The sequence below is a fragment of the Durio zibethinus genome, chromosome 14 (genome assembly GCF_047325235.1).
Source record: "Durio zibethinus cultivar Kanyao isolate XHJ-2024 chromosome 14, ASM4732523v1, whole genome shotgun sequence".
Lineage (NCBI taxonomy): Eukaryota > Viridiplantae > Streptophyta > Magnoliopsida > Malvales > Malvaceae > Durio > Durio zibethinus.
Window position 1 is genome coordinate 20,686,329 of NC_143175.1, and position 72,089 is coordinate 20,758,417.

The following is a 72,089-nucleotide window of genomic DNA, read 5'->3' on the forward strand; positions in this document are numbered from 1 at the left end:
TATAAATTAATTTTGATAAAATTATTTTTTAAAAAATTTATTATTTTTTTCTAATTAATATAAATTATAACATAAAACTGTTTTAGAATAAGCAATAAAAAAATATTTTTTAAAATTTTTTAGTGGTCAGTATTTTGAGGAAATGTTAATTGTATTTTATATGAGGTAAATTAGTTAAAAAACTAATATTAAAAATTACTTTTTTATAGTGAAAAAATTTTCTCATCTTTTAGGTTGAAAATTAAATCAATTTTTGAGATAATGATTTTATCATTCCAATGATTTAAGATCATTATCACATAAAAATTTTAAATTGATACCAAACAAGTTGAAATAATTACTAAATATAAATAATCATAAATTTTAAACAGATCAGTTCATACCAAATAATCTCTTAGTGCTATTTATAAGGACAGTTGTGCTATTTATGAGGACAGTCATATGAAATAAATATTAAATATAAATCAATCCATACCAAACAATCTCCGAATGTTATCTTTGAGGACAATCATATGAAAACATTAACAAGCGTCATTTGAATTTGGGAGTGTACTTTACATGTACATATGAAAATTCTTGTATCTTTGTTTTATTTATTCTGTATCTAATATATGTAAAATATAAAATTTCATGTATCAATTTATATTGATATTATAAGCATAAAACCTTTTTTTTTTTGTCACATATATGTATAATTTTATTAAAATTTTAAATTGTATTATTTTTATATTTTTTATATCACGTCACAAGTCCTATTTAAAATTACTAAATTAATTGATAAAACCAACGGAATTGGAAATGACTTAAGCTAACAAATATTCTATTTTAAACTATTTTTTATAATGAAAAGAAAAAATAATTATTAAATGCATTGATTAAAAATTATATGTAATAAAAATGTTAAATTATTTAATATTTATAAAATTAATAAATAATTAAAACTTATTAAATTGTTTTTAAATCAAATAATAGTTTTGTTGCTAAATAATTAAAAATTATTTATTAGTTTATTATATAATAAATTTTATTTATTAATTAATTTATTATATAATAAAATTTACTTTTAATTAATTAATAAATAAAATTTACTTTTATTTTAAATTAACAAAAATTATTTTATAGTTCTTAAATAAAAAACTAAAATGAAAAAATAAAAAAAAAAAAGTTGTTAAGTTGAAGGAGAAAATTGAAAAAAAAAATTTTAAAAGGTGGAATGGTGGTGGATTGGAGTCAGATGAGAGAAAAAATTTGAAAAAATGAAAAATTAATTCAAAATCGTAATGTTTGGTTTGATTGGATTTGTTTTTTTTTTTATTATTATTATTCAATTTAGATTAAATTTAAATATTAAATATATATATATATATTAAATTTGTATTAATTTCATATCAGGAATTAAAAAACTAAAAAAAAATAGAACTAAATCAAATTATATATTTTTTATTAGTTTTTATATTTTTTAAAATTTTTATAAATTAAAAATAACTATTTTATACATAAATTTATTTAAATATATTAAAAATTATATTAAAATAATATATATAAAAAACAAAAAAATTTAAATTTAAAAAATTATTGAATCTAACTGATAGAATTTAATTTAAATTGTTTCAGATTTAGATTCGGATCGAACTTTAAAATTTCATAATTTTATGTATTATTTAAAAAAATTAAATCAAATTCAATTTGAATTATTATTACCTCTAATTAAAGCTACAAACTCTAGTGGGTAATCAACGAAAAATAAAATGCAGCGAAATATCATTTGAATTTTAAAGTCATTATTGAGATTTCTTTTTATAACAAATGCATCACACTAAGGACGCAATGCAATCCAAATGAAACGTTAGATTATGTAATGTTTAATGATGATCTTTGAATTAGATGAATTGGAAGATTAGATGGAGTTCGTATTGAATTTTTAAATTCAAATCTAGTGTTAATTTGATTATTTTGATTGAATGTTATGTTAAATTTATTTAATTATATATTGATTTATCAATTAATTTTATTTGCTTTGATGTAATTCATTTATTTTTATTTATAATAATTAGTTTTTTATTCGTGCAAATGCTTGAACTTTTTATATTTATAATAATATTTAATTTAATTCATTAAAAAATTGGATAGAATTTTTGTTGGTTCAAAATTTTGTTTTTATCACTAATTATTTGTATCTTTTTTTTCTTTTTACTTTTTATAAAATTTATATATTTAATTTTAAATATTTAATTTGCTTTTTAATTTCATAAATTTAAAGTTTAAATTTTTTAAAATAAAAAAATATAATTTACCAACAAAACTTTCAAAAAGTCTTTCTGATCTCTATCTTAATTTAAAAAGAATAATAATAGGTATTTAAGACTCGAAGCTTTTAATTAATTTCATTCATAAACTTTGCTTAATTGATAAAAATAAGAAGTTTGTTATATAAAAGAAAGATTTACATAAAATCTAAATGTAATAACTATTTATAAATCACAATGAAATTATAAAAAAATTGATAATTAAAATAAAAATGTAACTAAAATTTAATAATAAAGTTAATCAAAATAATATAGGATTTCAAATTTGAAGACGAAAATATAATTTAAAAAGTCGAACCAAAAAAAGTTCATCATATTTTAAATCATTTCTCAATCCCCTCAACATTTATCTTCTCCATACATATATGCATTCTTGATTTAAAATTTTCATTTATCACAAAACAAAAAAATGATAAAAAAATTAATTCAAAAATTTTATCACCATAATAAAATATAATTTAAAGTGAAAGTAATAGACCTGATATATAAATTAACAAAAAATTACATGAAAATAAAAAAAAATGAAAAGCTTTTTAAAAATAAATCACATTCTTCAAGGAAACAAAAAAGTAGTTCTCTTTTTTGGAAAGATTCATTTTTTATTCTTATTGATAGTATAAAGTATTAAAAAAAGAAAAGAAAATAAGAGTAAGGAAAAATTTAAAAGAGGAAATAGAGTTTTGAAAAAAAAGAATAAAAAAATACTTTTGAATGAATAATTTAAAAAAATAGAAAAAATAGAAAAAAATAATAAAAAAAAGTTTTAGATGAAAAAATAAAAAAAATAAAGAAAGTCGTATTCCTTCTACTTAGAATAGCAAAAATCTATTTGTTTTATTCTATATAAAATATTTTAAAATAAAAATAATTAAACATATTTACATCAATTTTTTAAAATAAATATTTTTATCGGACTTATTTAATTGAAGATTTTAAAAATGAATTAAGATAGATATTTTTAAATTTTTAAAGTAAAATTTTTAAATAATAATTTATATATGCTCTCATCAATTTAAATAATATTAAATAAAGTAAATAATCATATACCCTTTTATCTATTTTCAAAATCAAATTTGAATATTTTAAATATTTATTATGATTTAATGATTTAATTTAAAAGTTTTAAATATTTAATTATTTTGATAATATATAATATGATTAATTGAGATTCGACCGAACCTTTGAACACCTCCATTTGAAAATTTTTTTTTATTATATCAAAAGAATAAAATTTTAATACAAATAAAAAAAATTTTAACTTAAAATTAAATTTTTAATGCCTTTTCAAATACCTTAATCATTAGATCAAAGTTCGGGGACATTTGAAAATTATCTAACTACAAATTCCTTGAGCCCAAAATCCGAACCTACAAAAAAAATCCGTCCGAACCCATCCAATTACCGCTTCTACAAAAAAAAAAAATCCATATGAAATGACGGAAGAGGACCCAAATACCAGCGACATTATAAAAATGGCCGGTCTAGTTCTTTGCGGAACCTTTTTATTTTAGTAACATTACAAAGGATTTTCTTGATTATTCTGGCGGCTCTCCTGGTCAGGGGTGAGGGAAGTGTTGAGCTCCCATTTCATCTATAATCGATTCGAAATTGGTAATTGAAAGTATTTGATTAGACCATGAAATTCCGGTACGCCATGGTTTGCTCATCCAACCAGAACCGGAGCATGGAGGCCCACTCTCTCCTCAAGAAGCATGGTTTCGACGTCTCCTCCTATGGGACGGGGGCTCACGTCAAGCTTCCTGGGCCTTCCCTCAGAGAACCTAACGTCTACGAGTTTGGGACCCCTTACAAGCACATGTTCGACGACCTCCGCCGCAAGGACCCCGAACTGTGATCTTCTCTTCTCCTTTCTGCTCTGCTCTGCTTTTTTACTTTCGATTCTTAATAAAACTGAAAAAATAAGAATGGGTCTTTCAGGTACAAGCGTAATGGCATATTGCCGATGCTTAAAAGAAACTCAAGCGTGAAATTGGCACCGCAACGTTGGCAAGACAATGCTGCTGATGGTTCCTTTGACATTGTTTTTACCTTTGAAGAGAAGGTTTTCGATATGGTCATTGAAGGTTCAATTCCTTAATTTCGGACACTTTTTTCTTTCTTTTTTGGTTTGTTTGTTGTTGTTTTTATAATATTTTTCTACTTCATATTAGTTTTTTCTTCTTGAGATTATCAATTATGTGAGACTATTCAGTACATATGAAAATTTTAATGCTTTTCTGTTTTGAGTAAATGTTACCAGATTTTTTATTTATGAAATTAATCAATTAATTTCTTGAACTCAAACCCTAGTCTTGCTTCAAGAAAAGAAGTAAAGTCCAAGTCTTTGGCACGTTGACAACAGAGTATTCGAGCACCCATTAGTGTGACAAATAAATAATAGGCAGGGAGTCTTAATTGTTAATTCAATTGAACACTTGTTTGAGACTCTAACGAGTGTAGGAGAAAGAGGAATTATGGAAATTCTACTATCCCGGATTCCAAATACTAATATTTTTGCTTTGTAATGTAGTTTTGGTTAGTATCTTGCTCTCTCTCTCTTTTAAGATTTACTTCTGGAATGGGAAAAAAGGGGGTAACAGAAAGATAAGGGATTCTAATCTTAGAAAACCCTAACTTATGTAAGATGAATGGCTCTTGTACTATGCTAATTGACTTTGCCTATAATTTCTTCTCTCAATCTCTTATTGTTCTTTGTTCTGTCTTGCTTTTTTTTTTTTTGTTTTTGTTTCTAACTGCTTATGCATATAATTCTTATTGTAATCACCAATGCACTATGATGACAGTTCCTTTTCATGGAATCCCAACCATATTTACCAATTATAATGGCAGAGTTTAAAATTTTGTTGGCTATCATAGCTATGTATTAGAAGTTGTTCAACCTATATTTCCCAAGAATTTATCTCTTTTTATGCCTGAGGTGTGTGGCTATTTTGCAATTCTATCAGTGGCTTTGAGAATGATATAATGAATAGGAAATCATGATGTCATTGCCATCTTAATTTTGTAATGTAATTTCCAATTTTGTTGTGTTATAGAAACCAATGATTTATTCCACTAAATTTATCAAACCTATCCAAGTGTCATTCAAGAAACAGGCTGCATGGTATGGTCCATGGTTATAAGGATTATAGGGAAATTATATGGTAGACACAGATTAGGACTTAGAAGTTCTCATTTCTTTAGAAAGTGAACCAGTGTCACATAGATCATGATTTCAATGCTGTTATTGGGGAGATGATTTGCCTAGTGGTCAAGGTGTAGATCAGGACGAAGTTCTCTTGGCTAAGGGAGCTAATATTGCTGGAGACTTTGTTTCATTATTTGTCTGAGAATAGAATACATTTTGGAGAGTTGAACTTTTAATTGTTTAGGATAGTTTGTTGGCTGGATAAGTGAATCGATTTCCAATGAACCATTCCTCAACATAATTCTCCTCCTTTTGATTTTATTCCTTACCTTTATTTTCATAAAGCTTATGGAGCCTTTTTTCTTTGGAGCTTTGTGGCATATGAATTTTCCTGTCTGACATTTTACAGCTGTAAATTTAATTTTCACCTGTTGGTAGAAATCATTGAAGGTAACATTGAAGCCCTCTATTGTAGATGATTCTGCTTTCATCTTACTCTAAGTTGTTGTCCATTGGCTTCTTGTCAAACATAATTGTCTAATCTTCTTTTAAGTAATGCTTTTCTATTTACATCCAAAATTCTAGTTCAAGTTCCATAAAAAAATCTATTTCAAATAGAAACTTGAGGTACCATGATAACCTCTAGGATTTTTTGATCCGGTGAGAATTTTTTTTTTTTTCCTTTTGTTCCTTATATTTTTTATTTCTCATCATCTTAATTGTGTTAATAATGGCAGATCTGCACAACCGGGATCAAGTTCTCCTGAAAAGTGTGCTTGTGATAAACTTAGAGGTTAAAGATAATCATGAGGAAGCAGCTGTAGGAGCCCGTCTTGCTTTAGATCTTTGTGAACAGGTCCATATCATGTTATGCTTTGGATGTTCTTTTATGCTTGATATTTCATTAGTAGCCTGTTGTGCTTGATACTTTTTACTTTATATATATATATATATATATATATGATTTTATGCTTAGATTGAAGCTGCTGAGTCATGGGAGGATTCAATTGATGATATTGTGGCTTCTTTTGAGAACAAGCACCGGCGGAAGCTGCTCTATAGCATCTCTTTCTACTGAAGGTATCCCTTATACATGAACAAAGTAGTACATCCTTTCCTGACTGCCAATTTGACGCTTGATGAGAATTGTTGTCATTAACCGGTTCTTCCTTGTGCGTCCCACCTTTTTAGTTTCTCTTTTCATGTAAGATTTGTGTTTCCCAGCATGACCATGAAAGAAGACTGACTACCTCTGTTTTAGATGAACGTTCTGGGTCATAATTCTGTTTTGATCCTTGTTTTTATTACATTTAGTCATGAAAGAGTAATGTCTCCTTCTTAGATGAAACTTTGGGATTGTAATTTGCTACTTGTTTTTATTACATGCAGTTTTTTATGTAACACTTATGATTTTCTGGTGGCGTGATGTATTGGAAGTAGAGACATGGATTGTAATTCACACAGTTTTTTATGTAACACTTATGATTTTCTGGTGGCATGATGTATTAGAAGCAGAGACACGGATTGTAATTCACGTATGCGGGACTATGTGCATGGTGTGAGGAGCATGAGGCTGTTGTAATCAAATGACACCTTATCAACAAGCCACGCTTGAACGAGCAGGAAGAAATAAGTTTGTATTTGCCCGTAGTTGTTTTCAGGTTTTAACGTTTCACCTCATGAATAGTATTTCATCATTTTGTTCAAATCATTATACAGTTACAGTTATTGACGGTCTTTCCCGTCTCTGCGACAACCCTATATGTTCAGTCAAAATCTGGGATTGGCTTTATGTTTATTCCTAAAGCAAGCTTCCATGCAAGAGTTTCTATCTTCTTTTTATGGTAAGCATCAATGATCAAAATATTATGTAGAGGTCCATCATTTATAAGTGTGAGTGCCATGTAAAATATTGATGGATCCCACATAATTTTGAATTATAATTGGCTAATTGTAATGCAAGAATTATAAGTGATATGCTTCTTATCTATAACCCCTAAGTTTTCAATCCAGCAATGCAGGTTGTTGACGAGGACTAAATAGCAATGAGGAGGAAAACCAAATTAAGCACTGCTAACCTTAACGAACTAGCAGAGAACTAACAAAATTGGACCTACAATTTCCAGTATGCTTTTCCATAAGAGTTGGAAATGCACATTAGATACCGACATCTGCAGCCGCATAGCGACCCAAACAGTCCTGGATGGCTTTCAACAGCACAAAGAAAAAACCAAGAACACACGGTTTAACCGGTTGCGTTGGGTTTTTCTCCATTACTTGATGAGTAGTATTTAATATTACATGTTAGCAAACAAGTTATATCTCTTGGCATCAAGAATAATCTGTCTAACCGAAGCCACAGCTCCCATTGCTACTAATCCTGATGATGCTACTGCTATCAGTGTGTTTCCCCAGAATACTATGCCCTTTTTTGATGGCTTGAAAGTGATATTGTAGAAAACCATAGGTAAAATAAAATCCAGAGGAATAACTCCAAATGCTCCAAACAATGCCATAATGTCGCCAAAGAAAGGTAGCATTGCAGCAATTGTAGTTGCAATAATCACTGATAGTGACCGGAAAACCAATCTTGGCATGACGTTACGCGCAGAGAACTGATCCATCTTTGGGTTGGCAAACCAGTTTTCAAATAGTTCATTTGTCGGTTGCAGGTAAATCTGCACTAACCAATGAAAAACGTAGTCAAGAAAATGCGGGATTAGAAAACTAATATTAGTTTTGATTGGGGACGAGCTAATTGGAGTTCCATTAATGAAGAGTTCTTACCACTGTTATTGTAACCAGTTGCATAAGAGTGAAGATGTTGGTTACCAGGAGAAACCAAACTGGCAGCAACGTCCTCTTTTCTGCCATAAAATTGGAAATAACTGTTGGTTGAGACTGATTACCAAATGCCCAGTATCCAGAGATTGCCACACTGAAAAATGTGCTGACTATTACAGCGAAACAGATGCATAAACCTCTGAACATCTTGCCCTTGACTGGAGGAGCTATAGTTGCCTACAAGAGAGTTTCTGTTTAAACCCCCAACCTTATTTTAAGAATCAACAGAGCGAAAGAAGCAAATGTTTACTCAAAGAGATCAAATCAGTACCTGTATTTCAGGAATAATTCCGCAACCATACATGGTGGCAATGATTGAAATACCATTTATAGCACCAAGAAAACGGTTTTCTGTTGATCCCTTTATAGAGTAGTCCTTGATAGGTGCATGCTTAGAATTTCCTGTCAACATAACCGCATATAAACACAATATGTTTCCTTTAAGTCGATGGAAAAACTCATTGCATCAGATATTCAGATTTCTGACCTATGTGTATGGAACCAGCTGTGACGCATGCGCTGTAAGCAAGGCAAAGGAGTAGGGAGGCAAGGTTGATATGTCTTAGTGAATGGAAGGATGGTATTTGTGCCAAGAATAGTGGCACAGCTCCAAAGATAATTATAAACTGGTAAAGCGGCATTTTCCCACTTTGATTGTAAAGCAAGTAAATGAACTGCAGAAATCATATCAGAATACATAAATGATAGATATAGATCAAACTAATGGTTATGGTATTTCTAACAATTGTAGAACAAGAGTATTTGCTGATTGGGGGAGAGGAGAAACTCACCTTAAGACTTTGTCCTCCAAGAAGAGTACACCCAATAACAGCACCATAGCATATTGCAATTTGAAGTGGACCAACAAAATATTTGCCCCATCTAGGTCCTGCCAAATTACTCAATTTGTTAGGGAAAATGACCTATAAAAAATAGTAAAGCAGAAAGTTGAAATTCAATGTTTGAAGAAATATTGGGGAAGAAGAGATTTACTGAATCCATCAAAGATTGTTCTCACCAAGAATGTCTCTGGCCATGTCTCTAAACCGAAGTTGTCGCTTCCCAAGCTGAGCATGGTGCTCCAAAACCATAGAAAGGAGATTGTAGGAGTAAAAGGTCACCAGAGCTTGAAGAGTTGTGATCAGAACTCCTGGCACCCAGCCTAGTAAGGACAGAGCAAAGGGAAAACTAAAGATTACGGGGCCAACAATCGATGTGGTCAAATGATATCCACAGTGCAACCAAGAGCCTACAACCAAAAGATGATTGCAGATTTTTACATTAACTTCCCTTCACGGAAATCAAACTTAATTCTTTGAAACTAAGCATGCAGGTTTCATTGAAGGTGACTAACCCCGTGACTTGAGTACGAATAGAGCTCCTGCATCAAGCTCTCCTGGAGACTGAACACCATTTTCCTTGTCAGTTGAGGGTAAGTCAATGGAGTTTGGAACAACAATTGCCATTCTTCTTTTTGTCTAGTTACTCTTTCTAATGGACTTGTAGCTGCAAATAAGCAATTTGAAAGATGATGATAAAATGTTTATTGGTGTACTTAAAAAGCATCAAGATTGTTACCGTGATGTAAGATTGCACAAACAGTCAAACCTGAAGACAAAAAAGACTGGGGAGCCTTTTAGGGATTAGAATTCAAGTCAATTTTGGAGCACTCAAAAACATGTGCCCCGTCCAAGGAAAATCCAATACATGTTGGGCAATCATATTTTATTTATCACTATACACTCTTCATGTCTTTTTGTCAATTGCTTTTAGTTGCTTTGTCCTATGTATTAACTTTGAATTTTGAAAATGAAAGTGTGTATGTATATCTAATGATGTATGAATGTCATTATTAGATTAATCCACTGCATTTTTGGGGTCACTTCAATTGGTTTTGGGTTGTATTATTTCAAACATAAAAAAAAAAAAAAAAAGTGAATGTTTCTACATCTTGCCTGCTTGAAATAGTTTATACTTTGTTGATGCAATAATCTCAGTTTACCGGCTAAGCACCCTTTTGTTTGGATCTTCTTTGCAGAAATTTTCACCAAAAAAATTAATGATAAACAAGTCATCACCTTAAAATACTTACTCATTAAATGATACATACAAACATACGTATATATACAGCTCCAGGGTGACACTTTTCTCTGTAGATACCTAGAATGCAGCTTTCCTTATCTGTTTTAGATGCAGCTTTTTCTTGTTTGACCAGGTTTATGGATTTTAATGCAGCCACATATTCCAATATCCACTAATAATTGGCAACGAGATCGATAAGTTTGCTGTTACAGTCAGCAGTCAACTTCTCCCCTCTGAATGAGAAAAAAGTTGTCTCAAGTACCATAATATATATATATATATATATATATATATATATATATATATGTATATGCCGGTTTAAACCCGCCCTGTCTAGAGCGTTGAACTTGAACGTCCAGCATTAAACAGGTATGCAGATTTTCACTTGATTTTTTAAAATGAATGAAGGCAAATATATGATAAGTAACCGGATTCCATTAGTATTTGATTCAGCCTTTTAAAATAAAATTCCAATCTGTCATGTTTTATTTTTAACAAACTAAATCTTTTTCCTTCGCATTGAACATATTGCTGAATTTTCTGCATTTGGTTTGCGCTATTTGTAGTTCCTTAAATTTATTTTAGATGGTGATAGAATCTCCAATGAAACAATAACAAATATTAGCACAGTGCGCATTGCTGCCGGTCAAAATTTTTTTTATTCATTTTGTCGTATCAGCTTAATCGGTTTTTTTATTATAAAATCCAACAAATTTAAAAATAAAAAGAGTGAAAAGTAAAAAAAAAAAAAAAACAAATGAGCATGAAATGTGTTTATTTGATTGGATTTATTTATTTTCATTGAAGTTATCTAATTTTAAAAAATAAAATTAATGAAAAGATAACAAATAAAAAAAGGGAAAAAGCAAAGAAATTAAAAAAAAAAACCTCATAAAACGATACCATACAAACACTTCTATTAAATCAAAAATATTAATTTCTTAAATTAAAATTTTAAATAATTAGTTTATTAGTATCATATATATATAAATATATAACAAAATTAATAATAACAAAAATATATTTTTATATACATTTCGAACTTAGTCGAAATAAAATACTCTAAACATATTTTCATCTCGATCTCCTATCTCTTTCAAAAAAGAGACTTATGTCAACTTAACCTCGATGTAAAAAGAAAATTGTTCTCATATCTAAAGATAATAACGATTCAGATCGGACTGAATTTAATTTAATTTTTTTAAATAATCAATAATATTATGAATTTTTAAAATTTAAATCGATTATCCTTTAAAATCAATTCGATCTGAATTGAATTTTATTAGTTCAATTCAATTTGACTCATCGGCTTTTAAATTTAAATTTTTTGTTTTTTATATATTGTTTTAATATATTTAAATAAATTTATATTTAAAATAATTATTTTTATTCTATAAAAATTTAAAATGTGTATAAAATTAATCAAAATATATAATTCAGTTCGTTCAATTTTTTGTTGATTTTTAGATTTTAATCTAAAATCTGATATAAATTTAATATATACATTTAATATCTGAATTTAATCCGAACTAAATAAGAAAAAGAGTCGATCTAATCCGAATCGAATAATATAATTTCGAATCAATTTTTAGTTTTCTTAATTTTTTTTCACTTATAACCTTATTTGATTAAAATAAATCAAACTTGTCGAATACAAATTATTTTAACATTTTTATCAACCTACACCATTTGTTATAAAATTTATCTCATTAAAAAAATAAAACGAGTAAAAGAAAAAAAAAAAAACTAAATGATGTTGCGATGTAAACACCTCAAACAATGTTTTTTTTAATTAAATTAATTTTTTAAAAATAAAAAATAAATTTATTAAATTAAGATATCAAATAATAATCTTATTAATACAATACATATATCTAAAAATAAAATAAAATAAAATAATAAAAATAAAGTTATATTAAGGATTTAAAAATAAGAAATTGACAAAATATCAAACCCCCGATATGACAAAAAACTTCTGTAATATCTTTTTTAGAATTTATCAAATAAAAATATACATTAAATCAATAGTACTAAAAGGACTTCACTTTTTTAGAAATTTAAAATATTTTACAGAATTTATTAAATATAAAATTTTTTAAAACAATTAAAATGAAAAAAAAAAAAAAAGCAAATAATTGGATACATAATACACTCTTTAGCATCAAAGGGATCACAAAAAATTAAATTAATTAAAATTTTATTAAATATGAAAATAAAAATAAGAGATAAGAGAAAAAATAAAAAAATAAAAAAAAGCATGGCATATATTTGGGAAAAAGTGAGTCACAAAACAAAAAAAAATCTAAAAAAAATAAAAAAAATTAAATCTGGATGTGACATCAATATATTTGTCAATAATTTTTTTTGCAAAAAATAAAATAACAAAAAATAAATAAAAAATATCTTTTAATAATAATATAAAATAAGTTTTAAATTTTTAAAAAATATTTTATTTTTATCAAATAAATAAAAAAAGTAAATACAAAATAATTAAAAAAACAAAGAAAAAAATCAAATAATTTGACATGTGCTATAGTACTGAGATCATGTGAGTCAGAAAAAAATCTTAAATCAAAATTTTTGTTTATTAAATATATAAAAAATAGAAAAAGTTAAAAATAAAAGAGAAACTAAAAACATACTTTTGAAATAAAAAAAGTAAAAAAGTATCGAAAAAATTTATTGAATCTCCTTGAAAAAAAATAGATCAAATTTGATATCAAGTTGATTCTTCAAAAAAATAAAAAATATTTATGAAACATTTTAAAAAATAAAAAATTACACGTGATATCAAAAGAAAGAACCTAAGGAAAAAAATATTTAAATGGAAAAAATTGAAAAAAATTGAAAAAATTAAGTCTCATTAAAAAAGGAATTATGATGAAATACGTAAACATTAAATAAAAAATAAAAAAATCTTTAAAATGGTTCTCACGAAAAAAGGCAAGTTTTATATTTAAAAACAAAAAGGTGAACCTCAAAGAAAAAAATTTTGAAAGTAAGTTTTACGTTTTAAAAAGATTTATTTAAAAAATTAAATAAATTACATTTGTCATCCTCAAAAAATAATATGGATGACATGCCACATAAAATGCATATCAATGCAATATATGATTTATGTATAAGATAATTGTATGCACGAATAAATTAAATGTTAATTATGTATAAATATTATATTTGTATTAAATAAAAAAGGAAAATATGGATCTCACCGTAAAAAAGAAAAAAAAGTTTAGAAAAAAAAGAATCGGTTGTAAAAAAAAAATAAATGAAGACGTATATCAAACACCCAAAAATTAAAAAAAAAAAATTGACTCTACACACCCTTAAAAATTAAAAAAAAAAAAAAAAGCAAATGGACCTTAAGAATTAAAAAAATAAATTAACAATTAAAAAAAGGGGATAAAAACACTTAAAAAATTAATAAAAAAAAGACTCCACGTTTTAAAAACAAAAAATCAAATGAGCCCCACCAATAAAAACCCAAAAAAATAGAGAAAAAAAATTAAAAATAAAGGTTGGCCCCATATCAAAAAATAAAATATAACAAAAAAAATATGAGTCCCACAACTTAAAAAAAATTTTAAAAAAACTTTTTAAAAAATCAAGTGAGCCCCTTAATTAAAACAAAAAAAAATCAGATGAAAAAAATTTAAAGTAAAAGTGTAGGTCCTATAAAAAAAAATAAAATTTGACACAAAAAAAAAAAGGCCTCACACGTTCAAAAACTTAAAAAAATAAAAAATAAAAAAATTGCCACGTTGCAAGCTATATGTGACACCTGATAGCCATCGTTGCAAATGTACACCATAAATATAGAGGATGGTAAAACTCAAAATTCAATGGTAAATATATATTGATTTGATCTGTATTAGTTCAGGCATAAACTAGAGTTCTCATTTTGTAATTTTCTTCCATGATACTAAATTTTCATTGAATTAGATTACAGATTAGCAAATAAGCTGTAGGTATTGGCATCAAGAATCATCTGCCGAATTGAGGAAATGGCTCCCAACAAGCCTAGTGCTGAAAAAATTGTGGCAATCAATGAGTTTCCCCAGAAGATTAGTCCATGCTTGGAGGGCTTGAAAGTAACATTGTAAAAAACCATTGGCAAGACAAAATCAAGGGGTATGCACCCAAATGCTCCAATCACTGCATTGATGTCTCCAAAGAAAGGAAACATTGCTGCAAGAGTTGTGGCTATGATGACAGATAATGAACGAAGAATCAGCCTCGGAACAACATTGCGAATTGAGAACTGATTGATTTTCGGGTCAGCAAACTTGCGCTCAAGTACTTCGTTTGTTAGTTGTAGGTTAACCTGCAAAGATTTACAGTCCAGTCAGGACAAGTTACATGACATGATTCAGAACTTTGCTTATATAAACTTTCTCGTTTGTTTGAAGTAAATAGGCAAACTTATCCAAGTCATTTATTTATCAATACATGATAAAAGAGTGAGACTACACCAAGTTTTTTGTCACTGCTAGGTGATAAATAAAATACTGAGCAAGTCGTACCGCACAAACAGCTGACAGTTGCAAGAGTGAGAACACATTGGTCATCAAGAGAACCCAAGTTGGCAACAAAGGCTTCTCATCAATCAAGAAATTAGCCAGAACTGTCCCCTGTGCCGAGTTACCAAATGCCCAGTATCCAGAGATTGCAACACTAAAAAAGGTTGTGACTACAACAACATAACACAGACATAGTCCTTTAAACATTTTACCCTGGACCGGCGGTTCTACTGTTGCCTGCAAACAATGTTATTGGAGCTATTCAATCCTGTTCAGAGCAGTTATGCAAATAGACTTAAGTTTGAAACCAAGTTTCTTATGGCATGCAAACTGTTGTATTTTAAGTCTAGAATCACACAACTACATAACCTGAGAAAAGTTTAAACTTCAATTCTGTTTGAGCTAATAGTAGTATGTATGTCATAGTGCTTAAAAAGTTCAAGGATTTTCTTTCTTTTCCATGTTTGTCTTCCCCAAGAAAATATAGAAGTTTAATTAAAGAACCTGGATTTCAGGGAGAATTCCATTGCCATATGTTGTGGCAATGATTGAAATTGCATTGAAGGCTCCAAAGACCTGGTTTTGCTTACTTCCTTTCACAGAATAATCCTTTGTGGGTGCATTCTTGGAACTTCCTGTGACATAGTAACCTTTTTATGTGCATAAGATTGATCAATGCAAAGATTTCTCAGAGTTAATTATTTTGTTACCAATGTATACGGATCCAGCAGTGGCACAAGCACTATATGCAAGGCAAAGAACTAGGGAGACAAAGTTGATATAGCGCAGAGAATGGAAGGATGGGACTTGCACCAAGACCAGAATAAGCACACCGCAAAGCATAACAAACTGGTAAAGTTGCATGCTTCCCTTAGAGCTACAAAGCAAGTAAATGAACTGCAGAAAATATTTGAAAATTAGTATATATAGAACTCAGATATAAAGCCATTGTGGTCTGATTTAGAAGCATCTGAATACTCAGAACATGCTTTATGGTTATTTATCTGCTTTAAAAAAGTGACAAGCCCAATTGAATTTGGTATTAGTTAATTGGTCCACTATGATGCTTTATATATCTTCTACTAAATAGCATACCTGCTTAAAAAGGAGAAAACTAGAACTTGGATGGCAAGGAAATGAGAAGCTAACCTTGAGGTTCTGCCCTCCAAGAAGAGTTAAAGCAATAACTGCACCATAGCATAGACCAAACTGAATTGGACCTGCAAAGTATTTACCCCATCTCGGACCTGTCAAAATAAATTTTCACTCTATTGGCTATGTTTATAATAGCATCAAAATATGTGTAAAGGCAATCTATGAAGCAAAGGTTGGAGGGGAGGAGATATCCATGTCAATAGCATTGAGGTCAATAGGCATGAGAGACACATTGTAGAATGCGACACACCTAAAATATCTCTAGCCATGTCCCGAAACCTTAGCTGGCGGTGCCCAAACTGTGCATAGTGCTCTAAAACCAGTGACAGAAGATTATAGGAATAAAATGTAACTAGAGCTGACAAGATTAGACAAAAAATGCCTGCAAACCATCCCATCAAGGATAAAGCATAGGGAAGACTCAGAAGAGCTGGAGCTACAATTGTTGTTGTCAGGTGGTATGCACAGTGCAACCAGGACCCTATCATCAGTTATCCACTTCAAGTAATCAGAAATCATACTGAGTCTTTAATCATCATTAATCATATATTAACTTAAACAAGATAAAATTTTATTTTATCCTTGGTTATTTTTTCAAGTTCAAATCATCTTGGGAAGGCAATTAGGTAACATGACTGCTAGGAAATGAGGCTTATCAAGTCATTTACATAATACGAGATGAAAAGTTATAAAAATTTATTACATCAATGTTGAAAAAAAGAGCTGGAAAATCAAACAACTATCTTTACTATGAACCTCCTTACCTCTGGATTTGAGCACAAACAATGCTCCAGCATCAAGCTCTTTGGAAGAATCGATGACAACTCCTTCAGCATCAGTTCTGGAAATATCCATGGAGTTTAGAATTGAAGTTCCCATCTCTCTCTCTCTCTCTCTCTCTCTCTGCATCCCCTAACTATCCGAGATGGACATGGTATCCTTGAAGATTCAAAGTATATAGACAGATAAGAAGTTAAAATTACTATTAGTTTAGTCAGTCAGCTGATTTATTTATATATTTGGCCTAAGCAGTCTGCTGATTCAGGCATTATAACCACCTAATAATTCGAAAGTTGAGAGCTTTGCCGTAGTGTCAGGATTTCAACACAATGACCAATGAGGTGAAAAAGGAAAGAAAAAAATTAAGGAAGCTGAAGTCTGCTCTTTAAAATCTGTTGAAAACTGTTTTGGACTGGTTCAATGAAAGCACAGCTTGCAAGAAAATCCAATCAATATATGGGTATTGCTCGAGTAATTATGGATATTTTATTGATATTAAGTTATCCTTATTGGACTTCAAGTAGAAGATTTCAAAACTAATAAAAGGTAAGAAAAATTGGTTATCACACAATAGTCAAACATGATTCATAATATCTTATACATAAAGGTTTTAAACAAATATATCACTATATCAATTTTCTTTATGGAAAAGCATTATGTTGACTTGGGATGAAAAAGAACAAGAAATTGAACAAAGTAAAACAAAACAGATTCTATCAACATTCATCACCATCCCTGGTCTATTTATCATCTTGTTATTGCTGGCTTTGGACAGGGATCCAATACTAAAGTTTCCTGTTGAAGGAAAAAGGTTTAAAGTATAATAGAAAAATAGGGAAGTTTTCACTGTCAGTAGAAAATTTTCTATTTGTTTTGAAGAACTTGGTAATTATTTTGGAAAATTCATCTGCTACTAAGTTGAAAACATTTTATATTTTTCCGACAAATACCATGCATAAGCCAAACTGGATTGGAACTACAAAGTATCTGCCCCATCTTGGTCCTGTCCTGTCAATTACAGCCATGAACTCATTAAAATGTACCTTAATATTTGAAAGGATATCTAATCTTCAAAATTCTTCTTTTTTGCAAATTCTGATAAAAAAGTCTTCATCAAAATTGTAGACAAAATTAATGTTATATGGAATTGCAGAAGTAAAACCAATTTGTAAGTCACTGATCATACTAACATTCAACCAACCTAAAATATCTCTCAACATGTCTCAAAACCGAAGCTGGCGCTGTCCAAGCTGTGCATGGTACTCTAAAACCAGTAACAAAAGATGATAAGCATTGAATGTAACAAGAGCCGTCACTGTCAGGCTTAACATACCGGCAAACCACCCCGTCAAGGACAAAGCATATGGAAGACTCAAAAGTGCTGGAGCTACAATTGATGTTGTCAAGTGGTATCCAAAATGTAACCATGATCCTACAACATTATTATGGCCGCTCTTGATTTTAATAAGTGATTGGAGGAAGGTTTTAAAGCTCAACAAATTAATGGGTTTTTTAAGCACAAACAGTGCTCCAGTATCAAGCATTTCAGGAGCGTTGGGTTCTCCTTCCATTTCTCTTTCAGATACATGAATGGAAGTTGGGAAAAAAAGTTCCCATTTCTCTGTTTTTCTTTGTTTAATTCTCCAAAACCTCGTATTATCAAACAGACCAGGGATGGTGATGAATGATGATAGAATCTGCTTTGTTCTACTTTGTTTAATTTCTTAAAGGATGACTTTTATAGGCATGAATGGAGATTTTGCATTTAGCAAATAAAAAAGACAGAGCAAGAAAGCAAGCTCCACCGGCTCAAGTCTGTTAAGCAGTGATCACTTCAAATGTCTGTCAGGGAAAGACAAAAATTATTTTGTCTTGAGATATCGTCAAAGGGAATAAAATAAATATATAACCAAGTCACACATAACACAAGGCGAATCAATCATGCCTCACCCATCAGACATGTCTCACTTACTTACCAATTGAACCTTTGCTTTCGATGAAACATCCAAGAATGCCACTGGACCATCGTCCCCGCAAATGTCACATAAACCCCAGCCCAAAGTTTAAACCCGCCGCCGACCCACTATTTTTTTGTTTTTTGGTACAGGCCTTCCATTTTCATTCTAACAAAGAAGCTCCTCAAAAAATTGCTCTTTATTCACATTTTAAAAAATTGTAAAATAGCATTAAAAATTTTGTAAAATAAAAACTAAAATTTTGTTAGCATTTTTGAGAAAATTTTTTGGGTGGTTTTAATGGCAAAAGGAGATGATGCAGTGAGAAGAAAGAAAACCAAAGCACAAAGAAAGAAGCTAAACAGGCAAAGCGACTCTTCAACTGTATCAGCTCGAATTGCCTCCATTATCGCCGCCAAGAAGCGTCGAAAATCCGGTAAACGCCGGATGTGTCAGGTATTCTAATGACCCTTATATTAGCTCTCATTAATTTTTCCTATTGGGTTTTTTTAGGGTTAAATTTGGTGATAAATTTTTTTTTGGAGTGAAATTTAGGTGATGGGTAATTTTTAAATTTGGCAGTAAGTGGAAATTTGATGATAATATCAATTTTTTTTTTTTGTTTTTGGCCAGAATTTGGTAAGTTGAAGACAGAGAAATTGCTCATGAATGTTGATTTTTTTTTTTTTCAATTTAATTGTCTGATTCCGAAGTGGGAAATTATTGGTAGGAATTATTCAAATTTCGGTTTTGAGTGGCATTTGGGGCAGAATTTAAATGTGGATGACGTGGATTGGTTGCCTATGACGCTTACATTGTGTATCGAGGATGGCCTGTGAATTAGTTATTATCGTACTTGTCTTAGAAGGGCAATTGGGAAGGAATTATATAGTGATTAACTTTTGAACTTTGGAGCTTGGAGCAGCGTTTTTATATGAGAAGAAACATGAACAGAGAGAGAAAATGAGATTTGATTGCCAACTTGGTCTGTTTTGATAAATTAGAAGATTATTCAGGATTACCTGAGCGATGAAAATACTTGAAAATTTTAGCTATCTTCTATTTTTTTCTTCTGTTTATGATGCCTAATTCTCTTGTAGCTTAGTGGACTTTAATATGTTGTGATGCGGGGAATGTGTTTTAGCCTTCCTACGCCTGATGATCCCTTCAATGATAGACTTGACAAAAAGGATGCCAGTAGAAGGGAAACCCACAAAATTATGCCTTCAAAACTGCACTGGAAAATCTTAACCAAGAGGAAGGACGCTGTTCCAACAAAAGGATCAGTTCTTAGGCATAATGTGAAAGTAGATAGTTTGGAAAAGATAAATTAAAAGGTGATGGCTTCAAAGGATGAGCAGAACAAACAAGTTACATTGATTAATAATTTGGGGAAAACTAGACATATAAAATCATGAAGAATGGAGATTCAGCCAGATGGAAAGAAGGTCAATGTCCTTGGTCATCAGGAACAAGCCTGTGAAAGTTCTGATTGTCTGTCAAAGTATCTTATACTTTGCCTGAAAGCAATAAAGGATGCATTGCATCATGATGGTACCTATAATAGTGAAGAGGACAAGCCTCTGTTTGTAAACACATGGGGTCTTGAGTTTTGGAAATGTTATTCAGCCAGAAAGGATATACTTGAGACAAGTGGATCATCTTCCGATGTAGAGCAAATTGCATGGATTGCTTCAACTGCTGCTGATGTTATTTCAAGGAGAGAGATAGAAGGTATTTTAGTTGCTGGCCCTTTCCTTCTATTCCTTGTACCATCCAAAGAAAAAGCTCTCAAGGTTTGTATGATCCTCTCTATCCTTTTTCAGCTATATGGTTACTTGTTGGTTTTTATAGTTAATGACCGTTTTTTCAACCACTTTTCTTCTGTTATCTTTATCTGATATCTTTAGAAGCCTGACATAATTTACTATCATATGCCTATTTTGATAGGGGCTAACGTCAAGTCATTGAATAGAAGGGACCAGTTTCATGGCTTCTGTTTCATTACTTAATAGTATATTAATATTTCACCATTTGTTAAGATAAATGGAAATAAAACCAATTAAATGAAAACCTTAATTCAAATGTGATCACTCACAAGAATATGATCATATTTGAATAGATTTTTTTTTTTTGCTAATTGAATTATTCTAAAACAATATTACTTTTATGCCTTTGATATGGTAAGCCTTTCTTTTGTTCATTTATTCCTTTAATAAGTTTTCATTAATTATGCTCAGGTACATTCACTCTGCAAGCCATTGAAAGGTCAAGGCATATATGCAGTAAGTTTGCACCCGGGTGCTTCCATAGACCATCAGATCAGTGGGTAAATATACTCTAAATCTTTGTATCTTCTAGTGGAAAAGATTAATATGTTGTTTTTTTTCCTTTGTTCTTTTCTCAATTTCAGTGGTTTTGTTCTGTAGTCTGCAGAGTTGTGAACCTGAATTTCTTGTGTCAACACCTGAGAGACTTTTGCAGCTAGTTTCTCTGAAGGCCATAGATGTATCTGGGGTCTTGATGCTGGTAAACTGTCTATATAATTTGAAATTTCTCTTGTTGCATATAATGTGCTACTTTATTTTGATGGTCAAATTGTTATGTTATTTATTTAAACAAGTTTCTTAAACGGACTGGCCAATATTTATAGTCATTGACGTTTATATAACTAGGTTTTGTCTATTAACCTCTTTTTGAAATTTCTCCTGTCAATTTTTTTCTTTAGTGACATTTCTTCTACTCTACTAGATATTTAGATGTTTAAATGATGTCATAGATGGTTGTGCGTGCGGAATAGTGTTATTCAAGTTTGTTTCAATGTTGTACACATTGCATATAGGAAGTTTAATGTTACATCTCATTTGAATATCTTTTCCAGTTTGGAATGTCATAAAGTGTCACACATGGATACAAGTTTTGGATTCACTATCTGCCAGTCCCCTAACACTTTCTGCCACATTTCTCCCTCTACATGAGATCTATGTATTTGTTCGTATTTATGTTATGGAAAAAAATTGTTTCTATCAACCTATCTTAATGGCCTTAAACATACATTTCATTAAAATCATTAAATTTTTTACTGTCTAATAATTAAATTCTTGAATATGTTATTGATGATATGGAGTCTTTTTCTGGAGGTTTTTTTCTTGATACCATAAAGTCCATCAGGCAGGCTATTTCTGTAAAACCCCATACTGTGGTAGTCAGCAATTCCTTCAGTAATGCTTTTATTCCTGCTGTGCAAAATCTACTGACAGGATTAGTCTACAGATTATCTCTCAATGATTCTGTTTCCAGTCAAAGTGCTTGCATCATCCAGTCTATACATGTGTGCTCCTCAAAGGAAGAAAAGTTAATGAAGGTAGGTTCTTAATATGTTTGCATTCTGCTTGAGATAGTATATTGTGTGGCTGAAATCCTTTTATCATTCAGTTTGGTTTATTTTATAAAATGACAAGCCAAAATTTTTTTGGTCTCAGAATTTTCTTAAAACCAAAGCAAACTGAATCAGGCAAATCTGCAAGCCTTAATAGAGACTGTAAGTGAATTAGATTGGTTTGATTTTGAATGCAACCATTCTCTCTCTCTGTTATCGAAGTAAGAGAAGGAAACAAAAAATTTGAATTAGAGGATAAAATCTATATGTTGAAAAGCCCCTTGTTCTGCCTATTCAGTAGAAAGTTTTTGTTAAAGTGAAGGAACCTCAACTTTCATGCTTTGCCTTCCTGCTTCAGTGATACTCTCCAATCCTCTCCTATTGATGAGGTTCTAAAGGTTTTGAACTTGATGTTCAAATTAGTTGATGACCTTGTGCCCTTACTTGATTATTCTCTCTACAAGTTGGCCAAATTATGCTTTGAATGTGAGGATTGGGCTGAGAGTCTAACATGGTACTGCTAATCAGGAAGGGGAAGGTAACCTGGTACTCATTTGGAAGGGTTGTCAATACGAAGGGAGCTAAACTGATTGCCTCTCTAAATGGGCCTTTTGTGTTTGTAGTTTAACCTCCAAGCTGGGAAAACAAGAAAAAGAGAAGGGTGCCTTTACTGATTTGTGTTCTTCTCACTCATTGGCTATCAGTCGGTGTAGCAGTGGACCATTCAACATTTTACTGCGATTAGCTTTCCTTTTCTTTGAAGGAAGATTTTAGAGACCATTTGATTTCCTTCTCAACGTTGGGAATCATTCTGGAGTGGCTGATCCCATTGGTAATTTGTCATAGATGCTTTCTTTCTGTTTTGTGTACATTTATCACTTTTTATCATCTTTTTTTCTTTGATTAATGTAATGGTTACTATTTACCATTTTGCTCCCTTACTCTTCTACATATCATATGTATGATATGGCACTTCTCTCTCTCTCTCTCTCTCTTTCTCTCTCTCTTACACACACACACAATTTTTTATTTTCTTTTTGGAGGCAAGAAGTAAAATAAGGTGGATCATCATGTAACATAGGGATGTTCACACTGTATGGTCTCAATGTTTTATCGAATAATGATAATAGTTTCACTTGGCATTGATCTTTATTTTGGACCTTAAGGACTTTGCTTTCAGTTTTCCATAATTTAATATTCTAAAGTTTTAGATAATGACTATTTTCAGGGCATTCATGCTTTGGATAACGCTTATTGCAATCAAATAATACCACAACCTTTGAAGGTGCTGTACATAGTTGGAAAAGACAATAATATTCAAAAATTAGTGTCAGCTATCAAATTTAAGGGCTATTCCATCTCAATCAGCTCTTACTTGAGTATTATGGAGTTTGAAAACAGGTCAATTCTGAATCATATTTTGTTCATGTCCTTAACAGCATGAATATTCAATTTAAAAGCTTTACTCTTGTTGGAGACTTAATTTAGAAGCTATTCGCATGTTGGATTTTAACCATTTAGGTTGTGTTGTCTATATTTGTACATGACACTTGGCTTTGCAACCAAGGCATTCAATGGATGTTATGTTACTTCCTTTTCAGGATTTTGCCAGTTGTTTCCAGTGTTTGTATTTTGTAACTGATATGTTGTCTTTTTCTTCCCCAGTCCGGATTGCGGCAACAGAACGAGACCTGCAGTCTCCATTATTGACACTGACCATATCAGTTCTACAGATTTGGGAGAGTATGCTGTTGTAATAATTCCAGATTTTGTTCTCTCAATTGATAATTTTGTTCAAATTCTGACGAGGATGGCACGACACAGTCAATGGCGTATTGAATAGCTTTTTAACAATAGATAATGCGCAGCATGCTGGTCCGTTGATTGAAATCCTTGAACAATGCGGGCAGACAGTGCCTGAAGCCCTAAGAAACTTGTGTCATGTGCATCATCCATTTTAGAATCCTCGAAAACAAATAACTTGTCCCATTAAGAGAGGATATTGTCTTAAATACTTAAAATTTTGTGTCTTATCATCCAAATTGTTTAACTCGCAGCCATGCAGATTCATTTGATGGCCTCGTTCACAGGTCGGGCTATTCGTGAGGCCCAATGATCAGATTTTATTAAGGTTGAATAGGTGGTGAGATTGATTGAGGTAAAATTAAAAATAATAATAAAAGTAATTGTAATTATAATTAAAAAAATTATTGTAATTGTAATTAAAAAAATTTTAATGAAAAATTTATGTTGATTTGATTTCACTTGAATTGATATTTGAATTTGAAGAGTTTAATTGCATTGGATCGAATATGCAGTGAAATTCAAACGGTACATAAGTCAATATGAATTTTTAAAGCTCGGTTCAAATTTTGAATAATTTTATTATTTTTATTTAATTTTAATTTAAAAGTACATATAAAAGTATAAAAGTATTTGTATACTATTTTAATATTAAATTTAAATAAAATAAATATAAATGGATTCTAATGATCGAAGTCTTGGGCAAGCAATTTGAATCAGGCCTGCCCATCATGCAATTATTATGGAATTTAATTTGGAAAATCATGTTAATATTTAAAACATAAAAACGTGGATAAAGATTGATGAGTTATGTTGATCTTTAATAAATTTAATGAATCAAAATCAGCCTCCATCCAACAAAGACATGAAATGAATTAATCAATATTGAGGGTCCATTTCAAAAACTTGAAACTGAATAAAGTATGATAAATGTTGATGAGTTTTAGGGTTTTGCTCATTATTCTAAAATTAAAACCATAGGCTATGAATCTTAAGATTGCTTTGTTTAAGACATAATTTAGAGCATTTTTTACCAACAATTTGCAGGTATGTTATGGGAGTGAAGTTTGGTTGGTGTGCTGTGGTCGCTGTAAAGATTCAATTTGACATACAAAAATGATGTTTTATCAGCCATGATTCTCAAACCCTAATTAAAAAAAAAATAAATAAAGGGGAAGATGTGTTTGGTTGGGAAACTTCTTCTGTTTGTTAATTTATGTAAATGAAGTTTCAATTACTTTTCTTTCACAAATTTCTTCTCCTAATTATTTAATGACTTGGAGCCAGACATTATAACTCACATTCCCATCTAACACTCCTTTTAAACTTACTTCCCAAGGTTAGACCAAAATCAAATTCCCCTACTACTTACCCCCAGCAAGTTGCAGCTTCTCTCCATGTCTTTTGCGCTACGATAAGAAGAAAAAATGAAAAAAAAAAATTAATATAATGGTTTAGATACATAATTTGTCTAAAATACATATTTAAATTTGCATGCAAATTTTTTAAATAAATATTATAAAAAATATTGATATTAAAATATTATAATACTTATATTCAATTATGGTGTAGTTAAAACATATTATTTTAGATACGTTAGGATGGAACAGGTGAATTGGTCTAAACTCAATGCAATTATGGTTTCAAAATCATGATTCTTAAATGACTAACCAACTTTTGAAATCATAATTGTTGTACCATAATTGGTCTAAATTCAATGCAATTATGGTTTCCATTAAAACACTAATGTTTCATTGTCGGTGTTCTATCTTTTATATCGAGATTATGAAATAATAAATTTTAATTAATTAAAATTAAAAATCTTATTCTCTATTAACATATTACATAATAATCAATAATGTTTTATCTCTCTCCTTGTCTCACAAAACAAAAATACCTTTAAAAACCATAAATGTTTTTAAGGATACTTTGATAATTTCCTTTATACATTAAATTCGTTATATATATATATATATTTAATATAAATATGTCGTTTCAAATAAAAGTTGTAATATTGTCGGTGTCCTGTGGGCTGTGTCAAATTTATTTAGCAGTTTATTTAGTGGTTTCACGCTTTTTTGACCATCGAAAAGATATGTTTTTTCCTCATCAGGCATCCGTGCATTTAAATATAAAACATATGGGAACGTGACTTCAAGCTCATTTTTCTTTCGACGACAGAAGTATTAGAAAAAAATAAATAAGAAAATAAAAATAATAAAAAAAATTTTGATTTTAAGATATGAAAAATATTTTTTAAAAGTAATTATGCATATAATAAAATCTCTAACTCTTTAATCAAAAATAGTGAAATTAATTATATTAAAAATTTTATTTAAAATGAATGAACAGCCATAAATTTTTATTCATATGGTTATAATTTTTTATATAATTATAATATTTATCAATAATAGTCTATTTATATTCAAATAATTATTATTACTTGTCATATAATAATTATTTTTATTTAAATATAATTATTTAAAATATGAATAAAATTAATATAAAAATTAATTCTATTTATTAATAATTAAATATTTTTATCAAATATAAGATGCATCACATTTTAAATTATTAATAATCCCTCACTAATTTGGAATGTTAGTACTTAATTTTTAATCTTTCACATAAATAAATATTATGAATATAAGAAGGTATTTTTCAATTTAAACTTTAACTTAGCATATATATTTTATAATTCTAACGAAGTTAATGATATTCGCAGATTAAACATTAACTCTTAGTGTTAAAATTGAAAATATAATACACACAATAGTTATTTATTCTTCTATCATGAGTCTATAACTGCTTTAGCATTATTATAACCATGTGTTTATCCTATTTATAAATATTTATAAGAACGACCCAATTCTTCTTATTGAAACAACACAACTTCTATATCTATATAGGTAAAGTTTTCATTATATTTTCGTTACTTTAGACATTTAGAACTATATTAAGAGTATAAAAACTTATCTTTTACACGTAATGGTTCACACTAGTTTTTAAAATTTGAGTGGATTTTACTAGTATTTAACAAACACATAACAATATTTTTTTTTTACCCATTAAACTTTGTAATTAGAGGTTACTAATTCAAAGTGAAATTCTCATTATTGGTGTCTAATAGTAAGAGTTTAAATCTATTTTACTTGTAATACTGCAAACCAAATATCTTGTAATTCAATTTTTTTTTTTTATAATAATTACTCTCACTTGAGATTGAATATCTAATATATTCACTTCATAAGTTAACATATCTAAACTTTTCATTTACATATCATTTATATGCTCTAAACATTATTGTCTCATTCTTATCATTTTAAAAAATAGTTGATATTGGTTGTGACCACAATTCCATACTCATTAATGTAAAATTTCAACCATTCTATTTCTACATTTTTATATCTTTTAATATAATTATTCTAGTACAATTGGATAAACTTAATGAATAAATCAAGCCATTTTAGTCAAATTAAGATATTTAAGGATCCTTTATGATTTTATTTTAATAAGTTTTACTAAATTTATTAGCTTTTATAATTTGCTCATAAAATTAAATTAAAATCTTACAATACTATGGTGGTAACTTTTATTTTTTTTATTCCTATCACCTCCACCATATGCAAATATGCATTTTATTAAAAAATGTCTCATTCAATTATTAAGAAATCATATATGTTTAATCAAGTTGCCATTTCATTTATCTTTTTACTATTTGGTGGTTATTTTTGTTTAAGTAACAAGTCTCCAAATCCATCCTTAGTGAAAAGATAGCTAGTAAATATTTTGTATCTTAATATTTTCTTTTTATAAAAGTTTTAAAACTTTTATTTTAACTCTATATGAGAGTGTGCATCAATAAATATGATATCAAGTATAACACCCTAAAAACTAGTAAACTCATGCTTTGCATAGTCTCTTTGTGAGACTTTCATTCCAACTTTTAGATACTTAAAAATTATTTGATCATGAATACTAAAGCTATATCCACCATGGTTCACGTAATTAAAAATAGTTAAAATTTCATGTATAACCATAAAATACTATAAATTTTGTGTCCAAATTATAAAATACATAAAATTTTTACACCCAACAAATAGAAAGCATGTTAACTTGTTACAAAGAATTATATAATTTCTCTTATTAAATTGAAGTTATCTTAGATAATTTGTTTATTTTTTGTCAAAATAATATTATATAAATCAAATAATATGAATCATGCATTATTCTCTTGTCACTAAAATGCAATCATGGAATATGAACCATAAATATGATTTTATGATAAAAAAGTATATACTTGTTTTTTTTTTTTAAAGATCTATAAATTCACAATTTCTTTTATACCTTAAAATAATTCTTGAGAATTTTATCATTTTGATTCGATAACTATGGTCTTACCAAAATATAACAAGGCTATAAAAGATTCATAATTAAAGCTAACAAGTCCATTTTATACTCATAACCATTGAATGCCATGATAAAATAAATCCACATATAACATACCATAAGATTATAACTATAAATCAGATAATTTAATTCAGAATCCAAAGAGTCAAAAAATAGTAAAAAAAAAAAATTCAATGAGACTCAAGATTTTTTATGAATTATTAATTATCAATTCTTTTAGTAGAATATAAAAACTAGAAAGATAATAACCAAAAACTTATCTTGTATTTAGTATTTATTTTACTAAGAAACTATTTGGATAATTGAAGTTTTTCATGTTTCAAAAGTCGATTTTGTCGACTTTACCAGTTTCTTTTCCTTGTATCTTTCTCATGTAAAATATAAAATTCATAATTGCCTTTAAATTGTTAGAAAAAATAAATAAAAAATAGAAATAATAAAAAAAAATTTTGACTTTGAGGGGTGAAAAACATATTGTTAAAAGTAATTAAACTTCTAGGATATAATAAAACATTAAAATTTTTAATCAAAAGTAATAAAAATGATTTTATCAAAAGATTTATTTATAATGAATAAACATATATAAATTTCTATTCAAATGATTATGATTTTTTATATAATCATAACATTTATAAATAATAATATATTTATATTCAAATAATTATAATCATTTATCATATGTTAATTATTTTTATTCAAACATAATTATTTAAAATATAAATAAAATTAACATAAAATAATATTATTTATCAATAATTAAAATTTTTTATCAAATATGAGATACGTTATATTCTAAACTACCGAACAAAAAGCATAAGAAGTTGCTTCCAATCACATTCACCAAAGAGAGTGATCTCAATGGTCGGTACTTCTCTTCTTTGGCCAAGTTATTATTGGTCATCATGACTTCATGAGCACATCCTTTCCCCACGTGTGATGCCAATGTAGTTCTGCCATGTAGTGGCCATAGAAGCAATCTTTCTGAAAAACATAACCATTGCCCCTTAATGCTTTATTTTCGTTTTTAAGTTCGAAATTAAAGATAAAACATAATGTATTTAAGTTTCAATTGGATTGCATCTCCGCCATTGTCAGCTTGTATGTAAATTTTCGACTAAAAATTTCAGGCTCAATGGTAGAGCTCGAAAACTAGTTGAAATCTCAAAGGCAAATCTTTTTTCCCCATATTCTTGAAAGAATTTGACTGAGAATTAGTACAAAGAATGGATTATAAGGCTTTAAACTATTGATGGTATAATATCTCTTTCAATTTAATTTCAATGTTTACTGGGTTAATGTCAATGCTGATTTTATTGATGAGTAATTGAGCATGTATGAATCATGACCAAATTAAAAAATATGTATTAGTTTTCAACATAATGCTACCAGAAAGCAGCCAACCTACTCGATTGATCCAGAAAATTACTGGGCACCCATAAATTGAACCAGGCCAGGCTATCATTTCTTCCTTTAAATCTTCTCTTCGTATATCTAATTACCACCTTTTGTTCATATTCAAACTTACCGCTCAATAAAACAACAAAAAAACTTCAAACATATGCAACTGATCCTTTTTAATTCATAAAAAGAATGTGATTCACACTAAATGCTATTTTCATTTCTTTTTTTTTTTTTTTGGTTATACTGCATGCAAGCTTTATTTAATGTAACCAAAAACAAAAGAAATCTGATTTTTTTTTATTGCAACTAAAAGACTTATTATTTATTAGATTTGTATCAATTTTCCTAGCTTTTTCTTTCCTCACATTCACACCAAGGAGATTGAAAGTGATGTCTAAACTCGTTTGGGTTGGTAACAGATTTAAAAATTGAACTAAAATTTGTAGCTGGGACACTGAATTAAAAAAAAAAAAAAGTGGGACTTGTAAATCGAAAGCTGCAGGAATTCGACTTCCATTGCTGGTTTAAGATACGCAGTCTCTTTCCTTTTGACCAATTATTCTTTGTAAATTTTGTTATATATATACACAGGCAATGTTCTTCTAGCATGGCAAAGAGGAGAGAATTGGGAGTAAAGAGCCCCCAAAGCCGAGTTTGGTTTTGTCTCTGACCCTGTTTCAATAAGCATTTCATGCTTGTTTTGTAGTTTTTGTTTTTCTGCCTCTTTTAACTTTTTCTTGGTTTGTATAGCAAGATTTGAAACTGGGTTCACCTTCATTTTGTGATCGTTCTGAAAGTGGGTCTGTTGCTGCAATAGAGTGCTTTTGATCTACTTACTGACAAAAGTTCAGCTTGCTGTCTCTACTACATTGCCTAGTCGTAACTCACAAGCAATAATCACGGCTCTTGAAACCAAGTAAAAGATTCGTGTTCTTTTCGCAAGGTCAAGCTGCTCCTTTATAACCAAAGCACATTTAGTACTTTCTCAGGCAGGCTCCAATCTGTCCATTCCACAGAACTAAAGAAAGTATCCTAATGGACCAGATGACGACGTCCAGGACCATAATTCCAGGCACATTTCAGGTCAGTCAGGATGATATTACAGGCCAAATTGGGTTGATTTGGCAGCAAACAAAGGCGCCATTGATCGTGCCTGTTCTGAAAGTTATGGTGGTTTTGTGTCTGGCAATGTCAATAATGCTTTTTGTTGAAAAGGTGTATATGGTAATTGTTATAGTCTTTGTCAAGTTGTTAGGGAGAAAACCTGAGAAGAGGTACAAATGGGAGTCAATGAAGGATGATGTTGAGCTTGGTAATTCTGCTTACCCTATGGTTTTAGTACAAATCCCAATGTACAATGAAAAAGAGGTGAGTACTTTGCTTAATTTGGAAATAAATAAATGTGTATATATATATATATATATGTATATGAAATTTGCTTATGTTTCCTGTTTTATGGGATATAGGTTTATCAGCTGTCAATTGGAGCTGCATGTGGACTTTCATGGCCAGCTGATCGGATCATAATTCAAGTGCTCGATGATTCGACAGATCCTGCCATTAAGGTTCTGTCAGTAACCCATGTCTTGGAAATTTTAAGTGACTATACCTCAATTTACAGATTTGGAAAATATTAATGTTTCATTAATGACAAAATTTTAACGATTTTTTATGTGGATTATGAAATGCTACAGACCCTGGTGGAACTAGAATGCCAAAGATGGGCAAACAAAGGCATAAACATAAAGTATGAGACAAGGGACAACAGGAATGGATACAAAGCAGGTGCTCTGAAAGAAGGCATGAAACATAGCTATGTCAAACAATGCGACTATGTGGCCATTTTCGATGCTGATTTCCAGCCTGAGCCAGACTTCCTCTGGCGTACCATCCCATTTCTTGTCAACAACCCTGAAATTGCACTTGTTCAAGCACGTTGGAAATTTGGTAACCTTCATTAACCTCTTTATTATACTTGATTAAGCTACTTTTGCTTTGATTATTGCTTGAAACTTTTTTTGGGCCACGAGATGCATGGTCTATTGCCCTTTTTTTTTTTCCTTTTAAATTAAGGATCAATGATATCATTGGAGAGAAACAGAATGTTTCCTGCTGTAGAGAGGTTGGTGGGTGAACTATTTATTGTCATGTAACCGAACAAAGTTAAAAACAAAAATGTCAAACCTAGCAATTAAATATTTCTGAATCAATATTTAATTATCATGTAAAAGCTTAATTATTTGTGATGGATTAAATTTATAATTTAATAAAATCATATGTAGCTATCTTTTTATTAGTTCATTGGCTTTATTAGGGTCTTTTTTGCTGAACTTTAGATGAAGAAATTAGCTGTGGAAATGAGAAAGTCATTTGATTTTTAGCCAATGATTAATTCCTAGAAAAGTGCTTTCCGAAAAGGGAGCTTGGAGAAGTGATTCTTTTTTAAAAGTTAATAACACCTAAATATTAAATCAATAAATTGATTATCATGTGATAACATCATGACTTTTGGCTTGTGTTGCAGTCAACTCTGATGAATGCTTAATGACAAGGATGCAAGAGATGTCATTGGATTACCATTTCATAGTGGAGCAAGAAGTGGGGTCTTCGACCTATGCTTTCTTTGGTTTCAATGGTAAACAACCTTCACAAGGGCATCAACAGTTTTAAGTCCTCTAATAAAGCAAATTTTCTATGTATATCTGACATGGTTATAAGAAACTAGATTATACGATGCAGGGACGGCTGGTGTCTGGAGAATTTCAGCACTCAATGAAGCTGGGGGATGGAAAGACAGAACAACAGTGGAAGACATGGATCTGGCTGTCCGAGCTAGTCTTAAAGGCTGGAAATTCGTTTATGTCAGTGACCTCAAGGTATTATTATGATCTTAACATGATTATAGTACTGTCAAAAGATTATTACTAGTGCCTGATAAAATGTTATGCTATCAGCCACCTTTATTACGAAAAAGAGAGCAAGAACTGTTTCAATCTTGTGAAAACTGATTGCTATGCATCAACAAGTGGGGCTTTTATTTGGAAATTTAAACATCTTTTTCTTTTACAACATTGTTATTTGCTAACGAAATTTGAATTGATGAGGCTGAACTGTCAGCAGTTAAGATCTTGGCAACTGTTATATCTGATTGAAAATGTCTTAGTACTGTTATATCTAATTCAAGTACAAACAATCTTATCATCTACAGAAGAATGCAAGATTCCAATAGTTGTATGATATCAAAATGTTTTTCAGATGTAATGTTTGCCGTTTAACCATCTAAGTGTTGGCTTATTTTAGGTTAAAAATGAACTGCCAAGTACCTTCAAAGCCTACAGATATCAACAGCACAGATGGTCATGTGGCCCTGCAAACCTCTTCAGAAAAATGGCAATGGAGATCATAAGAAATAGGGTATGATCCCAAATAATTTAAGAATGAAGAATATCAAACCAATTAATTTTTTTTACACAGTAACCTAATACCCATTGGACTGCTGATTATTACAGAAAGTTTCTCTCTGGAAGAAGTTTTATGTGATCTACAGCTTCTTCTTTGTCCGAAAAATTGTGGCTCACCTTGTCACATTTGTTTTCTACTGTGTTGTTTTACCGGCAACTGTTTTTGTCCCTGAAGTTGAAGTTCCCAAGTGGGGGGCTGTCTACATTCCTTCCACCATCACTCTTCTCAATGCTATTGGGACTCCAAGGTCACTGCATCTAGTGATATTCTGGATTCTTTTTGAGAATGTTATGTCTCTGCATCGGACAAAGGCAACATTTATTGGTCTGCTGGAGGCAGGAAGAGTGAATGAATGGGTTGTTACAGAGAAATTGGGAGATGCTCTCAAGACAAAACTAGGTCCAAAAGCTCCCAGGAAACCTCGCATTCGAATTGGAGAAAGGTAATTACTCTGAATCAATTTACAGACTTAATCCATTGCCCAAATGCTGAATAATATTGTTCATATTTTCTACTTGCTGGTTGCATATAAACAGACTCTATTTGCTAGAGCTTGCTGTTGGGGCATACCTCTTCTTCTGTGGCTGCTATGATCTCGCTTTTGGAAAGAATCGCTATTTCATATTCCTCTTCCTGCAATCCATTGCCTTCTTCATCGCCAGTGTTGGTTATGTTGGAACCTTTGTTCCAACCTCTTAGCAAAATCATCAAACAAAAATCATCACCGTTTCTGTCTTCTCCAAATATATATGATACTTCAATTTCTTTGATTGGTTTTTTTTCCCTTTCAAATTGTCACAGTTTTTAGATTATTACAGAGGCTGGTCATTCTTTTGTGCTGGGCATAAGTGGATTTGAGTAATCAGTTGAATTATAATTTTCTCTTGTACAAACATGTTCAAGAAAAATGAAAGAAATTATATGAAAAATATTGTTCAATATATCTGCAGATTTCTTGTTTAATGTATACTTTTTTTTTTTTTTTTGGTAAGTGAGTAATTTTATTTATTTAAAAATAATTTTAAAAAATTGTTAAATTAAATTATCATAGCTAATATGGCAAGGATACAAAGAATCATACATTTATAATGTTTTACATTCATGAAATTATTCTTGGAGTCCTTTGCGTGTTATAATTGCCACTGAACCACCAACTACTGATCGCGTTGAATCCATTACGTCTAGTATTTGTTTTTATATCCTGTAAAGCAATGAACTGTGTCGTGTCTTTTTATTTGCCAAGGAACTGAGGAAAAGGGACAACAATTATCTGTTCTACTGAGAGTTGGTTTATACAGGGAGAGAAAGAGAGACGCAAAGGATTGAAAACCATTTTTTAATTTAATAGCAATGGAAGAGATTTGCGATCCAAGTCTTTTCTATTGCTTTTGTTGGTGTAACAGTTCCTAGGATTAAATAATTTGAACCATTCACCAATTAAATTGACAACCATCTTAAACCAATGCACTAAGAGCAAATGTTCATCGGTATCCATCATAATGTAATCAGTAATCCAAGATTTTATGTAAAAATTATAACATCAAAAAATAAATAAATAAATTTGACATACTTTCTTAAGTGATCATGATGAATTTGCAATGAACACTTATCCAAGTTTTTCTCTTCACTATTCCCTTATTGGCGGTACTCAATGAACAATTACCATAACTCATAAAAGTAAACAGAAAATCTTAGCCTAATTAATTAAACCACTCTATAAGCCTCCACATTAAAGACTTATTGGGTTAAAAGTCTACATAATTATCAAATCATATTTATCTAATAAGATATACAAATCTATACTTAAGTGATCATATTAAATTTTTTGGGTTCTCATATTTATCTCTTATTAGGGCTAAACTCATAAGTTGATTTTATTAAATCATTAAAATCATAAATTAATAGTAACCCACTTATAAAAAATTTCAAAAATTCTCTTACTTAGACAATATTAATTGAGTTGTTTGATTTTAAAAGCAATTTAACCTTTTGAGACAATATTTTAATAATCATATTTAACAAAACCATCTAACATCAAATCATGGCAGCCTTTATGTTCCTACTTAAGACCAATCCATAGTTATAATTACTAGTGACTTTATTGAAAATGAATCTCAATGTGGCTATGTAGCAAAAAATAACACTTAAATATGATTCAATGTGCTTGTATCTAAATGTGCCTAAATGAGAAAATAACAATGTGATTTCATTGTTAGTCCTCTTGTTGATTTTTCTAAACTTATTGTAAAATTTCTACGGCATCTAGATATTTCTATATATCTCCTTAATATCTTTGAGGTTCCTTAATAGTTGTAGACATCAAATTTTGTTCAGAATATTTTTCAATATGATTGACTCAGAGTTCATTTGTGAACACATATCTAGACTATTTACAGCCTATAAAAAGCCCACAAATTTACCCGTAAAAAAAAAATCAAAGTTAATTCAAGTTGAATTCGATCAAACAAAGTCAAAATTACATACAATTTGATCAAAATAAATAGAATCTGGGTTAATTTTCAAACCTAATTGGAATAAATGTGGTTTAAAATTAAATTTGAAGATTTTTAAAACACTAAAAAAATTTTTATTGCTCCCCAAAAAATATAAAATTATCAAAATACCCTTATAAGAGTATTTTCGTAATTTGACCTTCTCGAGCTTGAATTTTCATGAAGCTTTTCAGATTTTAATTTCATAATATTTTATTATTTTTGGTGCATTTGAGATCATAACAGTATCCCGAGAAGTGTAAAATTATCAAAATACCCCTATAATGGTGTTTTCGTAATTTGACTTTCTCGAGCTCAAATCTTCATGAACTTTCAGATCTCAATCTTATAATATTTCATGATTTTTGGTGTTTTAAAATCTCAAAAATGAGCATGAGAACATTGATTTCTAAGAAAATGGCCTAAATATTGAAAACTTTGCACTATGGGTAAAATGATCTTTTTATGTGTTTGGAAGGCCTAAAAATCTCATCTTTGCAGTGAATAATATAGACTATTAGATCTTTTAATGGTCTTGATCCAATGGCCAAAGATAGTTCCTTGGAATCAATAAAAAGACAAGCTTTGACCTTTGGATGCAATCTCATCCAAGGGTCCATGTTTAGTAAGAATAAGATCTTTTTTTCTTTGCTGACTATTATAGCGAAGGCTTAAGAGGGTTGAAAGGTTAGGCAAAAAAAATGGTCAAACACGTAAAAAAAAAGCTAAAAAAAAGAGGAGATAGGTTGAAAGAAAAAAGGAAAACTAAGTAAAAAAGAAATGAAAAAACGAAGTATTTTTAAAAAGAAGATTTGGAAATGTGGGAGCTTTTCATAGAAAACAAAAGAAGAGAAACCAACCTTTAGAAAAATTAAAAAATAAAAGAAAAATAAAAGGTAAGACAACTTATGTCCATGGTCACAAGGATGTATGTTGTCGTTTTACATCATTGTTTGTTACACCATTTTCGCATTTATCATTGTATCTTCTGCGAAATGTTCATGATTGTTCCTTGTATGCTTTAACTTTGATGTGTATGTTGATGAAGTTGGGATGGGGGGCTTTATGTGTTCTATGTTTATTTTTTTTACAAAATGGTTAATCCTTTATTTTCTTTTGTTGGAGCTACCGAATAGCTTTTGTTTCATCTAGTTGCAGCAACAATTTGGCTCATTCCACAAAGTTTTCCATCTTTACTTTTTCATCTTTCATGAATAGTTTTTAGTTAGCCTAAATTGAAATAAATAAAAACCCGAAGATTAGCTTGAAGCCACAAAACTATGTTGTTTGGCTCTTTATAAGCAGTCACGGTTTGGATGCCTTTCCACACTGTCATGAGTAGCCACAATTTCGATGCCATTCCACACAGCCTCATCCATTTTGATGTGAAAAAAAATTTTAACAAAAAATAGTTTCTAAAGAAGGGAGTGATAAGTTGTTGGAAGAGAAAGAAAGGTTTAATAGTTTGAGTTTTTCTTTCAGTTCTTTGTTTCACGATGAAGGGGTTTTGTATAAGCCATAAAGCTTCAAGCTTTTTGTTATTTTCTGGTTTCTTCCTTCTGCATCAAATCTGTTTTGGCTTGTCTTGGCTATTGATCATATAAAAGATGGGAAAACCAAAGAATAAGCCATATATAGATCAAGCCTTCCGAATATTATAAATTATTCTATTATTATAGTTGTTTGCTTGGCTTCCTTGCATGCTTTTGTTTATTCAACCAGTGCATGAATCATTCATAGATATGAAAAAACATCACATGTACTATATGGTTCCACCATTATTTTCTTATCATTCTTGGTGTAAAGAAAGTGTCATATACACTGCATAATTTTTCTATGGTAGGATGGTTACTATATTGTTCTTAAAAATATAATAATATAATAATAATATTGTTAAGGTGGATAATGGAATAATAATAAATTTTAATTAGGATATAAGAATATTTAAACATCCTTTTTTCATAATTATTTTAGCATTATAATCATACTTATTATTAGATGATGTTAGGTTTTGGATGTCTAATCTCTTTGTGCATATATTAATCTTCAAATTGATGTGTTTATGTTCCTTGAATATATTTTATGTATCTTAATTGTTATTTGCACTTTGAAGTTTTTTTTTTACTAATAATAATAATAATAATAATTTTATGTAAAAAAATGTAATCGATTATAAAGTTTTAATTATTTTTAGAATAATTATGAAAACAAGCTTGCTCCAAAAGTTTGCTTGGATATTTTTAGAGAGGTTTGTAAAATTCTTAAAATTGGAATCCAAATCTAACTAAAACTCCAAACTCATTTTTTTTTTTTAAATTTATACAAATTTGCATGAAAACCTTTTATAAAATAATTTGTTCCCGAATGCCACTTAGATATTGGGGTATTTAAAAAATTTTATTTCATTATGAATTTTCATATTTTTTCATAACTCAAAATAAATTTGTTAAATTAACAAGTATAAAATAATAAAAATAATAGGATGAGATTTTAAATATAAAAATTTGTATCCAAACTCTGCCTAAATGTTGAAAAGTCTAAGTGATTTTTTTATATTTGAAAACCTGAGTCTTAAATTCACATTTGATCATCATTTTGCATATGTTTGGCTTTTAGATTAGTGCCTTTATTTATAATGCATATATATGTTTGCTCTAGTTATGAATATTTAATATTAATTATATTACGGTTTTTTGCACCAAAAGTTTTCTTAAAATTTTAGTTTTGAATAAATAAAATTAAAATAGCATTCTATGAAATATAATTGATTGATACTTTGCTTAGATGTTGGAGAATCATCAATAATTATCATTTACAAATAATGTTATTTTATTTTTTTTAGAAGAAATGTTGATAAATTTTAAATGGAAAGACTATATTCAAATTCTACCTTTACATTGGAGACTTTGTAGATATTTTTTCGATTTAAATATTGTCTTAATATTCTTAAATAAAATATTTTTTTACTAATTTATCACAAAATGAAGGAAATTATAATCAAATTTCATATAAAAATTATTTTTATTCAGAATTACAAATAACACATAATTAATTGATACTAATTTATGGGCATTGTGTGAGTGCTAATCATTTCACATACGTAATTGATTCTCGAACCTGATATTGTCTTTATAGACAAAAATCGTCATTTTAATAAAGTTTTTAACTCATTTTATTGTTTTATTAAAAAGATAAAATTTTTGAATGACTAATTACACCATAAAAAAAATTAGTGGTGACTCATTGTGTTTTTCATGACTTTTAATATTTTATGTTTAGCAATCGAGCTTTCGGACCGATTCGTTATGATAATAGTATCATATATGAGACATACCCAAGTGACAAAATAATCATACTTAAGACAGACAATAAGTCTTAAAATTTCAAAAAACAACTAATAAACTTTAATTTTTCAGTTGTACATGTCCTAATAAAATTAAATAATAATATAAAATATCAACCAATGATGATTATCATTCTAGTGTGGAATCAAATATCACATAAATATTTTAAGTATAAAACAAAAAGTCCAATATAAAGCCAAACCATGATGTGTGAGTATGAAATACAAATGATATATTCCTACTAATTAACTACATCAAAAGACCTCAAAATACCCATACTCTCAACATGTTTACCAAACACTATAGGTTTTAATCCGTTAGTCAAAGGATCAGCAACTATGTTATCAATCTCAATATGTTTGACAATAATGCACCATTTTTCACAAATTCTTGACTTTAAGATATTTTATCTCCAAGTGTTTAGACCCACTAGTACTCTTGTTGTTTCTAAAAAACAACATATCTATTATCAAAATAAATATTCAATGGTCTAAAGTTGAAATCAACAATATGAAGGCTTGAAATAAAATTCTTCAGCTAATTGCCTATGTAGTAGTTTTATAGCATACAACAAACTCAATATACATAGTGGAAGAAGCTAATAGTGTTTGTTTTACACTTTTCCAAGACATAGCTCTTTAAGCCAACATAAAAATATATTCTGAAATGACTTCATATCCTCTTGAGAACCAACATAGTCAGATCTATATACCCTACTATCTTAAGATTATCTACCTTTTTGTATACCAACATAGTCTTTTGCAAGTACCTCATCACTTTTTTAATAGCAACCCAATGATCAATACCATGACTAGAAAGATATTTCCCAGTAACTTTACTACAAAAGAAATATTTGGCCTAGTGTAAACCTGAACATACATGAGACTCAGAACTGCACTAGAATATGGTATGTTCTCTATGAATTTTTTCTCCAAATCATTCTTTAGACATTAACTAAGATTAATTCTATCACTTTTCACGATGAGTACTTCCCTAAACTTACAATTTTGCACACGATCAGTGTAAGACTTTTATGGTAGTCCTAACAAATTTTGAGGTATGAATTTAAATCCCAAGAATAAAGGAGGCATCCCTAAGATCTTTTATGTCAAAAGTCTTTAATAACAATTGTTTAGTTTCATGCAACAAACCAATATCATTACAAGCCATTAAGACATTATTCACATATAAAACAAGAAAGATATACTTACTCCTATTGATTTTAACGTATATGCATTAATCAACTTTATTTCCTCAAAACTCAAGGAAGTAACTATTTCATCAAATTTCATATACTATTACTTAGAAGCTTGCTTAAGGGCATAGATTGACTTCTTAAATCAATAGAGTAAATGCTTATTTTCATATTCTTGAAATCTTTTAGGTTCTAACATATAAACCTCTTCTCTAAGTTCACCATTAAGAAATGTCATCTTCACATCCATTTGATGGATCTCCATGTCAAAGTGTGCTACCAAGGCCATAATGACCTAAAAGAATCTTTAAAAGACACCGATGAAAATGTTTCATTATTATCTACTATTTTCCTTTGAGTAAATCTCTTTGCTACTAGTTTAGCTTTAAATCTCTCAAATTTTCTCTTAGAATCTTTCTTGATTTTATATACCCATTTACAACCCATGGGTTTACACCCTATAAGCTATTCAACAAGCTCTCAAACACTATTTTAAGCCATAAAATTTATCTTATCTTTCATTGCATCAATCCATACATCAAATTATGGACTACTAATAGCTTCATCAAAATTCACAAGGTCAACATCATGACTGATGTCATAGTCATTCCTTCTAAGATAAATTAAATAATCATTAGAGATAGCAAATCTTCTTTGTCTGATTGATCTCCTTAAAGGCATTTCAATATCATTTTCTTAAGCTTTAGGTACATCGATAAAAATAAAATAAGTAGAAGAAGAGTTTGTATCCTGTTACCCTTTATCTTCTCTCTCAATGGCCACTGGTACAATATAGCACTGTGTTGCAGGTAAAAGAATGAAAATGTGTCTAATAGGCTCATTGTTATCCATAATTTTTGTCAAACCCTTATTAGCAACATCCAGCTCAATAAACTTTGCCACTTGTGACTTTATAACCTTAGTTTCATGTATAAGACAATAAAACCTATATCCATTGGAATGATCTAGATGCCATACGAAAAAACAACAAATACTCTTAAGGTTCAGTCTTTGTTTCAGAAGGGTTACAAAATCTAACTTTTATAAGATATTCCCAAACTCAAAAATGGTTTAAGCTAAGTTTCCTACCATTCCACAATTCAAAAGGTATTTTAGGAACATATTTACTAGGTACTCTATTAAATATATACAAGGCAATTTTAATAGCTTCACCCTAAAGAGATTCGAGAAGATTGGTCTTACTCATCATGCTCTTCATCATATCCTCAAAGATGCGATTCTACTTTTTGGCCACACTAGTTTGTTCAGGACTACCGGGCATAATATATTGGGCAACAATCCCATTTTCTTGTAAATATTTGGCACACAATCCCATGTGCTGTCCAATTTCACTATGTCTATCATAATACTCACTATCTCAGTCAAACCTAACAACTTTGATGACTTTTCCTAATTGTTTTTCTACTTTAGTTTTAAAAATTTTGAATTTTTCAAAAGCATTAGATTTTTCATCAATTAGGTAAAGATACTCATAACGATAATAGTCATCAATAAAAGTAATAAAATACTTGTTATCAAACAAAATAGACGTATAAAATTCACTAATATCAGTGCGTATAATTTTTAAAAGGTCAAAACTACAAGTTGCCTATTTTTTTAATCTTAATTAATTTATCCCTTATGCAATCAACACAAATATCTAACTTTTCAAAATCAAAGGAAGTTAAAGAACCATCTTTTATCAATCTGTGCACTTTTTCATTAGAAATATGACTTAACCTTTTATGCCACAATAAAAAATAGTTTTCTTTAGTCAAAAAATTTTTAGACATTATCTTTTCAACATTATTGCAACTATATCCACTATTGTAAACCAAACATAGTTTAGATAAATTGTTAACTAGTTTAAATTCACCAACAACATTGAATTTAAAAACAAGTCAACTTTTTCATTTCTAATGCCAAAATAGTAGCCACGTTTGCCTAAATAAAAAATTGAAATCAAATTCCTCTTAAATGAAGGTACATAAAAATATTTTTCAAAATAAGTTCAAAATCATATTCTAAATTTAAACCTATTGTTCATACATAACTAACTTCCACTTCAACATTGTTTTCAACTTTAAGTTTAGACTCTTTCTCACTTTGCTTCCATTTGCTTTTGAACCCCTATAAGGTAATAGCAACATGAATAGTTGTGCCACATCAAGCCACCATGAATTTCATAAGGCATTAACAAAATAGGATTCCAAATAAATAAAAGTTAATGAGTTACCTTCTTGTTTATTCTTTTTCTCTAACTAAGCTTTATGTTTAGGGCACTCATGTTTCATGTGACCTTTCTTCTTATTAAAAGAAAAACTTGATAACTTTCTTAATGACAGCTTTAAGACCTCTTACCTCTTTAGTCTGACCACTACCACATCCCTTATCGTCCTAAACTTTCTTACGAGCATTTGAAGCAAATCTCCCAGGTTTCCCATAATTCTTTTAGTGACTAGGTTTGGAGTAGGTAGCAAGATAGGCACTCTCATTCTTTTCTTTCTTGAGTTTTTCTTTCTCAAAGACATTTTGACATAAGATCATTAACATTCCAAACCTCATTCATAGCATTATGATAATTTTGATCTGAGTGAACTCAATGGGTAGGGAATTAAGGGCATAATGAACAATGAATTTATCAGGAACGACAATTAGGTTTGAATGTAAAAAATTCTCATGATGAAATCTCTAACACCCTTGCATTATCATACTTCATACTAGTAATCTCACTCATAAGATCCCAACCTTAAACTTGTTGAATTTTTTGTATCTATTGCCTACAGCATGGTAGAGATCCCTAGCAATTTTTGTGGTATCCAACCTACTCAAAAGATGTTTAGAATCAGACCTCTTAATGGCATATAGACACATATGATTTTTCCTTTTCCATTTGGCAAAAAATTCCTTTTGTTTAGTAGTACTTTCTTTTATAAGATCAGTATAGTTTAGAAAACGCAAGGCTATGTTTATCTCACTTATAACCAAAGCAAAATTCAAATCCTCATTTCATCTCTTATAATTGACCCATAAAGAACTTTAATAGTGACTTGATTGTTATAAATAGTAAAAGTCATTGTTCAAGACAAAAATATAGCATTAGTCAATAGATAATATCATAAAATGTATAGTAACAATTCATAATGTACTAACAATTACTAAAAGGTTATGATGTATCATTACAAACTCCCATTTTAGGCAGAAAATACAACATGTGAGTATGCATTTTTCACTTAAAATTAACACGAGAATGTCATTGTTTTTTAAAAACTTATCCTCTTTAGATTGATAGATTGTTTAGACTAATACATCTACAACCATGATACTTTATGTTCCAAAATAAATTACCCTACACATCAACTTCTTTTAGGAAGACAATTGTATAAGATAATTTAAGATAATTAATAACCTTCCCGTAACCTTGGAATGATAAAATATTTCATTAATTTCGATAAATGAGCCATTTTGATAGCTAAACACTTGTATCAATTAATGAAAATTTTTTCAAACCAAAAACTTTCATTAATTACCCAAAATTCTCTATTTGCATACTTAACCATTATATATGCAATGGACCACTCCAGCTGATATATTAAATCTAGATGCATCTCATCAAATCTTATAAACAATGTATATTGCATTTAAATTCAGGTCTTGAACTTGATTAAAACTAATTTTTAATTAGTAAATCAATTATGCATATAAAGTTCAATTCAAAAGTATATAAATATCAAGGCCTATCTAGAGATAGTACCTACTACGATTAAACTACTAACATATCAAAATATTTTAGTATAAAATAAAATAACCTAAATAAATTGTATAACATATAATAATTATTGAAAAATACATGAATGTCAAACAATAAATATTTTATGCAATTTAAAATTTTCATAAAAAATCAAAAATAAAATTCTGGGTAATGTCAGAAGAAATCGGAGACAAAACGGACACTAAACAAGCCTACATGCATCGTGAGCGCTACTCCCTATGCATGGGCTTCGTCTGTCCTCGTGGAAGGCCTTCAACCTCCAGCCGAGTTGACCCAACCTAACTGGAGTGGTTCTTCAACTCGTTTGGGTCTATTCGTGATTTTTGAACTTTTTTTTGCATTTTCTTGGTATTTTCATCATATTGAAATGCCCAAAATTCAATTAAACTATTTTTCTATCAAACTCATGAAAAAAAAGCATAAGAAATCAACAAAAACATGATCAATTAACAAAATTTTTGGATTATATAAACCAATATTCAACCCATTTTTGTTTTCTTCATATTTAGTCATCTTAATAGCAACATTTTATGAAATTTAACTCTTTGATTTAACTTTGTAACACGTTAGAAACATCATCCAAGGATCAATTTCAGATTAAACACATAAAATATTGATGTTTAAATCAAAACAAGAATTTAGATTAAAACTTGAATTGAAAACTTTCAACTCTGATTTCTCTCTTCATACAAAGAATTGGAAAATGATTTTTATATGGTTTTAATCCTCTTTCAAAGAGGAACAAAAGCCTTAAATCAATTTTGGAAATAAAGGTTGAAATTTAAGATTTCAACAACAAATTAATTTCGCCCAAAACAAGCAATACATTTAAAAAATCAAAATAACTAACATGACTTTGGGTCCTAATATCATACAAAGAAGCTCGGATATCACATATAATCATTAATCAAAGATCATTGTGTGAATATTAAAACACCATAAAATAAAATAAAAAATTTCATATGCTTGTTTAGGTGGTCATAATGAATTCAAAGAAGCAAAACGGAGTGACTTGGTCTTCCTCTTTACTCTTTTCTTATTAGCTGCACTCAATGGATAGTTACCGAAACTCGTAAAAATGAAGAGGAGATATTTTTCTAATTAGTTAAACAATCTAAAAACCTCTTCATCAAAACTTTATTAGGCCAAAAACTTACACAATCATCGAGTCACATTGACCCAATAAAATGTGTAAAGTCCATATTTAGATAATCAAATTAAATTATTTGAGCTTCCATATTTATCTCATATTAAAATTAAACACATCAGTCAATTTTATTAAATTATTAAAATTCCCAATTAATAAATTGTAACACATGATTCAACAGAAATTGGGCTGCCATATGTATTCTGTCTTGTTTCAGCCGCAACTACGTTAACCTAGGCCCTAGGGCAATGCTGCACACACAATTTGTATGTTTAAATTGTACATATACATTATTTTTTAATTTTGTATAAAATTTTTATACTTATTAGACGTATCTAATCTCTCCCTTTAAAATTAGGATCGCCACACAAATTTTGCTGACCTGATTCAATTATTGGTATATATAAACTCAGCATAAAAGGAGGAAGATCCGTTATGCATCCACATTGAAGGCGAAGGCAGAGTGCAAGAAAAAAAGAAAAAAGGTAAAGCCATGGAGTTTCCATTGCTACCTACCAAGATCATTGTCACAGTTTTGATACTTGGATTCCTTGGCCTGCTTGTAAGCCTGTTTGAAGCACTAATATTGAAGCCTGAAAGACTTCGTTCCAAGCTTCGAAAGCATGGAATTTCAGGTCCTCCACCGTCCATCTTGCTTGGAAATATCCCTGAAATGAAAAAGGTTCAATCACAGAAGTCCAAGTTGAGGAGAGAAGGAGAACAAGTGATAATCCACAATTGTTGTTCAGCTGTGTTTCCATTCCTGGACCAATGGAGAAAACAGTATGGTATGAAATTTGTACCTTATAAATCAATTCCCATCTTTCTGCCTAAAAGGTTTATTTCAATAGCCAGTTGTTTAATGTTCTGGTTTATTTGCTTACAGGTTCAACGTTCATGTTTTCACTTGGAAGTATACAGATTCTGCACATCAGCAATCCTGATTTGGTGAAACAAATAACCTTATGCACTTCATTGGATTTAGGGAAGCCTTCCTATCAACACAAGGAGAATGGGCCTCTGCTTGGCAAAGGAATTCTGACTTCGAATGGTGCAATATGGGCTTATCAAAGAAAAATCCTTGCCCCTGAACTGTATATGGAGAAAGTCAAGGTACTCTCACATTATCCCCTGTTTTCTTTAGTATTTGGGATTTTAATATGTGAAAACATCTTTTATTTCACTGGATCTTCAACCTATCATTAATGTGTAGGGTATGATGAACTTGATGGCTCAGTCCTCAGTAACAGTAGTAGAGTCATGGAATGGTAAGATTGAAAGTGAAGGTGGAGTTGCGGATATTAAGATTGATGGTTACATGAGAAGGTTCTCTGGAGATGTTATCTCAAGAGCTTGTTTTGGGAGCAATTATGCCAAAGGAGAAGAGATTTTCTTAAAGTTTAGAGATCTAAAAGAGGCCATGTCCAGGAAATTTTTGTCAGGAATTCCTGGAATAAGGTTCAGTACTTCAGTTTAAATTCCTTTCCCCCGATTTCTTAAACCATTTGAAAAAGAATAGAATAAAAATTGATAGTGATAATTGAATCTGAAACTTTCAGATATATTCCAATCAAGGCCAACAGGGAAGGATGGAGATTGGAGAAAGAGATTCGTGCGTTAATCTTGAAGGTAGTCAAGGAAAGAAAAGAAGCAAAATCGGAGAAGGATCTCTTACAAATGATCCTGGAAAGTGCTACAAGCAGTGATTTAGGACAAGCTGCAACAGATCGATTCATTGTCGACAATTGCAAGAACATATATTTGGCAGGCTATGAGACTACGGCTGTATCGGCAACATGGACCCTGATGCTGTTGGCCTCGAACCCTGAATGGCAAGACAAAGCTCGGGCAGAGGTTCTTGAAATTTGTGGGGTTGAATTTCCAGATAACGACATGCTCCGCAAGATGAAAACAGTAAGTCTAAAAATAACAAGTAATTGCTTTCTTAATTTACTTTTCATTTCACAGGTGAGATAATGATTAATTGGAAACTAAAACTTTGCATAGACAGGAGTTCCTGTAGAAATAATTTGGTGCTGAAAGCAAATTGATAAGATCTGTTTCTTAGAAATTAAAAAAAAAAAAAAACTTTGCAATTATGTCCAAGCAACAGCTACTTTAACTTTGACGTTTACAGAAAAGGGGACAAACAAACTAGTTACAGTGAATAAAGTTTTTTTTTAATTGAACTCTTAAAGTATTATTTTGTTATCTTATTAAGTTTTAAAAGTAATATTTTTATTTAAATAAACTCCCTAATTGTCTAATGGATTTGAGAGTTTCATGAAAAATAAATATTTAATTAAACAAAAACAGTACTTTAAAGACTTAATTAAATATAGAATAAAAATGAGGACTTATGTGAAAAAATTAAAAAGTGTAATGACTGTTTAGTAGTTTAACTTTTTCTTATTACAACCTAAAGCTTTGGCTGTTTGGCATTATTACATCTTTTAAGAGGAAAGATATCACTTACAATTATAATACTACAATTAACCACTTGAAGTTACTTATATATATATATTAATGAAGATGCGGAAATTTTTAAGAAAAAATTACACAAAAATAATAATAATAAAAGATTTGATGGAAAAAGTTCACTTCTCTGGGGTTCAATGCCAGCTTTGAATGATAAGAAGATTGTTAAAATCAACAATAATTGGAAAAAGATTAATGGGGTTGTATATAATTACAATGGCAGTTGACAATGGTGATAAATGAGTCACTACGCCTTTACCCTCCAGTTCCGATCGTGTCAAGGGAACTTCTTGAAAGCATGAAATTTGGGGACATTCAAGTGCCTAAAGGAGTTACTATTTGGACATTGGTGGCGACACTTCACCAACATCCTGATATTTGGGGACCTGATGCTGATAAGTTCAACCCCTCAAGGTTTGCCAATGGAGTCGCTGCTGCATGCAAGTTTCCTTGTGTGTACATGCCATTTGGCGTTGGACCCAGGATCTGTTTGGGACAGAATTTCGCCATGGCAGAACTGAAGATAATTCTTGCTCTTATTTTGTCTAATTTCAGATTCTCTCTGTCACCAAAATATATGCATTCTCCAACAATGAGATTAGTGATAGAGCCTGAACATGGAGTGAATCTCCTTGTTAAGAAGCTATAAGACATATGGCTCATCAGTAATCACTTGTGTTCATATAAGCTATCAGTATTTGTTTTCGTTCTTATTATTACTTTTTTTTTAATAATGTAATTATGTGACATAATTTTAATAAAAGTGATATATATTAATATAACATAATTATTTTATACAAAAAATTTTTTCCATATTTCCCGAAATTAATTTGACTAGATAATATAATTTATTTTTCTGTTATTTGCGGAAACTCAGGCAATTTTTGGCTCTTAACATACACGACAGACAGCACTAATAAATATATGAAAACTCCTAGTAGCCAAAAATAGAAGCAAGCCCAACAACCCAAACCCACGTGGATCAAGTGCTGCCCAAATAAAACTTATTTATATATTGAAATCTTGCTAATCAAAAGCATTAATAAATGCGCATATATTTGGCCAAATAATTAAAATTAGTTTGTAAGGACTAAATTTTACTTTTTTAATATTGAAATATTAAAGGATTTGAACTCAATTTTTTAAACAAGAATGCATCAATTATTTAGTAATTTTAATCTATATATTTTAAGTGAAATAGTTTTAAATTTGTGTTATGCATGAGTAAGCAAATGATTATAATTTTTATTATATATAATATTATTACCGTTAAAAGAATCGCATGAGTAAAATATTAGAAGGTCTGAATTAGCATAATAAATACATGGTTATATTTAACATATTCATTTTTTTTTTAAAACATTGAAAATTCAAGTTTTGATTTATATTGAATATTTAAGAATATTATGTAATTTCAAAAAATTAGGGTAAATAAAATTACTATTGTTTTTCAATTCAAAAAACTAATTATCAAATATTACTTATTTAAAATTTTAAAGTTTTATATTTGTGTTATACACATGGCAAGTGTATCTATAATAATTGTTTTAATATAATATTATTTCAAATTTTGATATAATTATAATGTTAGAAAACAATTTAAATTTTATTTTCATGATTACAAATATATTAATAATGGTTGATAAAAAACTTAAGTCACCCTAAATAATTTTTTACCATCATTTTATTTAAAATGCAATAAATTACCTTGATTTGTTATTAAAAATTAAATTATAAAAGTACAAAACAAAAAAATATATGATATAGATTTTTTTTTCTCAATCAAAAATATAATTTCATTCATAAAACTAAAAGATTACAGAACTCAAGAACCACACAAAAAAACCTCCAATGCATAAATAGAAAACAATTGTAATAATGTCTAATAATATTCCGAAGCTAATTTGTCAAAAAATATATGTAATACACTCAATAGTCTACTCAACATGCAAAAAATAATTATGTTTTTCTATTCCCATCTTTGATAAAGAATTAGCAATATAATTTGTTTCTTTGCTTTCTTAAAGGAATAGACAAAATTAATAATTTTTTTTTTTTTTTGCTTATAACAATCAATTCCTTCCAAGGTTGTAAATTTGTATTGCATATCTAACGCTATATTTGGATATATAAAAATAAATGAAAGAAAAAGAAAGAAAAGTTTTTTTAAAAAAAGTAAATAATACATGTACCTCTTGTTTGGATAGTTATAATTTATAAAAAAGAAAAAATTTTAACAACTATTGTTTGGATAAATAATAAAAATAAAAGGAAATAATTCATTATAATAGTTTTTTAATTATAACTTTTTTTTAATAAAGTAACATATAATATACAAATATATTTTTATACTACTTAGTTTGTATAGACAAGTTTTTTTAAACAAAATTGAGCATGTTTAATATGATAAAATGTATTAGTAGTTATTGATTTACTCTTAATTTTGTATTTAATTCAATTTTTTAATTTATTCTGATAATAATTTGGCTTGCTTTATTGTTAAGACTTAAAAAATCATAAAATATTTATAAATTGTAATATTATATAAAATACTCATAAAAAGAAATTATTTTTGTAGAAAGTATCAGTTATACAATCAAATCTAATCTCATAATAAAAATATAGATATAATATTCATTTTATAAAAATAAAATTTTTTTAACTTTCTTTTCTTTAACTTTTCTCTCAAATTGGAATATTAAAAAAGTGAGAATTACAAGAGAAACCAAAAGATATTAAGTTTCTACCTCTTTCATTTCCTTTAAATTAAAAGTTTATCAAAATAAAAGAATGATTATTCTATTTCTATTACTTTTCTTTATTTTCCTTTCCTTTCTTTCCCTTTCCTTCAATCCAAATATAGTATAAGATATAATTGCTTATTTAAATCAAATACTATATATATTCACCAATTTTAAGGGGATATATAATAAATTAATTAGATAAAGATGCATTTTTTTAAAAATTAATATGAAAAAAATTTTGATAATAATTGTAGGACTTTTCTTATAATATTAATATTTTAAATTTAGAACTTAATTGTACATTGTTTTCTTCTAATGAATGAAGGAGTTATATATATATATATATATATATATATATATATATGTGTGTGTGTATGTGTGTGTATCTTGTATTTTAAAGGAGTTGAACTTATATTAAAACCAACCCATTGACTTTTTTATTTTAATATTGTGCGTGTTTTTGTTATGAATTACAAAATTAGTGGTATATCAATATGGCATCTTGAAATGTTTATTTATCTAAAAAAAGAATTGAATCAATAATGTCTATCTTAAAAAGAATATATATATATATATATATATATAAGAATATAGAAAATTAGGTATAAAAGTTTCAATTGTTGTTTGAATATTTCCAAAATGTTAGGACTTGTTAAATGAAATAAATGGTAAAATTCATAAAATTGAGGAATTTGTTCCATTTTTATAAAATTAGTAAAAATTACAAACTAACACCCCTTATATCATCTAAAACTTCATTCACTAAGAACTTAGAAAAGAATTTTTTCTATTTTCAATTCAAACCAAAACATATTTAGCCAAATCATAATTAACTATATCATTTTAGGTTGACTTAACTTATAATAAAATATTTGAGAATCCTTACAATTTGCCTCCTAACCAATGCATAATCGCCAAATATGGTTATATCCAAATTAATCAATTATCCTTAGCATATGGCTATGAAACCTTGCAAATCAACATAACCTTATTGAGTAATTGCCCAAAATAAAAAAAAATAATTAAGTCTTTACTAACTAATAACTCATAAAAGAAAAGAATTCCCTAGCAACATCATATTCAACATATATATATATATAATATTAAAGATTCATCTTTAAATTATAAATTATAAAATAAAAAAAAATACTAAAATATATGCTTGATAAAATTGCTATTCTAAAAATAAAACCTAACAATTGCATAAACAAAAAATATGAGTAAAACTTTAATAAACTTAAAAAAAAAATAGCAAGCAAAACTATAAAATGAATTTATTATAAGATAATAGAGACAAAATTGCAATAAAACAAAATTAAAGAATAGTGAAATTTGATTTATTTAATATTCTTTTTAGAAGAATATTTGTATTTATATTGCTATCAAGAGATATTATCGTAAATATATTAAAAAGTTATAATTATTAACAGTATAATATAATAAGTAATAAAATACATGAAATTAATGAGATTTTTCCTTCAAAATTACAGAATTCTTGCTTAATCTATATTTTTAAAAAAGAAAACAAAATCTTCCCTAATTTAATGATATTATTATTATAAACCCATTAAACGTCAAATTCCTCTTTTCTTATTACTACATTAAATTTCATTTAATTTTTCATGAGTAATTAGAAGATATGGAAATATATTCATGAGTAATTAACTTTATATTTAATTTCTATTTTTATTTGTATTATTGACCAAATTAATTGTATTTTATTCATATAAGGTAAAAATATTGGATATTTAAAGGTAATAAATGTAATTAATTTAGTTTAACTAATTATTTTTTAAGTAATAAAAATGTTACTATAACAAATAATAAAAATATTTTAAATAAATAAAATACAATTATTAGAGAATACATGATGATTTTTAAACTCATCCATATGTCAAAATTATAAGCTATCCATATTGAATTATTTTCTTTTTTATCAAAGGTTTTGACTTATATATTTATATAATATAACATAATTTTGTTTTATTTGCACCCTAAATAAATTTAAGTAATTATTAATATTTCTTTAATTAGATTTTGGCTAAAATAAATTATTAGTTTTACACTATTGAATAGCAACATTTTTTTAAAAAAATCTCTATATCAATACCTTAGTGAGTTGGATTTTTTTTTCTCATTTTGTTAATCTATTTAATGAGATTTATGGACTTGTAAGTTTCAGTTGGGTTATATTTTAATTTCATATTTGAGTTAACAATTGAAACTATATCGGTTATTTTATTAGGTGTTTTTACTGATTTTCTTCTAAACAAAATTAACTAAAGGGAACAAAAGCTAGTGCATTTGATTATCATATATGTTGTGCTATAAAAATTGACTATCATGTCGCCTGAAACGTAAGAACAACTTATGTCATCCTTTTTTTTTTTTTTGAAAAATATTGAATATTGGATATTTATGTTATATATAACAAAATTTTATGATAGAAGCCCCATGCTTTTTTTGATATCTGAAATTAATTTTCCAACTTAATTAACTTATTTTAATACTATCTTGGTTCCATGTTAAATGTCCATCTTTAATTTAGCATGAAAATTAAGAAAAGTTTTAAAATAGATTAAACATTATAAAAAATATATCCTTAAAATGAAAGTTAATTACATGATTTAGTATGTTGACATGTGTGTTTGGAATAAATTTGAGGTGAACGGGTACTCCAAGATACTCCAAGTATTGAAATTTAAAATTAGGAATTGAGGTGAGGGTTTTTTATATTTAAATATGTAGATTTATTTAGATAAAACTTAATTCAATATTTAAGTATTTATTTAATTTTGAATTTTGATTTATAGGTTTATATTTGAATTATATATACATGTATTTTTTATTTTATATAATAACTTTAAAATTTAAACGAATTTTTATTTTATATTTATATTTTTTTCTGATGATAAAACAATTTTTTTTTGTGTGATGATAAAACATTTCTGATACATGTAACACATTGATAATTTTTTAAATTGACTTACTCATTTAAAAAAATTATGAGTTCTATCCATAATGTACTTCTCTAACTTCCATATTTACGCTATTTATAGATGGAAAGGCAGGAACCTGATGATCCTAGCCCCTACCTTCTAGCTATATGGATACCAGGTAAGAACAAAACCTCACAATGTCAAGCTATATTAAGTAGGCTCAGAGGTGAGCTAAACAGCACCTCATACCATTTATGATATACTTTTGAAAATAGGATACAATGTTAAGATCACACCATAGATTGGCAGGTATGTAAATAGGATATATCATCATAGTTAGAGTTCAAACTACACACTGACAAGTGACAAGTACTAGCGGAAAAAGATATTGTTTGCCCTACTACAAACTAATTAGATGAGCTTCTGTAAACATGCATTTAATAGGTGAAACTGCAAATTCAATTCAACCACAAAGTTCTGGATCCCAAGAACCAGGAAGATTGTGCAATGAGAAGACCTGCTTTGCTTGCAATAGTGTAAGAGAAACAAATGCACAGACAGTCCGAGGAGCCATCTTGGTGAGCAATATTTACTCATACATAAATGTTATGGAAGCACAAATCGCAAATACCTCATAGATTCGTTGCTAATATTTGCATTGCAATGTGTACAGATACCTTGTAGAACTGCAATGAGAGGAAGCTTTCCCCTAAATGGGACGTATTTTCAAATTAATGAGGTAATGTAGTTCAAGCTATTGCCAACTCTAATTCTCAGAAGACTCAGAAGAAGGGGGTTCCAGTGGAATCTGGGAAACCAGAACCCAACCTATACAAGATATGGATTATCTTTCAGTATTCAAAAACTGACCTTTTTTATTCCTACACTGCCCAGCATGTATAAATTCATTTGATATTTAGATGCTTATAAAATGAAGTTGCTATTACCACACAGGTCTTTGCAGATCATGAATCTAGCCTCAACCCGATGGACATTCCAATGGAATGGATAGACGAACTGTATACTTTGGAACATCTGTATCAAGAATATTCAAAGGTAAGAAATTACCCACCAAGCTTTTGAACATTAAAATTGTTGCCATGGTTTAGTAATAAAGGAAAAAGGTTACTTACAAAAACTAATCCATGTCTACTAGCACTTTCAACTGAGGAAATTCAGTACTGCTTTTGGAAAGGTATGAAATGTTACTTTTAATAATTCAATTATCCTATCTGCATGCAACAAGCAACAGCTTCTCATTAGGCACACATATATAGAAATGGGACAAAAACTGTTTATTTATTACACATTAGTCTCAGCATTCATACCAATCAAACAATAAGTTCATATACAGTAACTAATGATTTCCCACCAGAAACCTAGGTTAGTCAACCCTGCTTAGTATTTGTGGAAGGCAAGAGTTGCCATTCCTATCCATGGGGTCACACATTGTACTCATATCCATCTGATGCTGGACAGTACTTTTAGAGAGAGGAACATTGTTAGAAGGTAGAATGTTCAAACTTGCCATATTAAAGACAGACAATTGCTAATTATTCAGGATTCTCTAGTTCATATATAATTTTTAAATATGACTTAATGCATAGATTTCAAACTACATTGTTGAGTGTGGCATTCAAGTCCCGACTCATTCATCATTCACATTTTAGGGTTTGCGATTTGCATATTTCATTAAAGTTCAAAAACTTGCTGGAACATGACTAAGGCTATTAGGGTTTCAAAAGATGTAAGCCAATCTTTTAAACATTTTGACTCTCAAGTGATGTGACTAGGTTTGGTTTTCACATTTTTCAACTCATTGAATAAACACCAGTTGCAAAAAAGTGCATACTTATGAATGATATTTATTGGACCATATATTAAAGCTACAGAAACTCAATATATACTAGTCATGATTTAATAATCCATTCTAAGTAATTTACCATTAATTGCTAACTGTTGAAAATCACTTGTACTGATGGTTGAACTTTATTCATGTCCAATCATATGAAACTTACTTAAATTGGCTGTTTTCTTTTACAACATGAAAAATTCCTACAGATTCAGAATATTTCTCATTTTGCATCACTTATGTCCTGCTCCCTAAATGTTAAACATCATTTCCTGATATTAGAAGAACAGCTATTATAAGACATCTCTGGTTCAATGTCCTTCCAGAAACAGTGCAATTAATATGTCAATGAAATTCAATTGATCCACTCTTTTAAGAACTAGCAACGATCATGCATGTATTGAAGATTTATAATGCTTTCACCCATGCTCCTTTAACTGACTGTCTAAAATTATTTGCAGGATTTGTTTGTATGAGGGGATTTGACCAAAAAACACAAGCACCCCGACCTCTTATGGTCAGTTTGCACTTTCCAGCAAGTAAGCTCGCCAAGACAAAAAAGAAAACAAGAGACAAACCAGCCATGACACAAAGATGATTGTTACCAAAAGATACCAACCAGCATCAATCCATAAAGGAAAGTAAAATAAGCCAACCAGCATCTGTCAATAAAGGAAAAGAAAATTTGCTGACATAGCAGAGAAGAAAAATTTTTACTAACACATTGTTGTACACAAATGTTCTTCGTCTAACATGAGATGCATTCACCCCATGTTAGCATGGCAGGAAGAAAAACTTTTTAGTGAAATTTTAAACCCCATGGTAAGTGTGATGTAGTCTGTCAATGAAGAAATCTCTAGAATAAAACTATTTTATTCTTCTATATTTTTCTTCTTACAATGCTAGAATTGCATGAAAATATATAGGCTAAAGACTGAATATTCTCAACCTTAAAAACCAAGATTTTCATACATTAAAAACAGCTAATCAAAGGAGTAATTTACTCTCTACGCATAATGGGAAAATATCTAATGGATTTGGTGTAATTACCCAAATCACTCTTCATTCTAAAAATAAGAGACTTAACTAAAATAGATAGAGTCAATTAATCAAGTAATAATGAAGATTAAATTTCTGCAGTCAATTGATCAAAACTGTGATGATTATTTCAATTCAAGCTCTAAAGAGATCCATTCTCATGCTCCCATATGTACTATACATGAGTATTACATATACACACACATATGCAGATACAGATATGTCATATAGTTAGCCTATGTGTATGTGTCTGTGCTAACCACAAAGCTAACACAAAAAGTCCATCCAAATTGCGACAATCAGGTTCCTTGAATCTATAAACATATCCAACAAGAGCTCCCCATTCCACATCCAATATGGGACCGAAACAAGGCCATGATTATTAAAAAGGACCAGAGAGAGAAAAAGGATTCCTGGGGGTTACACAGATTAGACCTATTAGATTACCATTATGAACATCTGTTAGCTGAAAATTGCTCTAGAGATCCACTAAGAAATGACATTAATGGTTTCAGACTCCTAGACTTCATATATACAAGCAAATTGGAGCATAGATTCATATGAACCCAAAGGCCATACACAAGTCCATGATGATGATTCAAACAACCAACATCATACCATATTACAAATATAAGCCTCGAATAAAAGGAACCAAGAAGATGAAACATTAAAGTCACAGAGATAGACACCAAGATATGTTGACATCTAAAGACATTATTAAACAAAAAAAAGGCTTGAGATCACAAGTGAGCGTCATGATCTCATAAAATCATTTTGAGGGTTTGAGATTTTTAAAATTGCAGAGAACATATGTACAAAAGAACAAAATAAGAACTCAAGTTCTGAAAGGCTTAAGCAAGAGAACCATTGGTGCTTGTTCACTAGTAGTTTCAAAGGGATAATGAAGAAATAAACATGCTCTATTGGAAGATTTTTGTACTTTCACAAGCTTATAGAAACTTACCAAATGCAACATCCAGAGAAAAGACGCTGCTTCTAACATCTTCATTCCCCTTTTGCCAATTATATGTCAGGACATTGTTCCTACACAGCAAAGATTAAGCTGTTGAAGGGCCTGATGTCGGCATCAAGCTGTAACCTGACCTCCATGAATTACCACTAAGTCATTCAGAAGATCATTAATCCTTATAAAAGTTTTTCCATGCTTGTAATGCATAGTCTTTACACGAGGAGCTCAAAAGCTTCATAATAATAAAGATTTAGTGTGTAAAAAAAATACTTGCAATTCCAAGAACAATTATTGCAAAACCTATGATTTAGCAAAAGCAATGACCTGGAAAACAATAAGAAAGGTATTGGAAGGAAACTTGCACAAGAAATATTTGGCCTACTAATCAATCATCAAGCTCACAATTGTAACTAACTACTCTAACTGGTGCTCCAAACAAAATCACTCAACCACAATGACAAGAGAAAAGGAAACAAGAAGTTACCTGACAAAGAAGGAAACAAGTTCTTTGTACTTAATGAATACAGCCTGTGAAGAACATATTCCAGCAAGTTTCTAAACATACCGACTAAGAAACATGATTGTTTATCAATATGATTTGGAAAGAGTTTGAATATAAGCACAACTGTACAACATAACAGTCACAAGAATTGGACAAACACCTGCCCTGGACTTCTTTTGGAACACTATGGTGTCCTTGAGCGCCTTTACCATCTCTGTTCACACCTCTTATTGTTTTAACAACTTATTGAATTCCAACATCTCATTATTAATTTTGGGTTCATTTTAGAGGATGTATAGACATTTCACCGCAAACCAATTATACACCAGAACATTTCTACTGACATAGAAAAGTCTTTGACCCTTCAGATGGTAAATATTTCAACAAGTTATAAAGTACCTTATGATTTTAACATGGTAAAAATATAATAAATGTCATATATTTGTTAGCCTAAGGCATAAAAGGCTTGCTTATCACCCATTTTCCTAATTGACAAGAACTCACCCTCATTTTATAGATTTAAAACATTGCCATATTGTAAGTAATACTAATACCTCATATCAGCCTTATTCTTAAGGATAAAACTTTGTTAGATGTGAATAATAGGGGAATGGCTGAGCAGCAAGGCTAATGAAGCAGCACATTCAGATGATCATTGAAATTAAATCTGTAACCAGATGATCATAAAATAAAACCTGATTCAGGCAAACCTAATCCAGATCTCCCAAACGCCTGCTACTTATTGCTGCATCCAAAAGATGGTAAACCAGTTTCACCAATAAAATGACAACTAAAATGTTAACCACCTCGGATATTGACAGCTCCAACAATCATATGTATATTTATGGGCTTTAGAGAATTAAATTTGCCAGAAGAGTTGAAAGAATCTCCAATTTCTAGCCCTTTTCCCCAATTGCAATTCAGCAAGATGAAATTTTTCAAGAACGTGATGTTCAAGATTCACCAAAAAAGAATTTGCAAAAACCTTGCTTAAAAGAGTCAAGAACTTCTTTTCGCACTACCTGTTGCATGCACAAAACAACTTCTGATGTCAATGTTTATTTGAAAAACAAAAAGGCTGGTGCCTTCTGCACACACTTTTCCATTTGATTTATCTGAAAAGAAGGAGAAAAACTAAATTTAAAAAAAAAAAAAAAAAAGTCTTAGCAACTATAAAATAGCTTGCCATCAACTAGTACAGTTTGGTAATCCACTCTTCAAAGCTAAAACATATGTCATATGTTGCAGTAACTGTGTCACTTAATTTAGTAAAACTGTGACAGCTCCAACCACACTTAAACCCTTCCAACCCAGCAAGTCTTCATACATTCATGCAACCACTCATTTATCACATTTGATCATTTGACAACACATAAATGGAATTTCAGAGTCAATAATGCAATATTGAATAATAAATAGCTTTTATTGAGACCGTGTTATCAAACTTGGCCCCAGCATTGGCATTCAAACTAAGATACTGCAGCAATTCTTGGCAGCACAAAGCAAATCATGCATGATATATGATAATTCCAAAAATATTCAGGGGCTTGCCAGCCTACTACCTTTCTACTTTAATGATTTCTAAGGCACCCCGCCCAACTAACTTTAATGGGTCCAAATTCCAAAATTTCAATGATACTGATTTAACAGGTAATTTTTCAAGACTGTGAACATTAAATTTTAAGAACTATGCAGAGAATGGTAAATGAAAAAATATGGAAAATTTTTGAAGGCCCAAGTAATCTCTCAAACAAGTCATAAATATGTACTATAAAATTCAAAACACAAATCCTTTACGGTGAAACATGAATGTAAAATGTTCAAGAAAAATTTGCCTTTACTACCATGAGCTTTGAATGCCATAACAACATCGTCTACAATCAGCTTTTCTGTATTGATATTTGAAAAGATTATACATAGTAAAAAACAGATCTATAGAAGCTCGAGCAAGCATGCATGCAGAGATAAAACATACACAAGAAAACAACAGACTGAAAAAACATGTGCACACATGGTGAAGGGATAAATAGCCTTGCATGACTATGAGGAAACAAGTGACATACTTTTAAAACTTTAAGTCCATAATTAAGAGCTCTATATCTTCCCAGTTTTAATTCTCAACACAGCAATTCAACAGAGCACAAACACTTAGGCTTCCTACCAGAGAACTCAAATGTATAAATTTCACATAATGTTTATATGGTGTACATAAGATGATAAGACAAATATAAAGGGAAAGGTTATGTCAGAGTGCCTTTCTTGTATTAGTCCCTTTTTCCTCCGTTTATTCCCCTGCTTCCTCCTAGTAATAACACACATGTACAAAAGCCAAAACACCACAATCCCCTTTTTTCACTGTAGCCTCTATCAACTCTTATTATCTCTTACATGGTGAACTTTTCTCAAACTCACTCTCTGGGCATTGCAAAAGTCAAATTCTGTATTGTGACACTCTTGAAACATCAAATATACCACCTTGAGTAATAAATGGACCAGCTTTGCTTCCCCACCCAAACAGCCATACATTGTCTCTCTTATGCGCGCTGAGAAATGAAACTTATAAACCATCACAGTTCCGAAGTTATTATGTGGGCCAAAATGTTGTTTAGATTTAATATTCTAGAATTTGGTTGATGGGCCTTCAAAGCAATTTATTATAATTTACCAAAAAGAATTTTCTCTTTCAACTTGGATGAGAATGCCACCACAGAAGAAAAACTTCATCGTTGTAGCTACATAATTCCTACAAGCCAACGCTCTTAACTTTGCTTCCACATTCTAAAAGGATGTTTAACATAATGCATGCTCCCTCTTTTTCTAAACTTCAGTAGCATGTTACTTGATCATCTGCTGAATATACTTGTTTAAACTTATGCTGAAAACATCAGGTTAATTATGCCTCTTTATACTTAAATCCTTTTAGCACATTTCTTTCTGTCAAATGATCATGATATTCAAAATAAAATCCCTTTTCTCCACTAAAAAATGATTTTGACCTGTTAATTGAACCAATACTCTATTTTATCATAGAATGTTTAGCCTAGTTAAAGCCTTACTGTTAAATAGTTGACCCTCACCCTTTATATGAACATCAAATAAAAAGCAAGGAAAAAAATTCGATTCACTTGAGTCATGCATGCAAACTTATTTACAAGTAATAACAACAACAAACTAAACCTTATACCCCATAACTCTGGGACCAGCTGTGTGAAAGACCAAAAAAAAAAAGAATCGTGTTTGGTTGTAGTTTTAAATTTTCTTGCCCCATTCATTTCTATCAAAAACAAGATCTTATTATCTTTTCACAAATTCTTAGGACCTTTTCATCAACAAACAGATTTAAACTAATAAATCTATTCACAAATTTATAGGACTTTTTCATCAACAAAAAGATTTGCCAAGAGCTAACAAAAATCAAGAGCTACATGTAGCCACGTACAAATCCTGTTATGATAGCAAACCCACATCGTAAACTTCAGCAAAACCCTAAGAAAGTCATAACCATCAAATAAACCGACAATGACAGAAAGTTTTTACAATGCCTTGCGTGCATGTGTTAATAAATCCTTAGCCAACAAAGGTAGAAAAATATGATATGTAAATTTCATTGCAATCATCCAATAATCGTGCAAAACTTTATGATAAGCACACATTTATTACAAAATTAAATAAGTTAAAGTCGTATAACAAATAATTCATCATAAATAGAAATCCATTAATCAAACAAGTATTTAACAAACATTTTAGAATCAGATTTGAAATATCATAAAAGCAAAAGAAATCTTAGATTTTGCACTGTTACTTCCTTTTCAAATTTCCTCTATTTTCTCAGCAACCAACGAAGGATTCAATTCATTACAACATACTATAATACATCATAAAAGCAAAAGGAATCTTAGATATTACACTCATGAGTACTACTTTCTCTTCAAATTTCATTCACTTTCTGAGCATCGAAACATGAATTAAACTCACAGCAAAAGAAACACATTTGAATGATCATAAAATTTCCTTTTGAAAAAGAAAAATTAAAAAAGGAGTCTTACAATTTGTACTCTTCAAACCGCTTCATTTTAAAAATTTTCTCCATTTTCTCAGAAACCAAACAGCCATTTTATCATTATATACAGCTTAAAAGATCATAGAAGAAAAAAGAAACATATATTTTCTACTCAGGAACACTACTTTCTTTTCCAATTTCCTCCATTTTCTCAACAAGCAAACAAGGATAAACAAATTATTTTAAAAAAAAAAAAAAGCCTAATCTGCGATCGAAAATACCCTCGAAACATTTACCCAAAAAAGGTTAAATCAAAAATTAAAACTAAAGAATACCTTTACTGATATCATAAAAGCGATTATAAGAGTGGGAAACAAAATTATGGTAGATTCGAGATAATAATTCTCATTATTATGGATTTTTTAGGTATCGATTTTTTTCATAATTTTTTTCGGATGGTTTTATTTTGCCGCCATTTGTTATCTCCTCCTGTACCTTTTTTTTGTTAAGCAGCTTTGCTGTAGTGACGTATAGATTGCTGGGATTTTGTGCAACTTATACTGTCACATGTTCATAATGTTCATAATTTTCAATGCCACATGTTCACATTGTTTTTATTCAATTATTTCTCAAATAATTAAATATCTTTTAAAACAGAAAATAATACCAAATCATATATTTTCAGGTCTTAATCCCATAATTCGAAACAAATATGAGAATTAAAACGCTAATCACCAAATCATATATTTTCATATATTAATATACAAAAAATAATATTTAAAAAATAACATAAATAGCAGGCATAATTAAAATGAGCTTAGAATATTAATGTGTTCAACGAACCTGATCCAGTTTGACTCGGCTCGTAGAAATTTTTTTTTGGTTAAAGATAAGTGATTTGTAAGAAATATGCAATAATCATTTTATTTAAATCCACTCCCTTATTTAGGTTTTTGTTTTTTACCATGCTAAATATATTATTTTATTTATAGGAAGACGATTTGAATTTAATTCTTTGAATAAAAACAACATATTCATGCTTGCATGAAAGACAATTAAATTTAATATTTAAGCAACTAATAATCTCTTTATTTGAAGCTGCAAGAGAAAAAAGCAAATTCATAAAAAAAAAAATGATATCATCTAAAGCAAACATAGAGGTTTTTTATGTATGTTTGAAGTTGACATTATTTTAATTATCGGGTATTATTCGATAAAAAAATTTTGAATTTAAATTTTATCGGTGATCATTTATTAAAATCATTTTAAATATACGATATGTAATCATTTATTTTAAATTGTTAAGTATAATATATTTTATTTTAACTTAAAAATTTAATCAATCTTTGTATAAAAAAAAATTAAGATTTTTATGCGTTACTGACTCTTTTGACTGCTTGGATAAAGATATTGCATGTTACGTCACCCGTCCACATGGTGCAGTATTTTTCTGATCAAGGGCCTAGTCATCTGAGATTGACAAGAAAGAAAATATTAAATCAAAGGAAATGGCACTACTACAAGGATTATATGTGGGAGAAATTAATTTACGTAAAATACTTTAGTTTTATGTTTTTTTAATAATTGATATTAATATATTCAAAAGATGAAATTAATTAATTTTTTATTTATTTTTCTCATCAGTTGGTTTTGTTGAAATTAATTATTAAAAAAATTTTAAAAATTTTTATGTAAGTTGATCTTACCTTATATATATATATATATATATATATGATATTTAATAGTAAAAAGTTTTTATCCAATGCAAAAAAGTATTGTAAATTACTATGTTATAAAAAGCATTTGCAACAATTTTTAAGCACATTTTTATCATGAAATGTAGATTTATGGATATCTATAGATAGGGTATAAGACGTATAGAGTATTCTTTATTTTTATCAAATATTTATATTATATTCATTTTTATACTCATATTTAACAAATATTTAAAATCTATTTTTCATTTTTGTAGGTATTTAATGTATACAAGTAATTCCTATACTCATAATTTTTGAAAAAATATAAAAACTTATTTTTTTAGCTTTTTTTATTTTTATTTTATACATTTATTTAATTTTTATAAATATATATTTTTTAAATAAAAATATATTAATTTTAATTAATCTAAAATTAAAATGTATATTATTTAATAAAAAAATTTATTTACTAAATATATATAAATATATATAGGGTATAAGGCAAATGCTATATTATCCGTCATGTTTGTGTATCCTATAAAAAAATTTAAAATCATATTTATTCACATCCCAAATTTTAATATTCATCCGCATCCTTATTTAGGTAAAAATTTAGATTTTTTATCAGATATAAATAAAATTAACATCTTTAAATATAATTTATAATAATTATTATAACATAAAAATGAAAAACGTTTCACCTATAAATTTAAAAAATATAAAAATAGCTATTGTCACAAGCTTCCCTTAATAAAATTTTCCTAAGACTCTAGGAAAAACCTCTAAACTTATGCAATTTTCAAAATCTTTTTTTTTTAATCCAAGGGAATACTGGTATTAGGATAATGAAGTTCAAACTCTCATTTTACATATTTTCTTAAAACTTCTTAATTATTAGGTCAAGACCCAACTTTCAAAACCATTGATAATATCATGAGTTCTACAAGTAAATCCTTTATATATATATTTATAAATAGTATGGGTGATAAAGCACCAAATTAGTTGGTGAGAGATCATTTACATATTCAGAAAGTGATTAGGTATCACTAGCAAAAAAAAAAAAGTCTAATACCTATGGATTTTTATTGACAGAATTTTTTCATTGATAATTACCAATAACTTTCCGATGGTTTATCAATGGAAATACAAAAAATAAAATAAAATTTTTTTACCAATGGAATATCAATGAAAAAATTTTCATTAGTTGTAAACACCCCAATCTATGTGGTGGTCTACTAGGTTTAGATTTTGTTAATAAAAAATAAAAACAAATAATGAAAAATAAAAAACAAAAAAATGAAAAATTAGGAAATTTTAGGGTGGTTTAATTTGTTTAGGTTTGTTTCACTATGGTTATCAATTTAGGTTAAAATCAGAATTAAAGTTTAAATTTAAAAGAAATTCAAATTCCTTTCTAGTTTAAGGTTTTTCAGATTTGAAACCTTATAAATACATGGCTAAGACAAGTAACAAATACGGACATAATACAAAGATAAGGCATATCACACACAGAAAAGGTAAAAAATATACAATAAAAAGCAAAAATATCAGTAAAAATAAAAAAATTTGAAGATTTTTAGAAAAATCTAGAAATTTCTCATATTCTGAGAAAAATTTTTCAGATTTTAGTGAATTTTTTAATGCCAATTGAATTTTTTTAATCAATTTTTTGACATCAGTTAAAATTTTCGATAGGATTTTCAGCATTAGGTTGAAGATTCTGGTAAATGTTAAATTTTCGATGAACTTTCGATGAACCAACCAAAATTCTAATAGGATTTTTAAAATCCAACAAAGGATTCAACCAAAGTTCATCCATTTTAGAGAGAAAGAAAGAAAAGAAAAAGAAGAGAGAGTGTGGGGGAAAGGAAATATAAGAAAAAAAATGAAACTTGGCTTTTATAGCCAATTAAAACTGCGTTGTTTTATAGGTTAAACAGCTCCTAAGATTCGTGTGTTTTCATTCAAGCAACCTGACCTAAGCACAACCTACTTTGTCGGCTCATGTCCTAACCAGACCCTTCAATCGAGCCAAGCCAAGTGGATTAGTTGAGTGGCATTTATAAGCCATATTCTGTGCCTGAAGTAGAGCTGTGCCGTAGCTACCTAGTCGAACCGTGTCTTATTTTGGTATTTTTCTTTTTTATTATTTTATTTTATTTCTATTTATTTATTCCATTTGTTTATTTTTCTTTTTCTTGTATTTTTGCATGATTAGATTTTAGGAATAAAAAATATAAAACAAAATAAAATATTTTTTTAAGAATAAATATTAATTATCCAATAATGAAATTTTTAAAAATTTCAAATAGTAAATTTCTAATATATCTCTAGGTAAAAAATTTTATCTAAATTTATCTCAAATGATGAAATAATTCAAATAATTAATTTTTTTTTCAATTTAAAAAAATAAAATTAAAAATAAAATATTAATAAAATTTTGAAATTAAATACAAATTATCTAAGGATGAGATTCTTAGAAATTTTGAAATAGTAAATTTTTAAAAAATCTCTAGGTGAAAAATTTCTTTAAATTTATCCCAATTTGTGAAATAATTTAGATGAAATTTTGATAAAAGTAATAGTATTCTTTTTCAAATAAAAAATTTTAGTTAAAAATATCTGACAATTATCTAAGGATGAGAATATTAGAAATTTCAAATGGTAAAATTTTAAGGTATCTTTAGGTGAGAAATTTTTTTAAATTTGTCTCAAATGGTAAAAGAATTTAAATGAAATTTCAAGAAAATAATTGTCATATTATTTTCTTTCCAAAGATTAAAAAACAAAAAAAAAGAAATAAAATTTCTAAATAAGCCTAAATGGTGAAAAATTTAGAAGTAAAAGAATTTCTAAATAGGTCAAATGATGAAAAATTTAGAAATTAAAAAAGAAAAGATATTTCAAACTTGACCCAAATGGTGGAATAATTAAATATATTTTTTAAAAAATAAATAATTAAATCATTTTTTGATGATGAAGCCTCTTTAAAAAATCAAATAAGATTCTTGAATACTCTTGAGATGAAAAAATATTTTTAAGACTTTTACTAGATTAATGGAAAATTTTAAGAATTATTTCCAATATTCAATTTTAAAATTAAAACCATTAAAGTCAAGACCTTAGGATAAATTTAAAATAAAATGGTACCATCTTTTCGATGGGCATATGAAGGTGCTATAACCTTTCTCATATGTAACCAAACTTTTGATCCATATTCTGGTTAATAGATCTAAACATATTCTTTTAAGGACCCTTAGTTAAGTTTAAGAGCTTTTTAAAATGATAGATTTATTAGGTAGCTAATCACACCTACTTAAAAAAAAATATTAGTGGTAACTCATTTTGTTAAGTCTAGCTATAGATTTACGGATCTATATGTTATGACAGTTTCGTAACTCCACTAGGGACCGCTATAGAGAGTCAAGCCATAAATTTTTAAATTATCATATCCTTTGGTCTAATAGTTTTAAAATGTAATGATTGTGTTATCTGTTTACTAATAGTTTTTTTTATCTTTTATTTATAAGATTGAAAATTATGCATTCCTTCATACATATTATCACATGCATTTGTATTACATAAGCTCTATACTCAGGCTCCATCCTTCTTAAGAGGGAGTAAATTATCTATGCTCTCATGAAATAATAATCTTTGTAATAGTTAGCGAAATACTCTCACTCAAATTAAATCATTTTCATTGGTAGTCTATGATTGGTGAATACTGGACTACCTTACTAGTCTGTGATGGATAATGATGTAAGAAATAATTTGAGAACTTTTAATGATCAAAATCAATTAACCTTGCATATAATTTACATTTAAGAGGCTAACTTGAAGATAGAGCCATTCTTACACAGTGATAAATGTATCCTGAAATTAGAACACATGAAGGAATAATTCGTGTGATATATTGATTATCTAACCATTTTGTTTGTTAGGCTTTGTGCATTTGTGTCATGATAATATCATACATCATTTTCATTATCATATTTAACATTGTCATTTGCATCATTCTCATAGAGAAAATATTTGTCACATAGTAGTTATTGATAAATCAGATCTCATACCTATATCTATGAAAATGTATATTACATGCATTACACACAAAGCATATAATTTTTTATCATAAATGTGGTCTTTAAGGTTCATAGATAGCTGACCAACTAAGAATCCTATACAATCAACTCATCAATATAATATAAGAGCTCAAGCCAGACAAATGGAACAAAAAAATTTTAATCATCTCGAGAGGATAAAGAAAGCTCAAGAGAAGCTTGAAGGAGAGTTAAGTAAGATTTTAGAATCTTTGAATAAATTGAATAAGCGAAAAAGTATAGAAGAAAATACTAGCCCACAGGACCATCCATCACAAGAGGTAATTGACCTTCTGTACCTTCTTGATTTTAGGCTACATCAAGCCCAATCCATATAAGATCTAGCACCACAATAGTTCACATATCTTGTAAGGTATACATATCCTGAAATGCCCTTATCTTTAAATCTTAGGCAATACCAAAATTATGTAAATCCTATTTTTATTCAAAAAGCAGTAGAAATAACACTAATCCTTAACTTGGACGATCTAGAGAAGAAAAAAAAGTTGAGGCCTAAGGAGAAATAAACTTTAAAAGGCTCAAAAGTTAAATAAAAGATGAACTTGTTAGAGGAAAGGTTACAAGCAATTGAAAGAATTAATTTTTATGATTTTGTGGATGCTACTAGACTTTGTTTAGTCTTAGATGTTGTATTCTTCCAAAGTTTAAAGTGTCAAAGTTTAAAAAATATAATAGCACAAAATGCCTAAAAACTCATATCATCATATATTGTCGAAAGTTGTTAATGCATGTATTCTAAGACATTTTTAATGGCTCTACTGCTAGGTGATATATCCAGTTGGATAGGACTCGTATTCAGTCTTGAAATGATATGACCCTGACTTTATCGGTCAGTATCGATATATCATAGATTTAGCTCATAATCATCTGTCTTTACAAAATACAGAGAAAAAGGTGACTGAATCATTTTTTACTAAGAAAGAGACTACAATACTATTTGTAAGTACTTTGAAATCTCTTTATTATGAAAAGATGATAGAAAATGCAACAAAAAACTTCATTTAGATGGTAATTTCAAGTGAAATCATTAAAAATACCATTAAAAGTGGTAAGCTCCAAGAAGGAAAAACCACCAAGAAAGAAGGGTTGTTTGAAAAAAAAGAAACTGAAGCCTAAGATATGAACTTTGATGGGCAATAATACAAAAGTTATGCTCCATTTCATCCTATTTACTATCACATAGATAATGGTATTACGTAAGCTTCTTACCAATCATAGCCACAACTAGCTTACCTATCAACCTATCAATCAACTTTTCAAGTACATGCATCAGCTTCAAAGCCTAACAATCAAGTAAATGGTTTAAGAAGATCTCGAGATAACCAAGAAAAAGCACATATTGATCATATCCTCATGACTTACATTGAGTTATTCTTATAATTGATCAAAAATAAACTGGTATCTCTAGTTATTCTAAAACTATTAAAGTCACCATATCCAAAGTGATACGATGCTAATGCAATATGCGATTATCATAATGGGAATATAGGTCATTCAATTGAAATCTACCTTACTTTCAAACACTAAGTGCAAATTTTAATTTGGAAAGGCTTAGTGAGCTTTGACGAATCAGAGGGTAAGATGTTAATAAAAATTCTTTACCTGATTACGTAATGGCATAATTTTGAGAATGACGTTAAGGCTGGTTGGAAGTTGCCTGTCATTTTAAGATTTCTTTTGAAGTAATGTTAGGAATTCTTTCATACAATAAGATTTCATTTGTTATTATTTTAATTAAAGGTAAGTTGATGCATTTTATTATATTTTCTCTTTCATCTAAGCCATTATTCCATGTTTTGTTATTTGCCACATCTTTTTATTTCCATTCTCAAATTTCAAACGATGAATGTTTAGGTAATGATAACAATAATTTTGAGATTTAATTTTAAAAACTTATTCACATTGATAAAGTTAAATCTATGGAGACTATTTTAGCAAAAAAAAAAAGTAAACTACTGACAGACGTGAAATAGATATGCCTTAAAGATATGCAGTCATTTATAAAGAATCATGAGCTTATTTTTGTTCAATAGGTGGTGTTCAAGGAAAGCATTCACATTTGAGATGAAAAATGGTCATCTTTCTTTTACCATTTAAAAAACCATCTATTACTACCCTTTTTGAGTCTATTATGATTTTTTTTCTAAAAAACTACAACTAAGGATCATCTTTCGCACCGGGAGACAAATTGAGAAAAATATGCTTAAACAAGAAAAGAGGCAAAAGATCATAAAAGGTCTCAAAAATAGAGTTTAAAAAAAATCACTTACAAAAAAAAAATAAATGCTACAAATGAATTGAGGCAAAATAATGAGATTCTTTTTGTAAGAAATAAGATGAATGGAAAAAGTAGTGAAATGATGAGAAATGATTATTTGGTTTTGAACCCATTAAACACATGTGTTTTGAGCCTATTTTATCGATCTCTTTCATGACCCCTCATTGTAGCCTATATTACAACTTTTAAAAATTCATTTGGATCAAATGTGAGTGCTCGAATTAAATAATCATATATTAGGCTAAGGCATGTTTATGGCAAAACGACAAAATCATGGTACATGTTTTAGAGATTAATATATGAGAGATATCAATAATGGATAAAAAAATAAAAAAAATGAAAACAAAAAGTAAAATGAGAGAAAAAAACTGAAATTGAACACCCAAAAAGGTAATTTGGGTAAAAAAATCTCTGAGCTAAAAGTTAAATGAATAGTTCAAATATATGAAAGATAAAAGACATTTGAAAATACCTAAAAGTTGGGGTAAAGTTCAATGAGCTCAAAATGATCTCGAAAGTCAAAGGAATAAACTTTTGAAAAGAAATTCCAAATTAATGTTAAGAATTGTCTAAGTATTCATTGTTTAGACGTTGTTCTACTATTCAATATCATCCCTAATGACATGCTTTGATTTTGTTCCTTTGCCTATTTATTTTTGTACTAAACTCATTTTTCATTGATTACCTTTCTCTCAATTCACTTTGTACTATCTTATTTTTACATCCTCATAATAAACCGAGGAATATATGATTGTATTGTATTTATCATGATTTGAAATGATAATGAATGAATGATAATGTGCATAAAATATTCTTATATTCCTTTTGAAAAAAAAATCTACGATGATAGGGGGCAAAAAAATGAAGATATGATAGAAACTTGAAAAGATGACACATGGTGTAACCAAATATGGTGATAGATTGATTGACATAACTTGTGAGATATGATCAAATGATGAAAATAATGTGGGTCAATGGACAAAATCCATGGCTAGTGCTGATAAGCCTATAAATGGTGATCAACTAATATAAATAATATGGATTAATAAACAAAACACATAACTTATGAGTGATGATCAAATATTATGGATCAATTGACAGAATTTATTTTGAGATAGCTAGTGCTGAGCAGCTAAAAGAGAATATGGGATGGAGGAGTCTTGAGAACCATATTATCATGATTAATTAGAATTTCATGATATTTATCTGCATTACATATATGTAACTTGGTTTGGACATGCATCAACCAATAAACATTTAAATCGTGACTTAAAGTATGGCATCACATTATTGTGAGAATTCGGATTATTACATTTGCATCATTGATCATGACATTCATTACTTATAAAATTTTAACTTTGATAAAAGTTTAAAAGTCATCTGAAAAAGAAATTTTAAATCTTTTTTATGAAGACTTTTAAGATAAAATTTTGAGTTTTCAAATGAGAATCTTTGAGTTTTCACATGAAAATCTTTGAATTTTCAAATGAGAATATTTAAGTTTCAAATGAGAATCTTTGAGTTTTCATGTGAGAATCTTTGAATTTTCAAATGAGAATATTTGAGTTTCAAATAAGATGTGAAACCCTAAAATTTTTTGAAATACGAATGTGAACTTGAAATGAAAAGCTTTAAACTTTTGGATACGAATATCTAATTTTTTGAATGAGAACCTTTAAATTTAGATGTGAAACTCTAAAATTTATTGAATGTGAACTTGAATAAGGAATTTTAAAATTTTGAATGAAATCCTAAAGTTTTTAAATAAGAAAGTTTTTAATCAAAATCTTTGATATTTGGTTGAATTCCTTAAAATTTTTTTTAAAAAAAATCTTTTGGGTGTGAATCTCCAGAATTCAAATGTAAATCTCTCGAATTCGAATCTTTAAATGTTGGATGTGAACCTTGCAATTTGCATGTGAATCCCTGGATTAAAATTTTGGACATGAATCTTACAAATGCGAATCTTGAAATCTTGCGAATCAAAATTCTTACAAAGTTAAAAAATCTTATGAATCTAAAATTTTGTGAATCAAATTCTTGTGAAATTGAAATTTTGATGATCAAATTTTGGTGAATTCTTGTGAAGCTAAATAGTTTTTATGAATCTAAAAATTATTGTGAATCTTTGAATTGTGAACCTTTGAATTTCGAACTCATATTGTGAATATTTGAGTTTCTATTACAAATTTCATCAGACATGATCTATGACTCCTCTGAACAAGATTGTAGAAGAGCTTTATTTATTTTTCCAAAGTCATTGAGCCTCTGCTTAGAG

At 28.9% G+C, this 72,089-nt stretch overlaps 5 protein-coding genes and 1 pseudogene across 10 annotated transcripts; 4 read left to right on the forward strand and 2 right to left on the reverse strand.

Annotated features, from left to right (window-relative positions):
• Positions 1–3,800: 3,800 nt before the first annotated feature.
• Positions 3,801–7,102, forward strand: LOC111294037 (Ssu72-like family protein). Of its 3 annotated transcripts, none has more exons than XM_022887178.2 (5): positions 3,801–4,157; positions 4,245–4,390; positions 6,192–6,310; positions 6,431–6,534; positions 6,844–6,952. In XM_022887178.2, exons 1-4 carry the CDS (start codon positions 3,943–3,945, stop codon positions 6,530–6,532), a joined length of 582 nt encoding a protein of 193 aa, XP_022742913.1. In that variant the 5' UTR covers positions 3,801–3,942; the 3' UTR covers positions 6,533–6,534; positions 6,844–6,952. The 3 variants fall into 3 exon arrangements, with proteins under 3 accessions (XP_022742913.1, XP_022742914.1, XP_022742912.1); XM_022887179.2 differs by having other exon boundaries at positions 6,919–6,952; XM_022887177.2 differs by lacking the exon at positions 6,844–6,952 and adding an exon at positions 6,964–7,102 and having other exon boundaries at positions 3,802–4,157.
• A 591-nt stretch (positions 7,103–7,693) lies between these two features.
• On the reverse strand, positions 7,694–9,897 carry LOC149515115 (GABA transporter 1-like). 2 transcript variants are annotated; one of them, XM_089743757.1, is made up of 7 exons: positions 9,653–9,897; positions 9,317–9,460; positions 9,090–9,187; positions 8,786–8,972; positions 8,570–8,700; positions 8,242–8,475; positions 7,694–8,132 (listed from the first exon to the last, which is right to left on the reverse strand). In XM_089743757.1, the coding sequence occupies exons 1-7, from the start codon at positions 9,762–9,764 to the stop codon at positions 7,752–7,754; spliced, it is 1,287 nt and encodes a 428-aa protein (XP_089599883.1). In that variant the 5' UTR covers positions 9,765–9,897; the 3' UTR covers positions 7,694–7,751. The 2 variants fall into 2 exon arrangements, with proteins under 2 accessions (XP_089599883.1, XP_089599882.1); XM_089743756.1 differs by having other exon boundaries at positions 9,317–9,547.
• Positions 9,898–14,009: 4,112 nt separating this feature from the next.
• On the reverse strand, positions 14,010–17,061 carry LOC111294868 (GABA transporter 1-like). 2 transcript variants are annotated; one of them, XM_022888189.2, is made up of 7 exons: positions 16,820–17,061; positions 16,306–16,536; positions 16,050–16,147; positions 15,611–15,797; positions 15,405–15,535; positions 14,904–15,137; positions 14,010–14,704 (listed from the first exon to the last, which is right to left on the reverse strand). In XM_022888189.2, the coding sequence occupies exons 1-7, from the start codon at positions 16,962–16,964 to the stop codon at positions 14,324–14,326; spliced, it is 1,407 nt and encodes a 468-aa protein (XP_022743924.2). In that variant the 5' UTR covers positions 16,965–17,061; the 3' UTR covers positions 14,010–14,323. The 2 variants fall into 2 exon arrangements, with proteins under 2 accessions (XP_022743924.2, XP_089599033.1); XM_089742907.1 differs by lacking the exon at positions 16,306–16,536.
• A 1,720-nt stretch (positions 17,062–18,781) lies between these two features.
• On the forward strand, positions 18,782–24,205 carry LOC111295543 (DEAD-box ATP-dependent RNA helicase 5-like; annotated as a pseudogene). The gene is made up of 7 exons (XR_016327672.1): positions 18,782–19,245; positions 19,920–20,586; positions 21,031–21,119; positions 21,220–21,318; positions 21,899–22,154; positions 23,398–23,570; positions 23,835–24,205. The product of XR_016327672.1 is annotated as a DEAD-box ATP-dependent RNA helicase 5-like (transcript).
• Positions 24,206–30,672: 6,467 nt separating this feature from the next.
• LOC111293919 (glucomannan 4-beta-mannosyltransferase 9-like) lies at positions 30,673–34,205 on the forward strand. Its single transcript, XM_022886974.2, has 8 exons — positions 30,673–31,151; positions 31,250–31,348; positions 31,478–31,730; positions 32,308–32,418; positions 32,523–32,659; positions 33,084–33,197; positions 33,293–33,687; positions 33,782–34,205. The coding sequence occupies exons 1-8, from the start codon at positions 30,819–30,821 to the stop codon at positions 33,942–33,944; spliced, it is 1,605 nt and encodes a 534-aa protein (XP_022742709.1). The 5' UTR covers positions 30,673–30,818; the 3' UTR covers positions 33,945–34,205.
• An 11,366-nt stretch (positions 34,206–45,571) lies between these two features.
• On the forward strand, positions 45,572–48,454 carry LOC111294177 (cytochrome P450 714C2-like). Its single transcript, XM_022887381.2, has 5 exons — positions 45,572–45,983; positions 46,082–46,308; positions 46,409–46,653; positions 46,755–47,109; positions 47,897–48,454. The coding sequence occupies exons 1-5, from the start codon at positions 45,689–45,691 to the stop codon at positions 48,320–48,322; spliced, it is 1,548 nt and encodes a 515-aa protein (XP_022743116.1). The 5' UTR covers positions 45,572–45,688; the 3' UTR covers positions 48,323–48,454.
• The last annotated feature ends 23,635 nt before the right edge of the window (positions 48,455–72,089 follow it).

Coding starts and splice junctions, on each gene's coding strand:
- LOC111294037 (XM_022887178.2), top strand. CDS start 3,943: ATGAAATTCCGGTACGCCATGGTTTGCTCATCCAACCAGAACCGGAGC. Junction 4,158..4,244: donor CGCCGCAAGGACCCCGAACT/GTGATCTTCTCT, acceptor TGGGTCTTTCAG/GTACAAGCGTAATGGCATAT. Junction 4,391..6,191: donor TTTCGATATGGTCATTGAAG/GTTCAATTCCTT, acceptor TAATAATGGCAG/ATCTGCACAACCGGGATCAA.
- LOC149515115 (XM_089743756.1), bottom strand. CDS start 9,764: ATGGCAATTGTTGTTCCAAACTCCATTGACTTACCCTCAACTGACAAG. Junction 9,188..9,316: donor CATGGCCAGAGACATTCTTG/GTGAGAACAATC, acceptor GTAATTTGGCAG/GACCTAGATGGGGCAAATAT. Junction 8,476..8,569: donor GAATTATTCCTGAAATACAG/GTACTGATTTGA, acceptor ACTCTCTTGTAG/GCAACTATAGCTCCTCCAGT.
- LOC111294868 (XM_022888189.2), bottom strand. CDS start 16,964: ATGCAGAGAGAGAGAGAGAGAGAGAGAGAGATGGGAACTTCAATTCTA. Junction 15,536..15,610: donor TGCTGGATCCGTATACATTG/GTAACAAAATAA, acceptor ACTATGTCACAG/GAAGTTCCAAGAATGCACCC. Junction 14,705..14,903: donor AACTGTCAGCTGTTTGTGCG/GTACGACTTGCT, acceptor AAATCTTTGCAG/GTTAACCTACAACTAACAAA.
- LOC111293919 (XM_022886974.2), top strand. CDS start 30,819: ATGGACCAGATGACGACGTCCAGGACCATAATTCCAGGCACATTTCAG. Junction 31,349..31,477: donor CGACAGATCCTGCCATTAAG/GTTCTGTCAGTA, acceptor GAAATGCTACAG/ACCCTGGTGGAACTAGAATG. Junction 32,660..33,083: donor TTTATGTCAGTGACCTCAAG/GTATTATTATGA, acceptor GGCTTATTTTAG/GTTAAAAATGAACTGCCAAG.
- LOC111294177 (XM_022887381.2), top strand. CDS start 45,689: ATGGAGTTTCCATTGCTACCTACCAAGATCATTGTCACAGTTTTGATA. Junction 46,654..46,754: donor TCAGGAATTCCTGGAATAAG/GTTCAGTACTTC, acceptor TGAAACTTTCAG/ATATATTCCAATCAAGGCCA. Junction 47,110..47,896: donor TGCTCCGCAAGATGAAAACA/GTAAGTCTAAAA, acceptor TTACAATGGCAG/TTGACAATGGTGATAAATGA.